Source organism: Dipteris shenzhenensis, chromosome 28 (genome assembly GCF_047967505.1).
Source record: "Dipteris shenzhenensis isolate YYH24624 ecotype China chromosome 28, Dip_SZ_1.0, whole genome shotgun sequence".
Classification (NCBI taxonomy): domain Eukaryota; kingdom Viridiplantae; phylum Streptophyta; class Polypodiopsida; order Gleicheniales; family Dipteridaceae; genus Dipteris; species Dipteris shenzhenensis.
The window spans coordinates 31,186,332-31,258,420 of NC_141623.1; the positions used below are offsets into that span (position 1 = coordinate 31,186,332).

The 72,089-nt window shown below is 43.8% G+C and overlaps 1 protein-coding gene across 1 annotated transcript; it reads right to left on the bottom strand.

Annotated features, from left to right (window-relative positions):
* Positions 1 to 24,559: 24,559 nt before the first annotated feature.
* LOC147883449 (uncharacterized) lies at positions 24,560 to 27,113 on the bottom strand. Its single transcript, XM_087399766.1, has 5 exons — positions 26,120 to 27,113; positions 25,865 to 26,041; positions 25,555 to 25,779; positions 25,314 to 25,442; positions 24,560 to 25,218 (listed from the first exon to the last, which is right to left on the bottom strand). Exons 1-5 carry the CDS (start codon positions 26,471 to 26,473, stop codon positions 24,967 to 24,969), a joined length of 1,137 nt encoding a protein of 378 aa, XP_087255892.1. The 5' UTR covers positions 26,474 to 27,113; the 3' UTR covers positions 24,560 to 24,966.
* Between the last annotated feature and the right edge of the window lie 44,976 nt (positions 27,114 to 72,089).

The window sequence follows — 72,089 nt, forward strand, 5'->3', positions numbered from 1 at the left end:
ACTAAAGAATGGATTTGTGTCAATCTCTGTGGAGAATGCCATCACTGGAGAATGGTAGTGGTTCCAATCTCATACCATGACCTGAAAACATGCACAAGGAATCCTAAACTCACATGTGCATTGGCACTTTTGCCATTATACTACTGCACCCAATAAAGTTTGTTGAATATCAATCTACAAGTTTAGTTTATCTTTTTGACCTCTGGGGGATCTCTAGAGACACTCCATAAGTTGTCAAAATTTTATCAGAATTTTGGTCTATGGAGCTATTTTAGACTCACATGTGGATTGGAATCGGGCACCATTCTTCTATGATCCTTGGAATACCCCTCCTAGAATATTAGGGTAAACATTTGTACCAGCAGAGAATGGCGGTGGTGCCAATCTCTTATTAGGCCCTAGGAAATGGCACTCTGAAGCCTAAACTCACATGTGCAGCCAATAAAATTAGTGGAATGTCAATCTATAGGTTTAGTTTGTCTAGATTACCACTAGTGGAGAAGCCTAAACTCACATGTGCATTCTTCTATGTAGTGATCACTGTCTCCGCTGTGTACAAATGTTCACCACTCTCCTATGATCACTGAAATACCCCTCCTAGAATAGCAGGGTAAAATTTGTACAAGTGGAGAATGGCAGTGGTGCTAATCTCATACCATGACCTGAAAACATGCACAAGGAATCCTAAACTCACATGTGCATTGGCACTTTTTCCATTATCCTACTGCAGCCAATAAAATTAGTGGAATGTCAATCTATAAGTTCAGTTTGTCTAGATTACCACTAGCGGAGAATGGCAGTGATGCCAATCTCATGATGGCAACTACATAAAGACACTGAGATAATCAAACTCACATGTGGAATGGAATAGGACACCACTCTCCTATGATCACTGGAATACCCACCTAGAATAGTAGGGTAAACATTTGTACAAGTGGAGAATGGCAGTGGTGCCAATCTCTTATTAGGCCCTAAGAGATGGCATTGAGAAGCCTAAACTCACATGTGCAGAGATCATATGGAATTGTGTCAATCTCTGTGGAGAATGCCACCAGTGGAGAATGGCAGTGGTGCCAATCTCATACCATGACCTAAAAACATGCACAAGGAATCCTAAACTCACATGTGGATTCTTCTATGTAGTGATCACTGTCTCCACTGTGTAGAGATCATATGGAATCCTAAACTCACATTTGGATTGGAATCAGACACCACTCTCCTATGATCACTGGAATACCCCTCCTAGAATAGTAAAGTAAACATTTGTACAAGTGGAGAATGGCAGTGGTGCCAATCTCTTATTAGGCCCTAAGAAATGGCATTGAGAAGCCTAAACTCACATGTGCACTCTTCTATGTAGTGATCACTGTCTCTGCTGTGCAGAGATCATATGGATTTGTGTCAATCTCTGTGGAGAATGCCACCAGTGGAGAATGGCAGTGGTGCCAATCTCATACCATGACTTGAAAACATGCACAAGGAATCCTAAAGTCACATGTGGATTGGCACTTTTGCCATTATAGAATGCCACCAGTGGAGAATGGTGCCCAGTGGTGCACAAGAATCCCTAGACTCACATGTGCATTCTTCTATGTAGTGATCACTGTCTCCACTGTGTAGAGATCATATGGAATTGTGTCAATCTCTGTGGAGAAGCCTAAACTCACATGTGCAGAGATCATATGGAATTGTGTCAATCTGTGGAGAATGCCACCAGTGGAGAATGGCAGTGGTGCCAATCTCATACCATGACCTTTTTTGTTTCAATCCTTTCAAATCAAGCATGAAAACTAGTTTACGGGTTTAGCAATACAAGAAGAAACACTCACAAAACTAAAGCTAACAAACAAACAACCAACATTGTTGAAACAAACTCACCTCTTGAAGAACTTTCTTTCAAGAAACCAAAGAGGGAAAAGGATAGAGAGGAAGTACAAGAGGTAGGAGAAGGGTGAGGAGTGGAAAATAGAGTGGGAGGTTGCTTGGAATAGATGGGAGGTCATCGAAAATAGGTGGGAGGAGATTTTGGGTTGCTTACTTGAGAGATTAGGGAATGGATTGAGCAAAACGCCGCGCGTTTCGGCGTTTCAGGTTTTAACCCATAGTGTCGCTATATAGCGACGCTTATTCGTCGCTATATAGCGACGTTTTTAATTAAAAACGTCACTATATAGCGACAGAAAAGAGCGTCGAGCTATATAGCGACGCTTACTGTTCATTTTTTTTATATGGCCTCAAGAGAAGCTCAAACATGCTATTTTATAATTGTCAATATCTCCTCTTCATGCTTATGTTGTGATTTTATAAGTGTAGATGGAAGGGATGAGTGGAAGCTCATCCGATGATGCGCCAACGCCCGGGAGCACGAAGTGGCTTACGAAGAGGTTGTACTATCATTGCACTCATTGCAAGCGAGAAGTATGACATCAACGTCGTATTATCATGCACCACTTGCGAATGTATGGGGAGGAGCCGGAACCAGTACCCCCCGTTGGTGTTGCACATGTTGATGGATCATCGGTAAGTCAAAGCTATTTAAGTTCGCAATTTTATTGTATACCAGGAAATAGAAGATCTTATATTTACACGAATGAGCTTATGACAGGATGAGGAGGGTGACGAGGGTACACATATACCTTCTCACTTTCAACAAGACTATAGTCTCCCGGATGACGACGAGGGTATGGTCGACATGATGGATTCCATTTTTAGGGGCACTACATCCCACGTACACGTGATGTCAGAGTCTGAGGTCAAAATGCGAGAGTTGCAATCAACACAATTGTACGAGGGTGCTAGGATGTCTAAACTACGTGCTTGTCTCTCAATCTTGAATCTACAAGTACAGTATGGGTGGTCGGATACAAGTGTCTCAGCTTTAATGAGGTTAGCCCTTGCATTAATTTGACTCATTATTTGGATATTGTTTGTTTTGAGAATCATCATTTGGATAGTGTCTTTGTCATAGGTTGCTCCAGAAGATGTTGCCTGCACCAAATACCATGCCCGCATCAAGAGATGAAGCGAAAAAGATGCTAACAATGGTGGGTATGGATTATGATACCATCCATGCTTGCCGTAATGATTGTATTCTCTTTCGTCGTGAGCATGGAGATTTGGCTAGTTGTCCAAAGTGTGGGGAACAACGATATAGAGATGACTTGCAGGGTGAGTGGATACCGGTAAAGGTCTTAAGACACTTTCCCATCATTGCAAGAATACAACACATGTTTCGATGCAAATCCATAGCGGAGTTGATGACATGGCATGCATCTCATTGGTCCACTGATCACACATTGAGGATTCCCGCAGATTGTGCAGCTTGGAAGCACATAGATAATCAGTGGCCGGACTTTGCGAGGGAGCCACGCAACTTACATCTTGGGCTAGCCATGGACGGCGTGAATCCTTTCGGGTTACGCTTGACATCTTGGTCGACATGGCTCATAGTCGTGGTGAATTACAATATCCCACCATGGCTAACAATAAAAAAGGGACACCTCATGCTTGCACTACTTGTGCCAGGAAAGTACAAGGCAAAAAACATGGACGTGTACATGGCACCTTTGATAGAGGAGTTACAGATATTATGGAGAGGAGTGCAGGTCTTTGATATTTCCAGAGCTCCTAGGCATACCAATGATATTTTGGTCAAGGGTATCTTGATGTGGACCATGCATGACTACCCAGGATATGGAGAGTGCGCAGCTACGTGGTTATAACTTTACATGTACAATGAGGGATTATGCTTTTTTTACTCTCTTTTGCACGCATGTCTTGTACTAACATATTCATGCATGCGTGCAGGACTTGTTACAAGTGGGTACCATGCTTGTCCTGTTTGTGGACCCATGCTTGCACGCTACTCCAAACATACGAGGAAAAATGTTTATGAAGGTCATGCTCGATACCTTCCGCTCGACCATCTCGCACGTGGAGGTCAGCTTGATCCACCACCATCATATTTGAAGGCAAGTGATTGGATTCAAGCTTGGAGGGCGAATGGAGAGGAACCTCCTCCTGGTATGAAGAGGCTATCGATCTTTCACGAGCTTCCTTATTGGGGTCAGTTACAAATCAATCATCTCTTGGATCCCATGCATATCTTCAAGAATGTGGGGGCTACCATTTGGGCACACTTGGTTGGTTCCAAGGACTCGAGAGGAGTGCGAGAAGACTTGCGTGCTATGAATAGGATGTCTCGTTTGTGGCCCCAAGTGCATGCTTCGGGAAAAGTTATCCTCCCGAAAGCAACGTGGATCCTCTCTACGAGGGAGGAGGTAGCGATCAAGGCAGACATTGCCTCTTTTCAAACACCGACAGGGTACATGCGTTGCTTGAAAGGAGCATTTTCAAAGGACAATAAGCTTAGTGGCCTCAAGTCCCATGATTGGCACAAGGTCTTACAGGTATTCTAAGTAGAATTAGTGTACCGATAATAGTGATGCGTTAGCGTAATTATTATTATGTTATATTGTTGACATGACTTCATTGTTGCTTTGATAGTTCATCCTTCCAATTACAATAAAAGGGTGCTTACAAGAAGATGTTAGAAATGCTATATTCAAGATCTGTGGTATTGTGAGGTATGCTTACTATCAAATCGCATTATGTATTTTCTTAATGGACATGTGAAATAGGTGGATATCTCAAATATCTTACATATGCATGGACATGTGAAATAGGTGGATATCTCAAAAAGAGATCTCTATATCGAGCATCGAGAAATCTAGGGTGAAATCCATCGAAGCCGTATGCTTGCTTGAGAAGCACTTTCCCTCAAGCATTATGACAACTCAAGTCCACTTGCTTGTGCACATAGTTGATGAGGTGGCTATAGCAGGTACCATTCATAATCGATGGATGTTTTTTCTCGAGCGGTTTATGAAAACTTTAAAGGGGTTTGTAAGACAAAGAGCAAGACCAGAAGCAAGCATGGCAGAGGGATGGCTTGTGCAAGAGTCATTAGTATATATCACAGAGTTTCTTGCATCCACGGATCCTGATATGCCGCAAGCTTGGCACAACAAGGATGATGATCGCATCATTGGCGAGGTCCCCCAAGGAAAAGGGATTGAAAGAAAGATGAGCGAAGAGCAAATGGAGAAATTCAATAAGTTTTGTATCCTCAATAGCCCTGAGATGCAGAAGTGGATTGAGAGATATGAAGTGGCCAAAGCAGAAAGAATAAATGCAAGGACGAGATTTAGAGTAATGTACAGGCGATCACAACCATATCCACGAGATCTGGCTCTTCTCCCTACTCACATGTCACTTGATTGGCTACAACTGGCTCTACGTAAAGCCGAGCGTGATGGAGAGACAATAAACGAGCGCGAGCGGGAGTTATCATCTGGATGTATGGTGCATGTAAGTTTCTTATCTCTTGATGTAATTAAGTAATTATTTGTGGCAATATATGCTATAAAATAGGTGCATCTTCATTGTTTTAATGATGCTCTTTTACAGTACAAAAAGTACAGTGCATTATGGTCATATGGACGACATTTTCGCGTGGAACGCATCGATTCAAAGAGAGTCACGTATGATTGTGGAGTCATGGCTAACTTCACACAAGATAGCCGAGCAAGTGCTTCGGATACCAATCTTCTCTCCTCACAGTTGGATTATTGTGGAACCATAAGCGACATCTATGAAATTGATTTCAGACGATTTACTATTTTCATTCTTGATGTAAAATGGTTTAGAACTACTTACAACGGTCCCCATGCGACAGTGAGAAAAGATAGTAGCGGTCTCTTTGCAATAGACTCCACCAAACATTGGACCGATGAAAGTGATACTTTTGTTCTTCCCGAGCACTGTGAGCAGGTGCATACTAATGATTTAATTAGTCGAAGCTTTCGTTTTTAAAGTCCATTGATATATATATAATTGATGACATTTGGCACCCATCTTCAATATAGGTGGTTTTTCATCCGGATCGTTATGATCCAAGATGGTGGTACGTGATCCAAGTTGCACCACGAAGTAAGCAAATTTTTGAAGATCGAGATGTGGATATGGAGATGCCACTACCAATGCCGGATCCAATTGATGAATCTAGCGAAGAAGATGTAGATCACCATATGAGGCAAGAGGAAGATGCGCATAATGACATCGCACGGGAGGAGGATGGAGATCACGATATTGACGAAGAAGACAACAATCATCAAGATCAATCACCACACTTAAGCTTTATTGAAGAAGATGATCAAATACTTTTAGGTGAACATACGATACTAGAGTACGATGATGATATAAGAGATCAACTTGGTATAGAGTTGGAGATAGACTTAAGATGAAACAGTTGATGTAAATGCTCTTATTTGATTTTTCTCATCTCAAACTTGGACATGAATATATGAGCTTCAAAGGCTTAATGTACATGCTCTCATTTTTTTATTCTCTATGAGCTCAAACATGTATGAAAATTTTAAAAATTTTGTCATTGGAAAAAACTAACTTTTAAGGCCTTTTAAAAAAAAAAAACCTCTCTGTAAAAACGTCGCTATAATATTTTGTCTCAGTGTTGCTATATAGCGACTTTTAGCAAAAGTTGCTATATAGCGACGATTTACGGAACCCGCTTTTCATACCGACGATTAACGCTAAGCGGGCGCTAAACGTCGGTACGTAAACGTCGCAATAGGATCCATGTGTAGTAGTGTTGCATGTTAATGTTCAAATTAGGCACATAATGAATCATTGGATCAGGTGTCATATATACAGGCAATGCTTCTAGCGATGTGAAATTGAGATGGCCACGATCTATTGATAAACAAGGAAATGAAATTCATAAGTAGAAACAAACTGAAGATTGAGTTGGAAAACCAAATTGTCAAACTTTAGGTTGTGTGCTCTCAATGAAATTTGTTTGAGTGAAAGCAGTCATGTTTTTCTTTTTCAAAACAAAATCGGATTACTAAAAAAAAGAAAGCATTCATGTTCATATGCATAGTATACCCCTAAAGTTATTGAATCTATACCCTTTCAAGTTATTTTAATCCCCAAAACTACATATCCTTACAATGCCAAAAATCTTTGCATAATAGATAGAGTGGAGTCCAACATTATCTAGCATTGCCCAAGTGTTCCCACTAAGAAAAGATTTGGCCAAGCGGCCAAAACATATTTGAGCATTCATATGAAGTGAATAAGGATAGAAACAACAATTTACACTAATTCATTCATCACGAAACATATTCAATTGAATACATATGTTCATGTTTGAATTATGGCAATGAGATAGAAGAAATTTCCAAGTAATATTAAAAGATCCTTGGAACAAAATTAATACATCATATGGAGAATATAGCAAGATAACATATGGAAAACATGAACACCATATAAAAGTACAATTTCAAGGACCTGTTGCTTCCTCTTCTGTTTTCCAAAACTTTGAAGCGTGTTTTTGTAAATGCTCATGCTGCTCTTCATTGAAGGGTTGAAGCTCTTTTTGTCCTGGTATGGTATCAATTTCTTTATCCCCTCCACCTTCAGTTGTATCATCTTCTTTTGGTACCCCCTCTATTGCCAATATTGGTTCTTGCAAGCCAGCCCATCTTGAATGTTTTCTTTTCAAGGACAATTCAATGTCAAATTCATCATCATCATCCTCATCATCATCATCCTCATCACCTGATTCTTCTCCACCACTTGATTTTTCATATTTTTCATCTGCAACATATATTGATGGCTTACATTGTGCATTGGTATAGAGCTCAATATCGTTGAAATGCTTTTCCTTGCTTACCAGTACACAAGCAATTAAGCCATCCATAGATCCAGTGACAAATATATCTGCAGTTTCAAAATTAAGGTAACCAAAGTGCATTTTATATTGTCTGCATGTCTTATTTAATGCATTCTTCAAACATGATACATGATCCATGGTCAAGAACACTACAAGAAGGAATTGCACTAGGGGAGAAGCGATTGTCATTAAGCTTTTCAACAAACACTCAAAGCGATCCTCGTTCCAATTTCTACTTCTACTTGGTCCATACATTACATCTAAAAAAGCAACCCCTATTGCCATTGGCTCTTGGTACACATTATGTATAAATTCCATTCCCTCCATGTTTGAACCGACTGTGTAGAACCTCCAAGGCCGGGTGGAATTCGGTCCATGACTTGAACCTTCACTTTGTCCCATAATCCACCTCAGATACCCCTTTGCAGCATCAGGCAATGGTGGAGTTTCCTTGCCCTATTGAAGCTTCAGTTTTAACCATGAATCAAAGCAACCACGAATCCGATGATACAATTCTGGAGTAATTTTAAAATGTAATATGCACTCATCTCAATTTTTTAACATTAAAGAAGGCCGTTCTACCGATATAAACATATAAAGTTCTTCTTATAGTGCAGTATCTCTCTTGATCTGCATAGCTCATCCTTCAATATCAAGAATCATGGCATCAGTCTTTGTTTTAGTTATGACTACTCTACCTTCCTTAATCTCATTTTGAATTTGACCAATTTGATCATCACTCAGTCCACGCAAGCGTTTAAACATTGAGACTGTGGGTTGCCTACGGCATTTTCCATCTTGTGAATATTTGCCTGCAATGTAATCCTCAAGGATGGAGATCCAACCATCATAAATGGCATCACTTGTAATTATCATATGTATATCCTTCGTGGCAAAGCTATCGCCCAATGTTACCTTGCCAGTGTCAATGAAAGCCTACAAGATATATGAATCCATTAGAATGCAATAATTAAGAAAACATTCTTGTAAAAAATGATTCATAATTAAAATATGTACTTACATCCCAATTCTCACGATCTGGATGTCCTTTTGCATGCCCTTGTTGTGCTTTCTTGGGTTTGTTAAAGAGAATCCATTGTCCCCTCACTTGCTTAAGTATATCAATGTATGGAGATTGTCTCAAGATATTTTGAGACTCCAAGTTTGCCATCTTTGATATCTCCACCAAAAAGCATGCGGGACAATTCACTACAATCCTCGCCTGACGGGTGCAGTAGTAGTTCTTTCTTTGGGCCGTGCTGTTATCATCATTAGATGTGAATATTTTAGCAGCATATATTGAATGTTGTCCAGATAGTATCCAATAGTGGCACTTGGTTAAATCCTTTTTATCTAACCTTTCTAGGGGTTGCTTTGTTTCAAGATTGAAAGTATTAAATCCGCTACAGTAGCAGGAGGCCTAGAGTTATAACCGAAGTCTGCAGCAAGCTTCTCCACATGCTCTTTGTTCAACCCTCTATATACATAGCTTGGAGGAGCTTTTTGACATCTTGCAACTGGAATTGGAAATGTTGCATGCAACCTGAATGGGTAGTATTTTTCATATTCCACCAAGCCTGATGGTTTCTTTTGCCCTTTTTTTCCTATGACCTTTCCACTTGGCTCCAATTCACTACCACTGCTTCTTTCCACAACTGCTAGCATACCCTTTGGAGGTGTTCCTTCCTCTGGTACATCAATTATAGTGAGCTTTCCTTTCTTTGCCCCTTCTCCACTACCACCTAGTGCTTGAACCATAGTCAACTTTCCTTTCTTTGTTCCTTCCCCACTATCTTCCCCACTCTTGCGCTTCTTTAATGTTGCTGAAACTTTGCGATATGATTCAATGATTGTTGTCACTGTGTTAATTTCATTTCCATCAATTGATTCAACACTTATCCAACCTCTTAAGTGCATGTTGTCATCTACATCAGACTTCATACGGGATGCTTCATAATCACTAGGATCCAAGAGAAATTTCTTATTTTGATTTATAATGATTAACAATCCAATATCTCCCTCTTTTCCAACCACATCTTCTGTGATTTGATGTACCGATCCAACACAAGTGTATGCACTTTTGTTAGGTAACAAAACAAATAAGTGAACTTGTGTCGACTGTGCTCCCTCAATACTGTATATGTCAAAGTACCATGGTATGCTTTTTTCTCCAAATCCACTTACAACTTTCTCAACCTTCTTCACATTTGTGTCTTTCTTGTAAAAAATCCAAGCAATATACAAACTATCATCTTTATAATCTTAAATGTTAGACAAAACACATTATCAATAAACATATCTGAAATAGAATCGAGAATTAACAGCAAACATAGTGGTAGATTTGAGAAAGCACCAGGGTCTAGGGAGATTTCTTATGGGCTTCTTTTAGAGCACCGGAAGGGGAGGTTTGGACATGTGGGAAAATCTTATGGGCTTATTTCAAAGCACCAAAGTTTGGGGAGATTAGCCTTGTGGCCAGATCTTGTGGGCTTCTTTCAAAGCACTAGGTTTGGAGAGATTTGGCCGTGCAGCCAAATCTTGCTAGCTTCTTTCAAATCGGTCAAATCTTTTTAACTTCTTTTAAATCACTGGGTCTAAGAAGATTTAGCCGTGTGGCCAAATCTTGCTAGCTTCTTTCAAATCGGTCAAATCTTTCTAGCTTCTTTTAAATCACCTGGGTCTAAGGAGATTTGGTCGTGTGGCCAAATCTTGCTAGCTTCTTTCTAATCACGAGGGTCTATGGAGATTTTTTGAAAGCAGCAAGGTTTGGAGAGTTTTGGCTGTGGTGCCAAATCTTCCTAGCTTGTTTCTAATCACGAGTGTCTAGGGAGATTTGGCCGTGTGGCCAAATCTTTTTAAAGCAGCAAGGTTTAGGGAGATTTAGCTGTGGTGCCAAATCTTCCTAGCTTCTTTCAAATCACCAAGGTCTAGGGAGATTTGGCCATGTGGCCAAATCTTTTTAAAGTAGCAAGGTTTAGGGACATTTAGCTGTGGTGCCAAACCTTCCTAGCTTGTTTCTAATCACGAGTGTCTAGGGAGATTTGGCCGTGTGGCCAAATCTTTTTAAAGCAGCAAGGTTTAGGGAGATTTAGCTGTGGTGCCAAATCTTCCTAGCTTCTTTCAAATCACCAAGGTCTAGGGAGATTTGGCCGTGTGGCCAAATCTTTTTAAAGCAGCAAGGTTTAGGGAGATTTAGCTGTGGTGCCAAATCTTCCTAGCTTCTTTCAAATCACCAAGGTCTAGGGAGATTTGGCCATGTAACCAAATCTTTTTAAAGCAGCAAGGTTTAGGGAGATTTAGCTGTGGTGCCAAATCTTCCTAGCTTCTTTCAAATCACCAAGGTCTAGGGAGATTTGGCCGTGTGGCCAAATCCTTTTAAAGCAGCAAGGTTTAGGGAGATTTAGCTGTGGTGCCAAATCTTCCTAGCTTCTTTCAAATCACCAAGGTCTAGGGAGATTTCGCCATGCGGCCAAATCTTGTATGTTTTGAAAGAAGCTAGGAAGATTTGCCCATGCGGCCAAATCTCCCCATTTAAAATTCAAAATTCAAATCTTAAGATTCAAATTTCAAATCTGAAAATTCAAAATTCAAAATTCAAAATTCAAAATCTTAGATTCAAAATTTAAAATTCAAAATTGAAATTTTGAATCTTAGATACAAAATTCAAATTTTAAATTTCAAGATCTGAAAGTCAAGTCATATACTAAAGACCCTACTTTCAAATCACACTTCGAGATTCGTACTTTTACAACTCTTGCTTTCAAATCGTGGTGTTTCGAAATGGAACAGATGGAGAAAATGCAAGAATCAGGTACACTTTCTATTTCTTTCGTTTTCTTACTTGGATGATTGAGTAGCCATTGTTGTTCATGAGCATGGCTCTTTGGATTTCAAGCACGCACGGGATTGTGCTTCTGTGAAAAGCCAGGGGATTGTGCTTCCGTTCGGATGGTCGTAGTTCCAGAAACTTAGAGAAAAAGTTTCATCCCCTAGTAGGGTGGCCAAGATCTGCTCATGGAAGTAGAGATGCCAGTGATGGAAGGAGAAGAAAAGCCACGATCCGTGCACTTAGAACAATAGCTTCTCCAACAGAAGGAGCCGAGAAGTAGCTTTCGGTGGAGATTATGGTTATTGCGATACAATAGCTTCTCCAATGGAAGGAGCTAAGAAGTAGTAGGCTTTCCCTCCTGGCGGCAAATCATGGCGAAGATAGGTAACAGGCTTTCCCTCCTGGTGGCAAATCGTGGCGAAGGTAGGTATTGGCTGCGCAGAGCAAGAACGACAGAAAGAGAGCACTCGAAGTGCTACAAGGAGGGGTGCAGTAGTCGACGGGAGTTTCTACAGCAGTAGTCGAAGGGAGGGGCACAGTAGTTGAAGGGAGGGGTGAGGGGCGCAGCAGTGGAGAGGAGGGAGGGGCGCAGCAGTTGAAGGGAGGGACACAACAACGGAAGGGAGGGAGGGGCGCACAGGCAGCAGTCGTGCGGAGAAGGCTCTGCGACAATGACGATGGGCTGTAGCGCGACGACAGGGCACGGCAGTGGAAAGGAGGGAGGGGCGCAGCAGCTGAAGGGGGGCGCAGCAGTTGAAGGGAAGGACGCAGTAGTGGGAGGGAGGGAGGGAGGGGAGCATAGCAGCTGTGCGGAGAAGGAAACGACGACGATGTCGAGAAGCATGCACCACCCAAATAGCATGCAGAGCAAAAACGACGAGGATGAGGATGAGGGGGAAAAGGATAAGGATGAGAGGGAAAAGGAAGGGGTGGGGGGGAAGGAGGAATCCCCCAAATAGCATGTAGAGCAAAAAAAAAAAAGACTTCTTTCTAATCCAACTATTGAGTGTGGAACCTATGGAATGTTTAATTGGTAATGGAAGTTTAAAATCTACATAGTTAAGTGCACATTGTTAGGACAAATCTGGGATGGGGAAGCTCCTGGGACCTCTCATTTTGACATAGTTTTGAACTTTTTTGCTTGCAATTAGCTAACCAAGGGTGGAGGAGTGTTTTCCAAGAACTACCCCATCTAAGACATTGTCCTAAGCTCTCAAACCACCCTAGTTACACATTTGAGATCTAGGAAGGGAGAGAACAAGGTGAGCCTAGCACTTGATCCCCATGAAGATGAATTCAATTCCTTCTCATAGTTTTACTTTTTATGCTTGGTTTAAAAGGTTTGTTTAGCTTTGCCTTTTAAAGTTTTGGTTTTTTAATAGTTTTAGATTTTTAGGTTTGCTTTTAAAGTAAAAGTATGATTTTAAAGTGTAATAGCATGAATCATGAAAAGCATGTACGATGTTTTTGAAAGTAGGATCTCTAGATACTAATTTCAAAATTTGAAACTTGAAACTTGAAATTTGAATTTTCAAATTTCAAATTTGAATTTTAAATTTTGAATTTTGAACTTTAAATTTTAAATTTTAAAATCTGAATTTTTAATTTTTAAATTTAATGTTTGAATGTTTGAAGATTTGGCCATGTGGCCAAATCGTCCTACTGATTTGAAAGAAGCTAGCAACATTTGGCAGCATGGCAAAATTTTCCCAAACCCTGGTGCTTTGAAAGATTCGGCCACACGGCCAAATCTCCCAGAACCTGGTGATTTGAAAGAAGCATGCAAGATTTGGTTGCACGGCCAAAATTCCCCATACCCTAGTGCTTTGAAAGAAGCCTACAAGATTTGGCCACATGACCAAATCTCCCCAAGTTTGAAAGAACGCCACAACCAAATCTTCTCAGTGCTTTGAAAGAAGTCACCAAGTCTCGAAGGATTTGGCCATGCATCCAAATCTTGCTAGCTTCTTTGAAAGCACCAAGGCCTGAGTAGATTTGGCCATTTGGCCAAATCTTATTGCTTCTTTCAAAGCACTAGTGTCTTAGGAGATTTGGCCATGTGGCTAACTCTTGTTGGCTCCTTTCAAGGCACCAAGGTATGGGGAGATTTGACCATGTGGCCGAATCTTGTGGGCTTCTTTGAAAGCACCAGGGTATGTGGAGATTTGGCTTCTTTCAAACCACCAAGGTCTAAGTAGATTTGGTTGTGTGGATAAATCTTGATGGTTTCTTGAAAGCACCAGCGTCTCGAGAGATTTGGTTGTGTAGAAAAATCTTGCTATCTCCCTTTCAAAGCACCATGGTCTGTGAAGATTTGGCCATGTAGCCAGATTTTGTTGGCTAAAATTCAAAGCACCAAGGTTTAGGAAGATTTGGTCGTGTAGTGAAATCTTGTAAAGCATTTTCATCGTAAGTCACACCATCAGATATCAATATTGAACTATAACAAATGTTATTTATGCAGGTGCCACATTGAAAGTGGGGGTTAAAGTCAACTTACTTGTCAGTGGAAAGATTGTTGCCATTGGGACAATATTCTCTACATCACATGATGACATGTGCCAAGGTGTGCCCTTGGGAGAAGACAATGTATCAGTGGCGATCGATATTTGTATGGATGAAAGTGCACTTCTTCCATTTCCTACAATGGATGCATTCTTAGTCTATGAGGCTTTGGGTAGTGTTGTTTGTTGGAAAGCACGATCAATGAGTTGTGTGGACAATGTCAATGGAGCTATTGTACCAATGAATGATATAACATCAGATACCATTGATGTTGAACCTCTATGTGAATATGATGAGTTTTCCATTCGAGAATCATGGAAGAACAAGAAAGTTTTAATATGGGATGAGCAGAAAACCAAGAGCATTGCTGAGGGTGTTGTTTTGTATGTCTACCCATTTGAACCTATAAACTTTGAGATGCTTGGTGAAGGTAATCTGGGTGTGGGAATTGAAAAGTATCATAGTGATGTATCACGCATCCATACCATCCACTTAATAAAATGGCCCATTGCACAAATAACCTTTTTAGATGGAACTTCATTAAGAATCGATGATACCATGAATTTTCCAAGTGGTTCTAGGCAAAAGCACATGGAAGATGAGGACCCAAATGAAAAATCCACAAAAAAGAGGCGTTACTGCATGATAAAGAGGAAAGCTAAAAAACATGGCATGCCATTAGCATCATCTAGACTCACAAGGGATGCAGTCACAAAAGTATCTATGATTGATTGTTGTAAACAAAATTGTTGTCAATTTGCCGATCGTCAAATGATATCCAAATTACGCATAGAGTATTGGGGCCAAAATTTGGAGGCTCGCACCAATTATGTATATGACACTCTTGGGGTTGCTTGTCGAAAAGATGACAATGGGCAGTTCAAATATGTCTTTTCATTGAATGGTATTCAAGTTTGTTGTAGAGCATGGTATGAAATGCATGGTATTCCAAAAACAACATTTTATCGATACAGGGAGCAATTTGAAATTGGTATACGAAGGTGCATGCATGGTAATAAAGGAATCGTGCGGAGAGGTTGGGACCACACAGAACTGGGTAGAGCCATAATCCAAGATTTTGTGGATAACAATTTTGAGCGTATGCCACACAAAAGTAGAACACTTCAGGATGGATCAAGGGAAACACAGCTGGTGATACCGGATGTATACAAGCAGGTTGATATTCTCTATGAGGTTAACATGCAATTAAAGCATAGTTTGAGTTGTAAGGAGATGTCAACTTCCACATTCAACTGTATATGGAACTCTGAATTCAAGCATGTAACTTTGTCAAAAACAAGTGAATTCTCTAAGTGTGGTTTATGTAGTGCAATCAAGGCTCAGCTTGCAGCGACAAAATGCCAAAATGGACGTAATAAGTTGATGGAAGATAGAAGAAAGCACATGTTACAACAAAAAAGTTGTAGAAATGTGTACTACATACACTTGGCGCAAATTTTTTGAAATGTATCCTCAGACATACTTGTGCATTATCCATGATAAGATGGACCAAAAGAAGACAGCCATCCCTAGATTACGCAATCATTCAAAGGACATAGACAAATCCTTTCAGCTCCCAGTGGCTTTGACTGGCATGATAACACATGGACATGGTCAAGGACATTATGGTCACTTTTCTTTATCCTTGTGGCCGTCAGATCCTAACTTCACAATCGGTTCATTGGCTTTGTGTTTGAGAAATCTTGAAAGATTTGATAACCATGCACTTGGAGATTTGGTACATGATGGGATGCCAAGGTCTGATAACGCTCTACTAAATGCACTAACCTCAAGAGAAGCATTGGATTCTCACTATGTTTCTAATGAAAAGCAACAACTTCATCTTGGAGCAGTGGGTGGAACATTCAAAGACCTTGGACTTGGAAGTTCCCATCAAGAAAATCCTTATAAGAAGCTACCCGAATACCTATTGTTGCAGTTGGATAATTGTGGTTTTGAAAACAAGAATAGGTACTTGTTTGCTTACCTATCATTACTTGTTGCTCGAGGGATTTCCAAGTCAATTCAATTGGGATTCTTGATGGTTGGGCATACACATGAGGATATTGATGCAATGTTCAGCAGGTTTTCAAAGAGGTTAAGAACTAGCCAAACATTGACATTTGCACATCTCATGGATACTTTTAGACAATGTGAGGAGTCTTCTCCAATGCCATTTTTGGTAACGGAAGTCCCTGATTTCAAGAGCTATGTTGATGGATGCCTATGGGATGGGCAAGATGCTTTAGTGGGACACTCAAAGCCTCTCCAATTTCGGTTCTTTATGCAAAATGAAGTTTCTATCATGCAATATAAAGTGCATCCACGATCATTAGATTGGCAACCAAGTGAAGGTGGCATTGAGTTGTGGAAGAGACATCCGGATGGTCATCCAATGCTACCAAGTGGAGAGCCACCTTGTGTACCCATGTTCGAGTATGTGAAGGATCACTCACATGTGATAGTTGGTATCAAGGAGTATGTACACTTTTGGGAAAAATGGGCGCACCTGCAAGGTCCAGAAGCATCTTTCACAAAGTTTTACAAGCCGGTAGTGAAGTACTGGAAGAACATGATTGATGAGCTTCATAAACCAAACAATAGTGTAGAGGGCATGTACGAGAGATTTTGGCCAAAGACGCAACATATTGATTGTGTGCAAGTAGTTGATAATGAAAACGATGAGTTTCAAGGAATTGAAGAGTTGAATGATCACTATTGTGGACCTCAAAGGAAAAAGCCAAAACAATCATTTGATCCAATGGTTGATGTACAAAAAGGACACTTTCTTTTGGTCCGACCAGCAGAAAAAATTTACCCAATTTGGCTAGGCATTGCTCAAACTGATGTACAAAAGGATAATAAATCTAAAAATTTCAAGAAGGTTTTCATACAATATTGGGCACCTATATGCAAAAGACGCAATGCACAAATTGAGGAGGTGTATGCAGATTGTTGGAACAAGATTTGGATGTGCAATAAAGGTGATCCTCCACGTTGGGAATCTGTTGATGCTATTGTATGGTCATGGGTTCCAAAAGGTAACCTCTCAAAGAAGGTTTCCTCAAAGAGCAGCAACCTCCCCATCAAGGTGAAGATACCAACCATTGCACGCAAGCGAGCTTTATCTAGTTTGTCTCATAGTACAGATTCCAACTTTGATGTTGACTCCACAATGGAGTGAAGGTACTTGAAAAGCATGACTTTTTTTTCCTTGCACAACGATAATTTAATTGAATACTGACAAATATTTGGAAGGTATGACATTGATCTTTTTTCTTTATCTTTTTTTTTTTGTAGACCATTGCTTTGTGGTTGCAAGTTCTGCACACTTGACAAAATACCAAGGACTAGACTAAGTGTTGCATTCTTACTTTTTCTCCAACTAAACTAAAATGGTGTTTTTGAACACCACCTTTTTTCGAGAAGAGACAAAAAATGCTTCGTTGAACTCAAACATATGATGTTTTTTTCTCGGCTAATGCAGAACATTCACACTCCAAACTGTGAGTTTCATATACACGACCAAATCCAGTGAGAAAGTCAATGGAGTGCACTCAATGCATTGTAATTGCAATCCCTCAAAAACTCCCATGCATTGGTTGAAACCTCAACATTTGACATTTTATTTATGTTGATGCAAACCATGCACATTTGTGAGATTTGGATGGACTGCCAAATCTATGGGAAAAATCAATGAAAAGCATTGAATGTTACATAATTACAACCCCTCAAAAATTCCCAAATTATCAGGATTTTCCCAAATTCTCTAATATGGTGTTAATAGTCAAGCTCCAAGCACAAGAACAGGGTCAATCATAGTCACTACCGCCTCGTTGCCCAACAACACTTGAGATGCTTAACCACTGTACATCAACATCCTACATCTCTTCATAGCTATATGCCCAGTTAATGCAGGAGAACAGGAGTACCCCGCAAAAAGAAAAAAAATCCATGGATTCCCTGATAGCCATGGCGCGTACCACGCAAAATATACTAGCACGACAATAGGAGTACGTAGCCTACCAAGCATTTGCTCCACACAATGCTGAGCTACAAAGCGAATACCACCAGCAGCAACTTCAAAGCATGGAGGGTGCACTCGAGAAGGAAAGGGCTGACTGATTGGTCGTAGAGGCCAGTGGCATGAAGGCTATCAAGATAGCTAAGGACCTAAAGGCCAAGCTCCAAGAAACACAAGAAGCTCTCATCACACAGCGCTCCCAGGTTGATGCAATTCAGGCAGACTACAACACCCACCAACGCCAAGCCACACTAGATCGACAGTAGCAAGAGCAAGGCTAGCAACATAAGCTTGCTCTAAAAACTCAACTGACACAACACACCAGTCAGATAGAGCAGCTACATGCACTACTATGCCAATGGAAGCCAACAAAATATCCAACAGCAAGAGTAGCTACAAGCGAAAAAGATTGCATCTCCTCCTCTCAACAGGACCCCAATGGACTCCAACAGAGACTGTTGTATGCATTTGCACGTACCATCTTACTCGCTTTCTTCGTCCACACAGTTGAAGACCCCTTCACCTTGTACCTCCACACCATTTTTGCCATTGCCACACACTCAATTTTGTACATCCACTCTTCATTGCTCTTTCGCCGTAAAAATTTGCAAGCAGATCCTAACATCGATATCGCCTAATTTCACGAGGACATTGTCCTCCAAGATGATGTTGATACTGACATTTGACTACCACCCCATAGTCTATAACTTTATGGCGTGGATTCCATTTATTTAGGATTCCTTCATTTTTTCTAACGATGCCCCTATGGTGGAACTTTTGAAACCCAGTGAATTGCTTAACCTGCCGTGCAACCCACAAACCTTTGCTACAAGCCTAAGGTGGCTACAAGAGTATGGCCATAATGACGGTGAGTTTATTTTTCAGTACCTTCTTGTACATAATAGCGAACACTATCACCCCAACGGCATAATCGCCCTCTATAATATTGTCCATGAGGCCATACAAAATATGGTTCAAAACGGGCATAAGCAAGTTTGAGGATTCACATGTAGCATACCCAACGGGTCTACGAGAAGTATACATCGATTTCACATGGGCAAGATTTAATGAATCTACTCATCCCCTTCATCCTCCATCTAATCCTAACACTACACCTCACCTAGATCCCACTTTCATGATCATTGCCACTGCCAACATTCCTTCACCATCCACTTCCCAGCACACCACTGAACCGCACCACACAATCATGCGGCAACAATCTCTCGGAACACAGGGTCCAAAAGATATGGTCACTAACACTTGGTACAAAATCCTAAAGCCCATACTCTTCTCAGACGTCGAGGGTCCATATGAAGAAGACGACAACAAGAAGGGCAACGAGCACCCACACGAGAAAGAGAAGCAGTTGCCACATGAGCCCCCACTTGATCCCAACACATGGTATCAGGCCATCACATCATTTCGAGTAATCAATGATGTGTCGGACATCAATAGGTGTTTTCAATTGAATCATAAGGACATATTGGAGGTGCATGCACTTAACAAAGTTAATCCAAAGCAACTTCCCGAAATGGTGGCAATAAAATCTATGGGAAACCAAAGGCGGCTACAAACGCCTAGATTCCAAGCAAGTGCCTACGACAGATGCGGCCGTAGGACGCTAACCAATGGCTGATACCATTTCTCAAGCACGAGGCTTTTTGGTGAACCTATTATATTCAGTAAGAGTCGGTCGAAGTGTCGATCCCACCTAATGCCTCTGCGAGATGGCCATGAAAATATTTTGAAACTATGAGAGCCTCTGATCCGAACATTGCCTATAACTTTCCAAGGCTCAATTTTCTGACAGTGGGAACCTCCTATGCATTTGCGGCTTGCGACTTTGTTCCACATCCACGGACATTTATTACGCTGATCCAAGGTGCAATGTTACAACACAATGATTGACCCAAGTTCGAAGTGATGAAGAATCTCAACACATGAGCAAGAAGAGATCTAATATTTCTCAAAGGTTGCATACAACAATGAAGACCAAAGTCAACTACTTGGCCTTGAGCATCTAAATGGCGAGAGCAAGCACAAGGAAGTCACACTTGCGGTTCAACAAGTGCCAACATTTCCTAGAAGATTCTAAAAAAGAACTAAGAAGTTGCCTCATGGAACCACAAAGTTCGAAAAGTCAAAGAGGTATTTAAGTGAGTGAGTGAGAGAAAAAGTCCGCCAACAGCAAAACCACTTAAGATGCAAAGAGTTTCTTACAATATTGACAAGCCCCCAAACTTCCAAGGTGAAATTTGCATATTCACTAATACAACGAAAACTTATATCTAGATGAATGGAAGAACATCCCCAAACTCATGGTCTATAAACACCAAGTACTTGAGCATCTATTACTAAGATTCTCTCAATACTTTGGAAGTGAAGGGTAGGCACAACCATTGACAAAGGCTAGCACTAAAAGAGAAGACTACTCCAAAAGCAGGCCACATTCTCTTCATTCAAGCTATATAATAGCTTATGAAGACTACACAATTTCATTTTGTTCTCTCTCAAATGAGAATTTCTAAGCCAAAAATGCTCAAACAATCTAGTTGATAAAGCAATGCAACACTTAGATGGAATGATTTTATCGCAATGACAGCAAGCCTCAACATGGATGAAAACTTCTCAATGTGAAATTTTCACGTTCGTTAATACAACCAGAACCTATATTCAGATGAACCTAGGCTCTGAAAACACAACACATTTCAATCTCATGGCAATCACAAGGTTGAAAACCATAAACTCCCATCACGGACTAGCTTCTATTACACCCCCACCGATGCCCTCTATAGTGGATGTAGATCATAGTATAAACATATGCTCCGATACATACACACACACACAAATCCACACATACAAGAGCATCCTTTTTATACAAAGATTTTCGTACCGATTTTTTGTCAACACTTTCGAAGTGGACATACTTAACCGTGACAAATGGTAAAGGAGAAGGCTAAAAGTAGTCCACATTTTCTTCATTTAAGCTGCAGCTGCCGATGAAGTGAAGACTATACAATTTCATTTTAGTCTCTCCCAAACGAGCATTCTAACCAAAAAATGCTTAGACAATCTAGTTAATAGAGCAACGCATCACTTAAGATAACAAATTTATCACAATATCAGCGCAGCTGCAACATGTACAAAAACTTCATAATGTGCAAACTGCAAGTCCCCTAATCATCTAGATGAATCCAAGGACATGCCCAAATTCATCCTTTAAAAACACAACACAATGTGCAATGTCATGAGAGTATGACATCCTCACCGACATCAACAATGCCCAATGGTTACACATAATTGAGCCATCCATTTCATAAAGATCTTCATACTGCCTTCCTGTCAACAGTTTGAAAGTGAAGGGTAGGCTGGCACTAAAGGAGAGGGCTAATAAAAAGGCAGTGTACATTCTCTTCATTCAAGCTACAATTGCTTACGGAGACTATACCATTTCATTTTTCTCTCCCAAACAAGCATTTATAAGCAAAAATCTTGCTAATAGAGCAACATATCACTAAAGATAGAGTTTACCACAATATCACAACATGGACAAATTGGAAACATGGTTGTTCATTTGTGATGGTTTGAAAATGCTTGTGTTGTACATCCGCCTAGAAATCTCAAGCAGTACCTAAAATGGTGGATGACAGATGCACAACAGCAAATGCTAGTGTGGAAATACTAGCTTGCAATGGCATTCCTCTGTTCATAATTGATGCCATCAAAAATGCTGATATTTGACTCTAAATCTCAGTTCGCTACATCGTAAAGGCATTTTCTTCGTTGCTGAACTAGGGGGTTTTGACTGGTAGAAGTGTTGCCAATTGGTGCACCGCGTACTAGGATCCCACGATTGCAGTTAAAACAGTGAAATACCTTAATAGTAGCTTAGAGTAAGTTGTTAGGATACCTTATACCGACTGTTGTGTACTCATCATCCACCATTTTTGAATATTCACTAACATTTCAGGTGGATGAATGGCATTATCAACTATCTTACGCACAGAACCATGTTTCCACTAATCAACATTGATGAGAGCTAGTAGCACATATTGGTACTACAAAGAATTTATCAAAGTATGGTATTCTACATAACCATGTATTAATTAAGGCTTACATCCATGTATGATTGGTGATCATTGCATTAACAATCTTATATTGGGAACGCAAGTCAACATATTACTGCAATTCTCCTGGAGTCACAGGGTCTCTTGAATAAAGAACACCAGGACTACAAAGGAATTACCACCACAATATGTAGAAGATGACTAGGAGTAGGGCCAAGACAAGTCTATACTCAACCATGCTAGAGAAGACTATCAGTCCCAGAAAATGTTCTGAGGCTGACAAGACCTGTCTCTACATATATAAGTCCTTATTACCTTTCAATTGAGTGATCATATGATGGGAAAGGGAGCTAGAACTCATTTAAAGGACAACAAAAATTGTTTGCTGCCAACAACTCGCTTCCCATCAGACATGGTCCTTCCACAGTCAGAAATCGGGTGCGTAAAGGAATCAGAATAAATGAGAATACCCTTTAAGGGATTTAAACATTAAACATTAATTGCAAACATTAAACATTAAACATATCAAAATTCATCTTTTTTTGGATGAAGCTCTAACCACCATAAAAAAGAGCAATTTTCTAGATGTATAAATCTTATTCGGCACCCATTTCCGTTTTACCTACTATTGCACATAGTGAAGATGACAGTGAAAGTATCCTCCACCCAAGGTAGCATATTTAATGAAGTTTAGCACTATTCATGCTCAACTCTACAGGTTTCTCTGAAGCAGTAACAGCATTTATCCATCTGTTTGTCAAACTTTCCAAGCTATCCTGAATCACACACTTATGGAAAGCCACTTGCACTTGCATTTTATTCCATCTACGTCAAACGTCACTCTAAATCTGCATCCCTCAATGCAACTTGACGGTGATCTGCAAACTCAAGATGTCACATTGGTAGAGTTTTCGCTGAAAACTTTACAAGATGTTCAGCATATACAAAAGCAGTCAAAACAGAAGTAGCATACAGAAACCAGCTAAACGACATTACACATCTATTGCTCTACTTTGCAAACAGTGACTATCAGTCCCAGAATATGTTCTGAGGCTGACAAGACCTGTCTCTACATATATAAGTCCTTATTACCTTTCAATTGAGTGATCATGTGATGGGAAAGGGAGCTAGAACTCATTTAAAGGACAACAAAAATTGTTTGCTGCCAACAACTCGCTTCCCATCAGACATGGTCCTTCCACAGTCGGAAATTGGGTGTGTAAAGGAATCAGAACAAATGAGTATACCCTTTAAGGGATACAGATTAAACGAACCTTGCATGCATAGCACTTTAAGGTTGACACAGTAGCTTTTGAATTTAACATACTACAAAAATGTCCAGCGTGAGCAAGAGCTCTAACCACCATAAAGTAGAGCAATTTTCTAGATGTATAAATCTTATTCGACACCCATTTCCATTTTACCTACTATTGCACATAGTGAAGATGACAGTGTCTATGCACTTTAAGGTTGACACAGTAGCTTTTGAATTTAACATACTACAAAAATGTCCAGCGTGAGCAAGAGCTCTAACCACCATAAAGTAGAGCAATTTTCTAGATGTATAAATCTTATTCGACACCCATTTCCATTTTACCTACTATTGCACATAGTGAAGATGACAGTGAAAGTATCCTCCACCCAAGGTAGCATATTTAATGAAGTTTAGCACTATTCATGCTCAACTCTACAGGTTTCTCTGAAGCAGTAACAGCATTTATCCATCTGTTTGTCAAACTTTCCAAGCTATCCTGAATCACACACTTATGGAAAGCCACTTGCACTTGCATTTTATTCCATCTACGTCAAACGTCACTCTAAATCTGCATCCCTCAATGCAACTTGACGGTGATCTGCAAACTCAAGATGTCACATTGGTAGAGTTTTCGCTGAAAACTTTACAAGATGTTCAGCATATACAAAAGCAGTCAAAACAGAAGTAGCATACAGAAACCAGCTAAACGACATTACACATCTATTGCTCTACTTTGCAAACAGTGACTATCAGTCCCAGAAAATGTTCTGAGGCTGACAAGACCTGTCTCTACATATATAAGTCCTTATTACCTTTCAATTGAGTGATCATGTGATGGGAAAGGGAGCTAGAACTCATTTAAAGGACAACAAAAATTGTTTGCTGCCAACAACTCGCTTCCCATCAGACATGGTCCTTCCACAGTCGGAAATTGGGTGTGTAAAGGAATCAGAATAAATGAGTATACCCTTTAAGGGATACAGATTAAACGAACCTTGCATGCATAGCACTTTAAGGTTGACACAGTAGCTTTTGAATTTAACATACTACAAAAATGTCCAGCGTGAGCAAGAGCTCTAACCACCATAAAGTAGAGCAATTTTCTAGATGTATAAATCTTATTCAACACCCATTTCCATTTTACCTACTATTGCACATAGTGAAGATGACAGTGAAAGTATCCTCCACCCAAGGTAGCATATTTAATGAAGTTTAGCACTATTCATGCTCAACTCTACAGGTTTCTCTGAAGCAGTAACAGCATTTATCCATCTGTTTGTCAAACTTTCCAAGCTATCCTGAATCACACACTTATGGAAAGCCACTTGCACTTGCATTTTATTCCATCTACGTCAAACGTCACTCTAAATCTGCATCCCTCAATGCAACTTGACGGTGATCTGCAAACTCAAGATGTCACATTGGTAGAGTTTTCGCTGAAAACTTTACAAGATGTTCAGCATATACAAAAGCAGTCAAAACAGAAGTAGCATACAGAAACCAGCTAAACGACATAACACTTCTATTGCTCTACTTTGCAAACAGTGACTGAGACTTAAACCTGTTTCGATCGTGAGGTGCAGAGTAATCTATGTTAGATCCTATTGGAATGATGCCATATGGGTTGATACTAGGATGACTACAATAGTAGTGTCTCTTTATATGGTACATGTTAACAGTGTCTGAAATGCCAGGAATTTGGTAGATATTTTTTGTATAATTAAATAAGTTGGGGTACTCTCTGATGAGCCTTTTGTTGCACTTGAAATGTACCACGTAAACCTGTGACAGGGGATAAAAGTCAATGTCAAATGGTGAAACTAAAAATGATCTTCAAACCCAAGTACAATTGACTGCTGCTTGTTATCATATCTTACCTCATCAAATCTGATCAAAGTTGCAAACAGTCTTATATCAGACTCTGTGACAACATCTCCACAGATAAACCTCTGCCTCCCCAAAATCTCTTCACACCTGTCTAGCGCGTCAAACAGTTCTCGCACAGCCTGGACCAGTCCAAAAATGATTGCTCTTCAGTAGGAAGCTCGCATCGTAGCAATTACTGTGAAGCCGATATTAAAGCAGTTACATGGAGAGGCCAAAATTTCCAAAAATTACCTCATCGTAGGGCTTCTGTTGCTTTGCAAAACCACAGCGATACACCCCATTATTGATGGAGTTGTACGTCCACCCATTCACCTCTTCTATATTACCGCGCAGGTGAGAAGGGAACAGGTTACGATCAGGGTGTTTGGCCACGTGATTGAACTCGTTGTTGAACATTTGCACAATCTCGGAACTCTCGTTATTCACAATTGTCTTCTTCTCCTTGTCCCACAAAACCTGAGGAATGGCAATATCAAATCCACAACAGCATCCGGAAAAGAATGCACCGTATGAAGGGAAAAGGGTACAAGTTAATGCTTACAGGAACTGTGTATTTGCCAGAATAGGTAGGATCAGCCAATTCATATAGCTCCCGAATACTTTTGACACCATACAAAGGATCAGGTTGAGCACCAGGTTCTTCGTCCTCGGTTGGAGGGAAAACCCACCCGAAATGTTCTTCCCCCTCTTTCGTCCTCTCCCATTTAGGATTAGTTACCTGAACTCAACCGCATGTAGGATTCAGTTTTAAACTTTCCAAAGGCTAGCTAGCAATAACTGAGTTAAAAGAAATTACCGTGAGGCTAATAGCATCTTCCAGCCCTTTGAGCTTGAGAAATGCGTAGCAGCGGGAAGCCCAAGGACAGGCATAGGAAATATAAAGATGGTATCGGCCTGGCACTGCAGGGAACTCAGCCGAGCTATCGCGAGAAATGAAGTTCCTGAAGGTGGATGCGGTACGCTTGAACGCTCCGTCGGCACTCATTTCCTCCAAAGCAGACCTGGCAGGCGCCATGTTACTGAAGGCAACAAAGAGTCGAATTGCTACTGCTGCAGGCCTTGCGCTGCTGCCGGAGAAGGATAGAAAGCTTGGACTCGATTTGACGATCAAATGAGACGATGCACGGAGTCCAAGGTAGGCAATACTCATCAATCTGGGAGACAAAGTCGCGCGAGGCTTAAAACCCAAGATCTGTCAACGATTCTCGCTCGTTCTCTTCCTATCTCCGTCTCGAGTTGTTGCACCTAAGACCGCTGCTGCGTTCTCCTCTCTCTCTCTCTCTCTCTCTCTCTCTCTCTCTCACACAATCTGTAAATCCCTCTACGGATGCTCGGAAGCCGATTCTTGCTTCTCTCGTGTTGATGCGCTGCGTTGTTTTCTCCCTCGATCTCTCCGAACGCTTCTCGCTCCTTCTCTTCCTATCTCCGTCTCGTGTTGTTGCACCCAAATGCGTTGTTTCCTCCCTCGATCTCTAGTCTAATTCTCTACGAATTCTTCTCGCTCCTTCTCTTCCTACCTCCCTCTCGTGGGGTTGCACACAAATGCGCCGCGTTCTCTTCTCTCTCGATCTGCAAATCTCTCTACGAATGCTGGGGAGCGTGCGCAAAACCTCCAAATATATAATATGAGCCAAGCAAGCACTCTGTTTCTACGACGATGATGGAACGTGAAGGAATGGCGACACGAGGTTCTTTGGAGATCGCAAGATTCTAAGTATAGAGTCACTGCCCACGTCTGGTCTCACATCATAGGTACGTCAGCTCATAATCGCCATTTCCCATAACAATCGTCTCTACTTTCATTGGCATTTTGCTACTAGGTACAACATCATGTTTTTGTGGATCTCCCACTGAAAACTCTTTGCTCGGTGATCGAGCCCGGATGACAAAGCTCCCACTTCTGGAATGTCATCCGCGCTGTTGTCATCCGATCCATCTGGCCTGCTCGGAATGCCCTTATATTTGAGCGTGTAGAGTAGACTCTTGTCAGGGTTCTTCAATCTTGTGGTAGCATGTCTCATGCTTTACAGTCAACATACTCTGTTTTGTGCAGAGACTAATTCACTTTTATTTTAATTAATAAAATTTCTTTTTTGGCTCGCAAAAAAGAAAAAGATAATCACCATTTCTCGATTCAGGCTCGCAAATGAAGGGTCGAGGCCCCATGGGGAGGTGGATATTCTGAGCCAGCTCCATAAAACAAAGCTGTCATGGGCTTTCGTTCCTCACAGACTAAGCTGCTCTCGAAGCCCTATCAAGGAGAGGAATTAGCAGAGTTGGGGAGATGGGGTGCCAATGGGGTGCCTATGGACACCATTGGACTAACTTGAAAACGCAGGTAGCCGATTCTGAAGATTGCGCGACGAGCTGGTGGAGCACAGCTACATGGGCCTCGTATTTCAATGAAAATCGTCAAAGAAGGTGGAAGCATCGGTCCATGCTCTTAGGCCGGTTAGAGGATATTCTAGACAGATTACCATCATAGGTGGGTCTAGCACCTAGGGATGGTCCCCATACCTTACCCTCAGGCATCGTCATAATCTAGTCTGTCCTCCACCAATGAGGGTCTAGTGGGGGAAAGTATCCCCCACCTCCATCGGAGGATGTGCATTGACATGGTGGTGGCATGATCAACACGTGGAGGCGCCCACAATATCTTCAACCTCAACAACCACTTCCATGCCTCACCGATTGTAGCCAAGTCTCGCTAGACTATGGGGACGATGCCCACAATGGAGGGCAATTTTTGACAACCTACCTCACAATCCCACATGCATCGCCACTCTCCAAAGGTATCGGGACACACCAGAGGTACACCCACCCAGGATTTGCAGTCCGCCCAAGCTTGGTAGACCCTTTGCCCAAGCACTTAAGTGGGGAGTTTCTTCTCACCCAAAAACCAATGTGAATGCAGCTCATGGGACTCAAACTCACGACATGACGCCACACACTCAAAATGTTTACCGCCTGATGGGTATGCAATAGCACCTGCCATGAGCCAATTTATTTTAGCTTGGGCGGGTGCGAAGCGGGTGAGAAAATTACTGGTTGGACGGAGGTATCTCCTTAATTGTTAAGAGAAAGCCAACAATGAACCACCAATATTTTCATTTTCTCCTTAAAAAAATATTTTCTCAATTTTGTATAATTTGCAAAATTTAAGGCAACTTAGTTATATTTCAACTGAAAAATCCACAAATTCTCAAGAAAAGCCTTCAAAAAATTGAAACCCCAAGTTTTGTGATTTGTTAAGAAAAACACTTTTTGTGAAGTCACATGCTTCTGGCTAGCTTGTTTCAACATTCAATCCCCGTGGACGGCTCCCCTTTACATGTGCTTGCTGTTTTTGGTTGCTCTAGCCTCCAACCCCACCCCCTAAAACCTATGAGCCTCTGGAATGAGTCTGGATTAATGCCCCATGGCTGAACGGAAGGTTCATACATGAGGACCTGCAAAGGGATGACAATCTTGAAATTACTATGGAAGTCGATCCATGGGGAACGTACTTTGGCACTTTTTAAAAATATGTGATTTGTAGCCATTTTTGTGCCAATCCTATCATATTCAACAAATTAGACTAATAAGGGCCTTTATATCCGAGTAGCAATAGCTCCCACCTGAGTTGGCTTCCCGTGTGTGCCCCTTATGTGTGTGAATGGGAAAAAGAAATGTCTTTATTAGAGTATGGGCATTTTCCTTATCCTATCCAACTAATTAGGGCATGGCCTTTATTAAGCCCAATGACATGGTGGGAAAATGGATTTTATGAGAAAGCATTCATAATGTTTGGTGACTAAGTGGAATTTATGTCATTTTCAGCCCTCAAATGCCTCACAAAGTTTATTTTCACAAAAACTCAAGATTTTACTATTTCGTGGGAAAAATAGGGGAAAAAAGTAGGGGACCATATGCCACCTTGGCATTAAATTTCCCATTGCCAACAAAACTACCAGAGTGTCCTCCTTAAATGTATTGGAGGGTTGGATTCTCCCTTCTTTAATTTCCAAGTGTAATTTAGTTTTGTAAAAATCTTGGGGTGATGACTTCCTTAAAATCCATAAAACAAGTGCGAGCAAGCACACATTTAAAATACCTCGATATTTAAAATTTTACACTTTTTGCATAATTGTTTACCCCTCTTCCATACATATAGTTGAAATTTTGAATTTAAAGGTTCCCTTTGTCCATGTACATCCCATAATTAATTATTATATAAGTATCTTAAAAAACACCTCCTATCCGTAAAATGGCTAGTGCCAAATAAAAAATTCCCTTCCATTATTGAACCCACTACACTACTTGTTGTACAAAGTGAGCGCCGCAGGGCAAAATAAAGTTGCTTCACAACTCTTTCTTCTAAATAGCTGTGAAAATGTGTTAGGGTTGTTATCAAAGCTTGTGTAGCTTTCCATGACATAAAACCAGACAAAGTGCTTTTCAATAGCCCAACACACAAAGAAAGCCCTTGCTTTGTGCTTTGCATCCAAAACTATGCCAACTTACTTCCTTTTGTGTAAGTGTGCCTTCCATTAGTGATGCATAGTTCAAGTTGTTAGTTTACCTACTGCAAAGCCGGATTCTCATCTCATCTAAGATATGCTTCCTTGCATTGCCATGCCATTATTTGTTTGATTTAATTGGACTTCACTAGTATCTAGTACCTTTGAACACATGAGAAAGCTCTAGGCTAGCCCCTAACTTTCCCACACACACAATCCCACTTTTCCAACTCCCTTGATATCATTTTCTTATTTGAATTGCCTTTCACAGTGCTTGTAGATTTTCATTGTGATTGCTTGCATTTATTTGATTCATCTATTTCAATTGCAAACACCTATTTGATAAGTTTACCTTGTTTTCTTCTCTTCCACCTCCCATTCTCAACTCCATAGACCAACTTGAAGGGTGTCATCCCGTTCGCATCTTGAATGCTATTCGGTGATATGTTGATATAGTTTTATGAACAATCACAGTGAACTTTTGCCAGTTTTTTAATGGTTCTGTTTAGGAAGTGTCCTCCTTGATCCGATACTAACCCTATTGGACATCCAAACCATGTAATGATATTGCGGTACAGGAGCTTTGTAGTACTGTCTGATGAATTGTCCCACAGAGCTTGTGCCTCTACCCATTTAGTGAAATAATCCATGGCTACCAAGATATATTTGTTTCCAGTGTGTTTTACAATTGGTTTGAACGGTCCCACAAAATCTAGACCCCATTTTTGAAATGGCTCCAGTGGTAAAACTGGGTTTAGTTGCAATCTGTCAGCATCTGATGGTTGCCCATCTCTTTGGTAGCACTATCATTTCTTTGCAAATTCATGAGATCCTTAATTACGAATGGCCACCACAATCCATCTTGAAAAATCTGTTTTGCTGTCACATCACCTGCAAAATGACCATCCAATGTACCTTGATAGGCTTCATGTAAACCTGCATGCTGCTCATGGTCTGGGACACATCATTGGAGTATTTGATCTATTCCTCTTCATACAATGCTCCTACGATAATCATGAATGGTCTTCTTTTGAGAGACATTCTACGCCTGTGATCTCTTGTGAAACTCTCAAGAAACACTCCATCTGTCAAGAATTGCAACATTGTGTCATACCAATCTATTCCAGGAATGGCTTCCACTTAGAGCAAAGATGCATCTAGTAGGTCATCTAGAATTCCTTTAGGCTCCTAGGTGTTCCCTGGACTCCAATCTGCTAAGGTAATATGCAATGAGATGCTGTCTTCCTGGAGTGTGCACTATTCTGTAATTGAATTCTTGTAGGAGTAGGATCCCATCTTGATATCCTTTCGGATGTTGACCAAATACAATAATGCCTAGAGCATGAGCTGAAAGATCACTACATTAGCCAAAAGATAGTGCCAAAATTTCTACAAGGCATATATCATACCCAAGCCTTCCCTTTCCATAATTGAATAGTTCCGCCTGGCTGGTGACAAGGTACAGATGGCATTGTAAACAAGCTGGAACCATCCCTTTTTCAAATTTTGCATTAATACTTCCCCTATGGCAATACCCAATACGTCCACAAAAGCATGAAATTCTTAGGTCTAGTCTAGTGGAATAAGAATAGGTGCTACTACAACATTTTCTTCAATAAAGAAAATTGCTTTTTGATGCTCTTCTCCCCAAACAAATTGTTGATTTGGCTTAACCAATCTTGATAATGGTTGACAGACATAGGACAAATACTTGAGAAATCCATTCTGCCATTTTCCTAGCCCATGAATCTCATGACTTCTTTAGCATTTCTAGATTCTTTAGCTTCTTTGATTGCGGCAACCTTGCTTGGATCAATGTTCATCCCTTTGGCTAAAATGATGTGTCCAAATAAAACACCTCGGTGGACTGCAAATGCACATTTCATCAATTCAAGCTCAATCGAGATACCTGACATTTTTGGAAACAGAGTCGGTGTTCAATGTGTTTGTCTTTTTGGCCAAACACATGGAAATCATATGAAAACACTCTCATGAAAGTAGTGAGGTATGGTGCGAAAATTCTCTGCATCCATCCTTGAAATATGGTGGAGCATTCTTTGATCCAAAAGCTGCCACTTCAATTGCATGTTGTTGCACTATAGGGCCTACATCAACTTCAAAGACTGGCACTATGGATGGATTCACATCCAAAATCATCATCATCTATCTCTGACAACATATTGACACACTACGCAATCAATGGCTTGTTTTCCTTTTGCAGTACCACCTTTGGGACCATGTCCATGCAGAGTTTCTTTTTCCCACTTTGGACTGTGATATTAGAGGCCCCCTAATCCTGTTTCATTTTGGCTATTTTAAATAATGGCATTCCCAACAACATTGGATAGGAGAAATCTCCCTTTTCCATTTGGAGGACCACAAAATTCACTTTAAATGACATGCCTTGAATTACAATTTGCTGATTCTGAAAAATACCTAGTGGTTGAACTCATCTTTGATCAGCCATTTTGACCTAAAAAGGTGCTTCATCCATCTCCATCAAACCCATCTTCTCATATTTAATGCGTAGGAGTATATTTACACCCGAGCCCCCATGTAGCAATGTTCCATGTATTTCTTGACCATTACAATGCACCTTGATTGTCAGGATTTTATAGTCCACATCATCATGTTCTACTTGCAACACTAGTGGTTCTTCCAATGATGGCTAGTGATCTGATTGACATAAAAATTATAGTTTCTGTTGTTCCTATTTCCCCTCTTGCATTTTCTTAAAGAAATTCTCAAAAAACATGGGAGCCAAACTCAAAATTTGGTACAATGTGATCTTTATAGATGCTTCCTTCAAGGCATGGAACAATTCGACCGAGAGGCTCTCTTTGTCCTTCTTTTGGCTAGTTGCCTGTACTCGCGACTGTTGATTGGTTCTCCGAATGTTGGCTACTTGTTAGATGTGCACGAAGATATTTTCTCAGACTCAACATTAGACTGTGACCCAAACTTGATTTCAGACTTGTTGTTGTACTGGTGATCGGATTAGGTTTTGGATTTTTGGGATTGGTCCATTCCTACGAATCCACTGGTTGCCAAACTCTTGTCTTTGCATCTTTGGCTTGTGCCTTCTGGGTTTCTTTCAATGTTGCTATTCGGACTTCTTCTTGGTCCTTCCATCTAAGAGCTTTCTCTTGACTTCTTTCTTTGGTTGTCGTGTCTCCTGCACTAGTCCTTTTGATCTGGTCACTGCTAGAACTTCCATGCTGGGTGGTTTTTCCAGTATCATTTCAATCAAGATACACCATGAAGAATCACACAACCCATGCAAGTCGTGCTTCCTACCCTTCTTGTATGATGCTGCTTCGCCTCTCAATGTATTTGGTAGTTCTTGTATCAACACTGGATTGGCTTACGAGGGTGGTTGTGTTGCTTGATGTGGTGGTGGACCTTAATTGCCATATTGGACAATTGTAATTCCCTTTAACTCGATGCTTCACCCATAGGGCACAGTTGAGTCACGGACGGTGACCATCCATTCCTAGGAGATATCCACATTGTCCTGATTCTTGTTGATTCCAATTAGTTTGTTGGTTCTAGCTCCTTTGTTATCCCCAATTCCTTTGTTGTTGTTGCTCTTGAGGTTGCTATTGTTGCTATGCAACAATCACTGCATTTGCTTCAATGGCTACTGCATTGGCATCCGTTGATGGAGTTCTTTGTGACTGTTGTTCTGGATTGTTGCATGCATTAGCATTGTATGAGCATTGTTGGAGTTGGAGGACTCTTGTTGCATGCATTGTCTGTGACTTTTGCTATGGATTGTTGCATGCGTTAGCATTGTACAAGCATGCTGAAGTTGGATTACTCGCATTGCAAATATCGCACTGGAGTTGTGGTCAGTTCTGATTCACCCCCAAAGTTTGCAACTTTTGATCCACTAGTTTGTCCGAATCGGAGGTTGAAAGAGTGTTTTTTCACTTCTTCTTTTCTTTCTTCATTTTCTTTTCTTCCTTTCTGACTTTCTTTATTGCCTTCTTTTTATTAGCCCATATGGAGTGGGAAATCTCGTCACTTAGAATGACTTAAATGTAAGAAAATAATACGTCTGTGCCCAACAGATAGATAACAGAATCTTGTACGCAAGAGAGAAAACAAGATAGTATGGAGAATCAAAAATTTGATTACTATAGAACTGATACAATAGATGGCGCTGCCTCCCAACCGTGCGCTCCTGTGAAAGAAGCTTCGATGGTGTATTGGAAACAGTAGAAGACGGAGGCTGGATGCTAAGGAATCAGGGTTGCTATAGGCAGTGATAAAATGGGCTTCATGGGCTTGCTCTTATATAGCCACTAGTCATAGTCGGTTAGGCTCAATTGGGTGACCGGCCCAATCCGCCCAAAACAGTTGACTGAGAGTCGGCCCAGAGCCATCCGGGATCATTTGAGGCTCCAAACGGGCCCCGCAACCTGAGAGTGGGCTACCCCAGGAAATGCTCTGTCTACCCTCAGTGCGGTCAATCAAGGGATGCCTTCTCGCACTTGCATGTAGCCTAGTTGGTGGTGTGCCAACTCTATCTAAAGTCGTCCAGCCATCAGGCCATACATGGCCCCCATCTGGTGTCCGTGTCCAAACCAGGACCTACCGGATAACCGAGCTACTCAAATGCCTTCTCCTCATATGGGGGGCTTACAAGTAGAGTTAGCTGGCTCCCGTATAGTTACATGAGAGTGGAGCATTGATATCTAACACCCCCCCTCAATGTCCACCTGCAAGTGAACTTACTTTTTCGGCCCAATGCCAAGTCGATGAAGATGCCTCTCCAGCAAGTCTCTTCCAAGAGCCTTCGTGAAGATGTTCGCAGCATTCTCTGTAGTCGGACAGTACACCAAGTCGACCTTTCCATCCATGATGAGCTCACGTACAAAGTGATATTGAATCTCAATGTGTTTTGTGCGAGCGTGGAACACCGGGTTCTTTGCAATCGCCATGCAACTCTAATTGTCACATGATAACTGCGTAGGCTTGTTCTGCACTGCACCCATGTCCCCCAAAATCCTCCTCAACCACACTGCCTCGCAAGAAGCAAAGCATGCAGATTTGTACTCGGCCTCGGTAGAAGAAAGAGCAACTGTGGGTTGCTTCTTGCTGACCCATGACACAACTCCAGATCCAAGTGAGAAACAATACCCTGTCACTGATCTCCTGCTGTCCACGTCTCCTGCCCAATCCGAGTCACAGAATCCGGTCAAGAATGTTGCCCTTGGTATAGGTGATGCCATAATCAAGTGTGCCTTTGATGTATTTTAGCACCTACATCCCTGCCCTCCAATGGTTCTCCCGGGGCTTATTGGAAAACCTGCTTAGTACACCAGTCGCAAAACTGATGTTCGATCGTGTGTTGCACAGGTAAATTAAGCTGCCCACAAGCCTTCTGTACTTCGCTTCGTCCACCAGTGGTGATGAATCCTCGTTTGAGAGCTTCGCGTCAACCTCCATAGGGGTACCAATTGTCTTGCACTCAGCCATGCCAAATGCCTTCAGTATCTCTCCAGCATACTTCAGCTGTGAAATGAAGATCTGTTTCATGGCTCCTGCCAAACTTCAATCCCCAAATAAAAATGCATCAGTCCGAGGTCTATCATTTCAAACTCTCTTCCTAGCAAAAGCTTCGTCTGCGAGATCTTCTCTTCATGGTTCCTTGTTATGAGAAGGTTGTCCACATAAAGGACCACGATCATACACTTGTCTCCTCCTCTGAAGATATACAAATTTGCATCAGATGAGCTCCTCCTGAACCTGTTTTGCAGAAAGTAGGCATCAATTCGCTAGTACCACGCTCGTGGGGCCTGTTTCAGCCCATAAACTGCCTTCTTTAGTTTGCAGACTTTACCTTCTGAACCGAGGATCTCAAAACCTAGTGGTTGTTCCACGTATACCTCCTCCTTGAGATCTCCATTCAGAAAGGCGGATTTCACATCCATCTGAAACACGGGCCAACTTCCTTGGGCAGCTAAAGCCAAAACACTGCGAATTGTGGTTAGTCGAGCTGTGGGAGCAAAAGTATCTTCATAATCAAAACCATGTACCTATGCAAATCCTTTTGCCACGAGCTGAGCCTTGTACTTATCCAACGTGCCGTCGGACTTGTACTTGGTCTTGTACACCCACTTGGTTCCGATTACCTTGCATTTTGGTGGTCGATCCACAAGGTCCCAAGTGTTGTTCTTCATTATGGAGCCATAATCTGATTGCATAGCCTCCATCCACCTATCATCACCCTGTGCCTCTTCAAGACACTTGGGTTCATCAACACGACTCACTTCTGTCATCAAAGCATAGTTGACCAAGTGTTCCTGCGCCCTTCTTTGCTCCTCTAATCTCTTGGACCGGCAGTGTTCGGATGGTTCCTCCTCAATGGTTGGAGGTTCTCTGCCGTCCAAAAATTGCTTTACCCACTTCGGGAATGGCCATTGCCGTTGTGGTTCTATAGGCTCTTCTTCATCTTCTTTGTCTTGAATCCTCCCAAGCACCGTTGGGGAAGTTCGGTCTACTGTTGGTGGTGGTACTGGATGGATATCCTGGTCCTGGTTGTCTGGGAAGGAAGCATCCTCCTCCAATTGATGCGGTTGTTCTGAGAAGACCACATCGCGACTTACAGTTACCTTCTTGGTAATAGGGTTATAGAGATGGTAACCCTTCGCCTCTTCACTGTAGCCTAAGAAAATACACTTCCGGCTCTTCGGTTCCCATTTCGTTCTAGTAGCATCAGGGACATGCAACAAACAGTCACATCCAAAAACTCTGAAATGTGCAGTTGAAGGTTTCTTAGTAGAAAAGGCTTGCATTGGAGTCATCCCGTTCACAGCCTTCGTGTAGCTACGATTCAGGATGTAAACTGCAGTGTTACATGCTTCAGCCCAGAAAGTCTTTGGCAAATCTTTCCCTTTCATCATAGTCCGGCCCATTTCGTAGATGATGTGCATCTTGCATTCTGCTACTCCATTTTGTTGTGATGTATGTGGCGGGGGTTTTTGCCTCTTGATTCCGTGACTTCTGCAGTAACTTTTGAATTCAGTTGATGTGAACTCTCCATCCCTGTCTGATCTCAGCTTCTTTACCTTCCTCCTTGATTCTTTCTCGACCATTACATGCCATTCCTTAAACCTATTGAAAGCCTCATCTTTCGTCTTCAGGAAGTATATCCATATTCTTCTACTATAGTCGTTGATCAGCGTCATGAAGTAGTAGGAACCACCCAAAGCTTCCATCTCCATCTTTCCGCAAAGGTCCATGTGAACGAGCTCTAGAGGAGCCTTTGCCCTGCTGGCCTCTTTAGGAAAGGGCTGCCGATGTTGCTTGCCCATCATGCAAGCTTCACATACATCAGGCAGATCTGAAATTTCTGGTAGGTCTACAATCATTCCACTTTTATGCATCTCCTTCAAAGAACTAAGGTTTAGATGGCCAAACCTCTCATGCCACAACTTAGTGTTCTTCACATCCGCTCGAGCACTAAAAGTTGAGAGTTCATAAATGTTGTTGCACCGTGTACCTTTACCAATGATCTTTCCTTGAAGATCCAGGATATGTGCACCATTCTTATCGAATTGAACTTTGAGGTCCTGATCCGTGATCACAGAAACGGACAATAAGTTTCTCTTGATATCTGGCACATAAAGAACATCGGACAACTGTTTTACAACTCCATCTGACTCTCATCTGACTTGAGAGCAATCATACCTTTTCCTTTTGCTGGACATTTTGCATCATTGCCGACTGCTACCAGGATGTCATTCCCTACCGGTTGTAGAGAGGTATACCAATCCTTCCAACTGGTCATGTGGTGCAATGCACCACTGTCAATGATCCACGGTTCATCCACAGGTACATGAACTGCCTCCATGCAAATCTCCTCAATTGCGAGGAACAGCTCTACTGGTACTGCCTGTGCGCTATTGATGGACTCTTTCTTCACTCCGTTCTTCTCATCTGCAATCTTCTTTCAGCACTCATTCTGCTTGTGCCCTACCTTGTTGCAATAGAAGCACTTGATCTTCTTTTTTCTCTTTTTATCATCAGAAGAAGATGGGTTACCAGAGTTTTTACCCTTACCTTTCTTTGATCCGGTCCAGAAAGCCGTAGTCCTCATCTTTTGACGCATCTGCTCCTCCAAAAGCATCGCGCTGAAATCCTCAAAGTTGAGGGGTGGATTTCTGTTCTGCGTATTCAGCGTCGTAACAGGAGTGTCGTACTTTGGTGGGAGAATTCGTATGCACCTTCGTGCTAGATTCTCACTAGTGATGGTGATGCTAATCGCAGTCATCTGATCGCGCAGATTCTTCACCTTGGTGATGAATTTCTCTGCCGCTTCAGACTCAGACAACTTCTCGTTCGCGAGTTGAGTCTTCAGATTCTGAATCCGCATCTGATTCATGGTCTCGTACTGATTTTTCAAGATCATCCATGCCTCCTCCGCTGTGGTGACATGTTGAATTAATGCCATGATGGAATCACTAACACTGCAGACAATAGAACACAGTTCATCTACATTTCTTCTTGTCCACGCGAGAATCTCATCTGCAGTTGGTACTATCTTTGTCCTGCATTGGCTGGATCTGGTCTCGCAACTGGGCTCACGTCCACCCCAGTAGCAGTGTCCCAAAGCTCGTATGCGCTTAGGATGGTCTTCATCTTAAACTTCCAGAGTGGATAGTTAGAGCCGTCCAACTTTCCGCTTTCATCAAACGGTGGGATCCGCAGTCTTGTGGGCTGGGCCATCTCTCACAATCTGCTCACAAATAGAAACACACTACCGAATCTTCTTACTAGAGTCCAAGCTTTGATACCATGTAAGAAAATAATACAACGTTGTGGTCAACAGATAACAGGATCTCGTACGCAAGAGAGAAAACAAAATAGTATGGAGAATCAAAAATTTAATTATTGTAGAACTGATATAATAGATGGCGCTGCCTCCCAACCGTGCGCTCCTGTGAAAGAAGCTTCGATGGCATGCTAGAAACAGTAGAAGATGGAGGCTGGATGCTAAGGAATCAGGGTTGTTGTAGCCAGTGATAAAATGGGCTTCACGAGCTTGCTCTTATATAGCCACAAGTCGTAGTCGGTTACGCTCAATTGGGTGACCGACCCAGCCCACCCAAAACGGTCGACTAGGAGTCAGCCTAGAGCCATCCGGGATCATCTGAGGCTCCAAACGGGCCCTGCAACCCGAGAGTGGGCTGCCCTAGGAAATGCTCCGTCTACCCTCAGTGTGGTCAGTCAAGGGATGCCTTCCTGCACTTGCATGTAGCCTAGTTGGCAGTGTGCCAAATTTATCTGAAGCCGTCCAGCCATCAGGCCATACATGGCCCCCATCTGGTGTCCAAACCAGGACCTACTGGATAACCGAGCTACTCAAATGCCTTCACCTCGTATGGGGGGCTTACAAGTAGAGTTAGCTGGTTCCCGCGTAGTTACATGAGAGTGGAGCATTGATATCTAACATTAAAGATATGGTTTTTGGAGAAGTTTTGAAAAGAGAAAACCACCCGTGATGTCAAAAGAAAGCTAAGGAAATTGAAACAAATGAAAATAACCATATAAGATTATGCCCAACAGTTTTTGAACCTAAATGGATGATTGGATGCAACAGAAAGACCGACCACTGAAACAATGGAATAATATTTTTGCAAGGGACTAAAACTAAAAATTCATACTTTGGTTGGCACTCTCATACTACCCGAAGGTGAAAATGGGATAAATACCCTTGTTGATGCCGCCAAAGGAGCTAAAAGGTGCATAGGAATAATTCAAAAGAAAAAGAAGAAATCCAAGGTGGAATCCAAAGAATATTCCGAAGAAGATTCAGATGTATTGCGGAGTGAATCCGAATCTGAACTCGAGCAGTAATGAGTCTGAAAGTGATTTAGACTATGCATTATACTTGATTCGGAACTCATTTGGGATTGTCAGAGCCAGCCATCTTCCAAAAACATTAGACTGAGGCAATCTCGTTTGGCAAGCTAGATTTTTTGGCTCTACCATCCCAGATATGGTATTATACAGACAACCACATTGTTGCCTTGATGTGTTGAAAATTTTCATGGCTTACATTAGAAAAAAAGGGAGCTCATTTTGGGGCCTTTTAGGGTTTAGAAAAATAGTCTCTCGACCAATCAGAAGAGGGCCAACGTAATGTTGGAAAAATACCAAAACCATGTAAAAATATAAAATAAGTCATTTTCAAAATCTTTTTCTTTTATTAAGTCTGACATACGTGATCTTCAAAATATGATTTTTTGTGCAAAATTTGCTCAAAATTTGATGATTCTGACATCACCAATGCGTCCGAAGCGGGAGAAAATCCCCAAATCGACCGTGGAGACATGGAAAATCGACGCTCGAAGGCCCGAAAAAGGGCAAAATGCTCGAAAAACGCGATTTGCCAATTGGATCTTATATATGAATTTAAAGTGAAGCGTGAGTACTAGACTGACATTTTTGCAATAAGTATTCGTATTTTATGGCATTTCCCATATTTTAAGTGCAACAAAAATAGGTAAATAATGAATTTCTTAGAGGGCCCCAAAATGAGTTCCCTTCTTTCCTAATGAAAGCCACCAGTTTTGATCTTTGATTACCAGATAGGTTGATGGGTATTCAAACCTATAGGATCACTAGTGTTAACGAAATACAAAACTCCATTCTTTGGCTAAGAAGCTTGATCTCTGAATCTTGTGATTTGATTGTAATGATAACACATCATTTTGCGTGTTGAATATTAGTTGCTTCATCATCATCATCATCATCTTCATCTTCATCCCATCATCATCAACCATCCATTCAATGCTTAACATGGCTACTTTAACATGTGCTAAGGTTTCACTAAAAGAATCCTCCTCTTTGTACCAGCCTTTTGGGAGTCCTACTCTAATTTTCAATGCATTGTCATGTTTCGCTTCACATTCCTTGATCTCTTTCTAAATATTAATTTTTTTTGCATTTGTATCAACCTCCACAAAACTCCCTTCTTAATTTTTTACTTCAAAGTGACTAGATCTTTTACTATAAAGACTAGTTGAGGAGTCGGGGGAGAATCCTTGCAAGCTTTGACTACTTCAACTATGCCTCCCTACTTGTTAGGTCCTTCAAGAATGCATTAATGTATATACTTGCTAGTTGAAGAGTTGAGCTATTGGTTTACTTGATTCACCATGTGGTTAGATGCTTCTCTAGCTCTACCATAAGTTTTTGGAGTTGTTGGTTTTTCTATATGAGGTCCTCAATCTACTGTTGCAGACATAGAATTTGTATATTTAATATACTATGAGGCAATGAGGGGAAGTCCACCCAAGCAAATGACTTCTCCTTCTTGCTACTGTGACACAAAATTTGGGGGCTTAATTCTAGTCACTTCTTAGAGTCAAAAGAACAAGAGGGAAAGGAAAATAGATGAATCAAAGCAAGATAAAGATATAAACATCAAAGGTGAGATCATAGTTCAACATGGGAAATAGGAAAGGTTGAGGGGAAGCATTGATTTCTGCTAAGCGTTCGGCACCGACGAATGTAAGAGCAAGCCTCTATTGGAAGAAAATTTTCATACTAAGAACTACATGGATGGAAGTTAAGGGGCTGAATTGGTAGGGATCATTCTGATGTATGGGGTTGTTGGGTTGCATCACTTTGATAAACCTCAATACAAGAGAAGCCACAATTATTGGAAATAAAAATATAGCTACGATAGCATGGAAATAGCTCTTCCTTTGACCCTCAAAACCCAAAACAAAAAACACATGCTTGTAGGGTTTGAAAAGACAAGAATGTTGACATATAGTTCACGAAAAATGGAACAAGAGATGAGAAGTTAGGACTATTTTAGTAACAGACTCCAAAACTGTCCCAAATCCAAGTCTACCTTGTTCTGCACACTGTAACATTTTCTCAAGAAAATTAGAACATGGAAGTAAAGACATAAATGGATAGAGCTCAAAGAGACGAAGATTTTGATATAGGTTTCGACCAAAACGGAGTGGGGAGCAAAAACTTATGGCCATTTTACGACAGGGTACCAAATTAGTCCAGGAGCGACTTGAGCAATAGGAAAAGGCAACGATTTCTCTTACTGAAGGGGTTGCTTCCATAGTACATATTGGACTGAGGTCGCCCTAAAGGGTAGAGAATCCCCTCAAAATAGATCTGAAAACAAGCCATACATGAGCACCAACGGAGCTCCCGAGCGAAGAGGGAAAAAAATGAAAAAATGGGAAAAGAAGTGAAGATCTTGGTTCTGGAAGCCAAGAAAGCTTCCCAATGGGAGAGAACTACAAAGAAGAGAGGGGCTAAGGCTCAAGGGAAAGGAGAGGCATAGAAGGATCTAGATACAAGGCAATGGCAAGGCTATAAGGAGAAAATGAGATGCTTGAGAGAGAGGGGAGGGGCTTCTTTTATAGTGCAATTCTCACCTTCCTTCACCCTGTTACATTTGCTGGCAGTAGATTCTTTCACCTCTTTGTGACATAAGGGCATGGGTCACCATCAATTGTCCTTTTAGGAGGATTTTGACAAGTATCCCATCACAAGATGCTTCTTTATCCTTTTGAGTAGAAAAATCAATAGTCCTCCCACATGGAGCCCAAGAGGACCCTCCTCTTTTCCACATGTCAACATCCTCCACATTCCACATAAGAATTCTAGAAGGATTCCTTTTGACTCCACACTCCTCCACACTTTTCCACATGCCCTCCACATGCTCTCCATGTGCACTCCCTATTATTTTAGTACATTATTGAGTCTATGTAGGCTTTTGGCCCACTCTAAATATATGACTCATTTCTATTTCCCAATTACAAAGCAAATAATATATCTCCCAAACCATTATCCCTATACCAAGGTATTTATAATTCATACCCATGGTATTTACAATGATGCACTCCACTCATAATCACATTTGCAATCATTTTCACTAATTATTCTAATTAGTGTCAAAACCTACATTAATGATTACATGAAATAAAGTACTTGACATCAAAAGATTGTCAAGTTGCAATGAGAGTAGCCAAGCTCACTACCCTCCTAAGAACCTTATCTTTACCTTGCTTCTATAGAACATCCCCAAGGATTGTAGAAGGATGAGCCTTCGTTGTGAGCCTCTGCTTTTGTTGAGGGGTCAATCCATGAGGAAAATGTCATTCATCCAAGTAATATTGAACATCTTGGAGCTCTGGCCAACCTGTATCTATCAATGCAAGAGTAGCTTCAATGAAAGAAGCCATAGCTACAGTAGCCATCTCATCAGCTTGATGATTAATTTTTTCTTTGAATATTCCTTTAACTCCATCGCTCTTTTATAAAGATATTGTAGATTAGGACTCTGTGCCTTATAAACACCTTTCATTTGCCTAATGACCAGTTGAGAGTCCCCTTTAACCTCTACCTCTTTCACTCCTTCCTTTAGGCAATCTTCTAATCCATAGATCAATGCATTGTACTCAGCTACATTATTTGATATTGCTTCAGGAAATTGCCTACCCTTGGCCCATACCTCTTTTCCTTCTGGATCAAATAGAATTATCCCCCTAGCCCCACATTTCCTAGAAGGGCTAAAGGCTCCATCAAAATGCAGCTTGAAAGCTGTTGGCGGGGTCTCCAACTCTTCATCTAAGTCTTCCTTTGCCTTTGTTACTTCTTCTTCCTTCTTACCTATAAGAAAATTTGCAAGAGAAGCTCTAGTGGTGCTTTCTATAATAAAAGTGAAAGAGAACTCTTGAAGCTCACAAATCCACTTAGCAAACTTTCCAGCAGGATTGGGTTTGCAAACCAAAAATTATAAAGCAGGTTGAGATGTAAGGAAGAAAAAAGGGCGAGGCAGCAAGTATGACCTAAACTTCTTCACTGCAAAGACCAAAGATAAACCTTCTTTCTCCATTTCACCATACCTCTCCTCAGCCTCTGTGAGTTGTCGACTTGCATAATACACTGGTTGTATGCATCCTTGATCACTCTTCTAAAGTAGTATAGCTCCCATTGAATGAGTTGACACACTTGGATTCACATAGAAATCATCCTCCCACTTAGGATTGGCCTTTGGCTCATGCATTCCTTAAGCAAACAAAATGATCTTGCTCTAGTCCCCATTGGAAAGATACATTTTTCTTTGTCAATAAATTTATAGGATACATCTTTTCAGAAAACATATCACAACAAAGTGTTGGTAATACTTTGTTTTACCCAAAATGCCCCTCACCTCTCTGACATTACTAGGTGGTGGAAGGGTTCTCAAGATCCATTTCTATACCTTCCTCCGAGATAACATGTCCTAACAAAGCCACCTTCTTCTTGGCCAAATGGCATTTTGTAGAATTAAGGCAACCTTTTGCATCATCAATACTTTTCAATGCAATCCTCAGCTTTTGCAAGTGATCCACACGGCTTGAATAAATGCAAAAATCATCCAAAAACACTCTTATGAACTTTCCCAAGTAGGGTGCAAATACCTGGCTCATGAAACATTAGAAAGTTGCTGGTGCATTAGTTAAACCAAATGGCATCACCCTATATGCATACACCCCCCATGGTGTAACAAATGAAGTCTTCCTTTGATCTTCCTCACAAATCCGAATTTGGAAGTATCTGGAGTACCCATCACATACTGAATATATTTCATGGCGTGCAACTTGATCCAATATCTCATCCTGAAATGGTAGAGGAAAATAATCCCTCTTTGTGCATGCATTCAGAGGGTGAAAGTCCACACAAACATGCCATTTCTTTCCTTTCTTGGGAGTAACCACCATTGGAGAAACCGACTCTGAATTCTCAACTCGAAAAATAAATCCAGCTTGGAGCAAGTTAGTTACCTCCTTCTTGATCACTTCTGCTTGTACCACTCCCAACCGTCTAAGCCGTTGCACCACTGGCTTGCTTTGAGGCTTGAAGTCAATTTTGTGCTCCACTAAGGTAACTTGGCACACCTGTGAGTAACTATTTGCAAACAGATTAGGAAACCCATCAAGCATTTCTAGGTATTCATCTCTTTCAATACCTGTTATAGTCTCATCAAGAAGAATCTCATTTTGTTGGTGAAGACTAGTGTAATCCACCACTTCCTCATACATGGTTGAAGATGATTCTCCTTTTGAAGCTCCATTTCCTTGATTGTCCCCCCAATCAACACCAAGGCAAAGACCAAACACCACTCCTTCCACCTCTCCTTCTGAGATGGACTCCTCGGAGGTGCCACTTGTCTCATGATCGGATGACTCAGACTCTGAGCTCTCGGAAGTCGAAGTTTCCTCCTTTACCACCTTCTTGTGGTGACTCTTGATGTTATAGCAAACCTTCCTATTCCCTCCTTGGAGAATAAGATCACCTGTCTCCCACTTTTGTACTGCCTTCACTTGACGGAGGCAAGGCCTTCCCAAGATCAATGGGTAAGCCCTAGCATTTGGTTTTGTAGGAATAACCTGAAATGTTGTAGGTACAGAAATTCCACACACATCCACTGCCAAATTCTTCACCACTCCTAGAGTTTTCACTCTAGCATTATCAGCAAACTTAATACGATAAGGAGAGTTAAGAGAAGATAACTTCAAGTCAGCATCTTTCATTGTCTTTTCACTCATGACATTTATCGATGCACCCCCATCAATGTATGCATTAGAAATAGTCTAGCCATCTATGATAACATCAACAATATGTACATCACCTCCCACATCTATGTCTACCTTTTATGCCATAGGTGTCCCATTATCCTTTTTCTTCTTTCTCTTAGACTCCCTAATGCTTGCCAATTTACTCCATTCCTTCCTAAGTTTTGGAGAGAGTGCCAAAAGCTGCCCGAATGTGATTTGTGCAGTCTCTTCTCTAAGGTCTATCAATAGATCATAACTAAGAGTCCCTTGTCCAAGAGGAAAATCAGATTGTCCAATCTTTCTTCAGGATGACTTTTTCTTCTTATGTTTCCGTTCTTTCTCTTCCTCCTCTTCTTATCACTCCTAGTTTTATGACTTTTTGTCATCAATGGCATCAAAGTTTCTTCCTCATCTTCCTTCTCTGAATATGTTCTTTCTAAGAGTACTACAATTTTGTCTTCTTTTTTTTTTCAATTTTGGACATTCGAGATGATAGTGTCCCTTCTCTTGACATTCATAACAGGTAACATTTCTTTTATCCCTAGGCTTATTATCAGTTCGTGGAGTGCTAGGTGGCTTGGCATTCACTAAGTGCAACTTCAAATCGGCAAATTCTACCATCAATTGTGCAATATTATGATCCAGTGAGAAAGCAGATACATGGGATGTTGAGGCTACCTTTACCCTATGTGCTGGAGTCATGACACTTGTAGATGGCTGAAATGTGGACTCAATTTGAAGGGCTGCCTCCTTCTTCATAGCAATGCAAAGAGCCTCTTTGAAATTACTGGGATTTTTGCGTAGAACCTTTCCACGCAAGGTAGGATCCAAACCATAAACAAATTTGCTCATCTTGAGATGTTCCATTACCAATGAGCCTTTAGAATCTCCCATAGAAGATGAAGAAGACTCAACCACATGCAAAGCAGCTTGTTGGTACTTAATGAATAAGTCCTCATACCTCATAGCGAAGGTCAAAACTGACAACCTTGGAACCTCCTTCTAACCCTTAAACTCCTCCTAAACCCTGCAACCCCTAATGAAGGCAAAAGCCTTCATTACGTCAACCATGATGATACATGTTCCTTTTACACATCGATGCACTATGTTTGCTCACCACACTTAAGCCTACATCTCTCACTCTCCTCTCACTAGAATATGACTCGAGGTCCTAAGGTACATGTATACTACAAACGACAACCCCTATATATCTGTAGGTGACAAAAAGCCTCGGAACCCTGCATACTGAGAGAACTCTGCTCTTCCTATAGAAGCCGTAGGAAAGAGCAAACAACCTCCCAAGCTCTATTGCTCCTCTTCTTCGTCTTCCCTCCTCTTTCTTCTTCCCCCCAATGACCTGCTCCCGTTTGAATATAGAGAAAGAGAGAGAGACAGAGAGACAGATAGATAGAGAGAGAGGGAGAGAGAACCTGGAAGCCAAAGGAAATTATACGGTGTTGGTAGTGAACGGAAGGAGAGGAGGTAGACTTTGTCACAAAAATTGATGTTACGCTAATCAAGAAGCTCCTTGTGCGAACTGATGGAGAGGATCTAGATTTCGTGACTAAAATAGATGTTTATGCTAATAAAGGAGTCATTGGATATAAATAGCAAGTGCAACTCATTTTTTGTGAATATTAAATTGTATTTAATAATCACACGTGTGAAGTGTATCACCTCGAAAGTAGTGCCAAAAGTCATTGTATCCCACCCAATGGTCACGAGTTTTTTTTAATCCCATCTTCCTCGATTTGCTTTCTTGGAGAGACTCACGCCACCGCCGCTTGAGTTTCCATGCCTAACCACTATCGAGTTTCCACATCTCGCCACTTTTGAGTTTCCATGCCACAATGGAAGAGAAAGCTCTCTCTCTCTCTCTCTCTCTCTCTCTCTCTCTCTCTCTCTCTCTCTTTCTCACGGTGTGTGTGTCATGCTACTCTCTCTTCCTCTAACTCTCCGTGTGTTTCTATTTGTGTGTTTGTGATGCTACTCTCTCTCGCTCTCTCTCTCATGTTCTTGTGTATAGGTTTCGTTCAAAATAAAATAGGTTTCATTCAATGTAAGACAAGTTTCATTCGATATAAGACAATCATGAAGGCAAGAGAGAGATATGTGGGGGTTAAAAGTCACTGTACCTTAACCCCAGTTATGTACAATACTCAAACACATATATAAATGAATGAAAAAGAAGATTAGGGTGGTTCTGCACCCACCAAAACTTGTGTGGCTCTCTGTCTCTCTCTCTCCTTCTTCCGTTCTTGCTTCCGTTGAGAGCACTCTCAACTGGTATCAGAGCCCGGGTGATCTAGCTGAGCGTGCGTGAATGCTTGGAAGCTCAGCAGCTCTGTGGGAGGAAGGAGAAGCTCTGTGGGAAGCTTTGTGGGCGACTTTACTTGCATCCGAGTGTGCAGAGACCTTGGAGGAACATTTGGAAAAGTCACTTTGGCTTTACGAAGTGGTTTTGAGAGCCTGTTAAGAGTTTTCAAAGAAAAAGTCGTTTTTTGAGCTTTTCCCTGTTCCGTTCGATGACAGAGACTCCGTATTGACTTGTGGAGGCAACTATTGCTTGCTTTTGGTGTCCACATTACTTCAGGAGCTTGGAAATACCTTCATTCTTGAATCTGAGATCATTTCAGTGGATTTCTGACTCACTGTGTCAATTCCTGCGTTTTTTGCTCGGGTGTTGGAACTCAAGTTTGGAGCAACCATTTGCAGATCTGTCAGTTCCGGTGGACTCAGGAGGTCCTAAAACTTCTATGTTGCTCATCATTCGCACTCTGGTGGAGTTTACAGATAGCTCTGTTTCCAGAAACGTTTTTCAGTCCGTGTGTTGGACCCAGTGATTGAGGCCACGGTTTCCAAAACCGTCTGTCCCATTGCGTTCCGGACGCCCAAAAACCCCTACCTATCAGTTCTTGCGCGATTCGGTGAAGGATTTTCAGAGTTATAAATCTCTGTGTATTCGATTTCGTCTCTCTGTTATGCATTTTTCATACTAAGGTTTTGAAACCTTAGATTTATGCCACATGGCAGTGGATAAGTGTTGACTCCCATTTCTCACTCATTGGTTGGGATTTTGGAGTTCTGGCAGAAGAGAGATATTTGCAGATTTTTTTGCTGAGTCCGATTATGCAATGGCGCCCATGCTTTGAAGCATCTCAGGTTCTATTTTCAGTAGCGCTCATTACCGTGGGACTATGATTTCTTGAGCATACCTTATGCAGATCACTCTGGTTGTAGTTTGAGCAGTGTGCGCTCATTCGTGGTATGCATTGGGTTGCAGTGGATGATTTATAGGCCATTTGGATGCATTGCGGTCCTTGTTGGATGCGCTGATAGGCCCAAATTGCCTTGTGGGATGCTATTTTTTATGGACGCTTTGCACATGGATGCTATTTTAAGCTGAGGTACAGCTTTGACACATTGCAGGTGATGCACTGATAGTGCTATGCTCTCTTGGATGAGACATTATTGATGCATATGCCAGTGGACAGTGTTTATGCTTGAGTCATTTGTCACTTATTGGCATTTTCTTTTGGGCCAGATTTGCTCATATGGATGCATAGTATATGCACATGAGTCAGATGCTTTGAGTTTTGAGTTTTGGTGATATTTCACTCTATTGTGGCATACACATTTGGGTGCACCTGGTATTTGGTGTGATTCTCTCTTGCAGGCACTAGCATTTGGGATTTTGCTTTATTTGCATCATGGCATCCTCTTCCATGCCTGAAAAGGAGTTTTTCAGCATTAAAAAGTTTGATGGGACAAACTTTTCTTTGTGGAAAGAACAGATAAGGGATGTGCTTATTCAAAAGAAGCAGATTAAACCCTTGGCAGGGATTGAAGCTAAGCCTGCAAATATGTCTGAGGATGATTGGAATGAGTTGGATGCATTAGCAAAGTCTACTATTAGACTTCATCTTGCAGAGTCAGTTTATTTCACAGTAGTAAATGAGCAGACTACTGAAGATTTGTGGAAGAAACTGTGTGCCACTTATGAGAAGGAAACTGCCTCTAATAAAGTTTACCTCATGAAGAGGTTGTTTGAGCTGCAGATGAAGGAAGGGGTCTCCATTGCTTCTCACTTGAATGAATTCAATATTATTTTCAGCCAGCTTCAAGCTCAGAAAATGAATTTTGATGCGGAGACTAAGGCAATATTTCTCTTATGTTCATTGCCATCCTCATGGGATACCTTCCGTACAGCTGTCAGTAACTCTGCACCTGGTGGAGTACTGAAATTTGATGATGTTGTGGGTAGCTTGTTGGCCGAGGAGATTAGACGGAAGTCTATGGATGGCAACAAGCAGGATGCACCCTTAAATGTGCAAAGGGGCAAATCACAGTTCAGGGGGAAGTCCCAAGAAAGAGGGAAGTCTCGTAGCAAATCCAGGGCACGGAACATTGAGTGTTACCATTGTGGCAAGAAGGGCCATATGAAAAAGGATTGCTACAAGCTGAAAAGAGAGCAAAAGGATAAGAAAAAGAATGCAAATTGGGGTGCAAATAAAAAGGAAGAGAGTCCAAGGGAGGACAAAGGAAAAGTGAAGATCGAGGAGATCAATGCAGTCACACGTGATAGTGACAATGATGTTCTTTTCATGTCTAGTTTATCTGCAGAGTTGCTTACCACTTCAGATGATGCATATTCCCAGGATTGGATTTTGGATTCTGGTGCTTCATTCCATGTTACTCCCCATAGGGAATGGTTCTCCACTTATGATAGTGGAAAGACAGGTTGTGTGCATCTTGGAAATGACTATGCATGTAACATAGTGGGAGCAGGTGACATAAAGTTTTCTTTTGCAAATGGGTCTGCATTTGTTTTGAAACATGTGAGACATGTGCCTAAGCTGACCAAGAGTCTTATTTCAGTGGGTCAGCTAGATGATGCTGGTTTTCACACCACTTTTGGCTTTCAAAGTTGGAAAATTCAAAAGGGCTCTATGCTTTTGGCCAGGGGTGCCAAGTGTGGGACTTTGTATCCCTTACATGTATCAGGGGTATTTGATCATGATGTTGCAATAACCGAGCAGCCAAGCACTTCTTTGTGGCATTGCAGGTTGGGGCACATGAGCCAGAATGGAATGAAACTCTTATGCCGTTTGGGTTATGTATCGCATTTGAGTTTCTCTGATTTTGAATTTTGTGAGCATTGTCTCTATGGGAAGCAGACTAAATCAGCCCATAAAAGAAGGGGAAAGAAAGAGTTTGAAATGCTTGATTTGGTGCATTCAGACGTATGTGGTCCCATGCCTACACGGTCATTAGGCGGGGCCGAATACTATGTGACATTCATTGATGATGCAACTAGGAAAGTGTGGGCTTATGCTATAGCTCGGAAGAGTGATGTATTCCAGGTATTTCAGAAATGGCTGGCCTTGGTTGAGAATCAGTCAGGTAGAACGCTTAAATGCCTACGGACTGATAATGGTGGAGAGTATCTCTCTCATGACTTTCAGCATTTCTGTGATATACGTGGGATTAAGAGGGAGCTCACATCCCCTCGTACTCCAGAGCAAAATCCAGTTGCAGAAAAGATGAACCGTACCATTCAAGAAAGGTTGTAATGCATGCTTTCCAATGCGTCTTTCTGGTGGTTTTTGGGCTGAGGCAATGAAGACTGCAGTGCATGTGATCAATAGGTCACCTAGTAAGAGTTTGGATGGTGGTATTCCTGAAGAGGCATGGAGTGGCAAGAAGCCCTCTTACTCTCATTTGCGTATATTTGGGTGTGAGGCATATGCACATGTGCCAAAAGAGCTTCGAAAGAAGCTAGATCCTAAGTCTAGGAAATGCATCTTTCTAGGTTATGGTGAAAGTGGAGAGATGGGCTATCGTCTCTGGGATCCAGAAGCAAAGAAGATCATACGCAGCCATGATGTGGTCTTCAATGAGAAGAAGATGCATAAGGCACCCATGAGGGATGTGGAAATGAGGAGAATCACTTTCCAGGATGTGAATCCACCTGCATATGTTGATAGACAGCAAGCTGTCCATGCACCAAATGTGCAAGAAATGGTACAACCAAGTACTCCCACAGGTATACAATCAAGGGTAGATGATGGATCATCTATTGGTGGAAATGATCAGCCAAATGTGGCTGATATGCAAATGGGACAGCAAGCTGAAATGCCCTTGAGAAGATCATCTAGAGTGTCTAGACCACCTGATAGGTTTGTTCCAGGGGTAGACTATGTGATGCTTACTGATTGCGGGGAGCCTTCTTGCTACAGAGAGGCTATGATGCGTGAGGATCAACGCAAGTGGGAGTATGCTATGCAATCAGAGATGAGTTCACTTATGAAGAATAAGACTTGGGACTTGGTTTCTTTGCCACATGGAAAGAAAGCATTGCCATGTAAATGGGTCTACAAAATGAAGGTCACAGGTGATGATGTGCCTAGGTACAAGGCCCGATTGGTTGCTAAAGGGTTCAAGCAAGAGAAGGGTGTGGACTTTGATGAGATATTCTCTCCGGTTGTGAAGATGACCACACTTAGATGCATGCTTGGACTAGTGGCATCAGAGGATATGGAGCTTATGCAGATGGATGTCAAGACAGCTTTCTTGCATGGGGATTTGCATGAGGAAATTTACATGGTGCAGCCGGAAGGCTTTGAAGAAAAGGGCAAAGAGCATTTAGTTTGCAAGCTAAAGAAGAGTCTCTATGGTCTTAAGCAAGCACCTAGAGAATGGTATCAGAAGTTTGATGCTTTCATTCGGTCCCAAGGTCTTAGAAGGAGTGAAATTGATCACTGCCTCTACACTAAAAGGGCTAAGGATAATAGCCTAATAATCCTGGCACTATATGTGGATGATATGCTATTGGCTAGCAAGAATACTTATGAGCTAGATGCATTAAAGGCCAAGTTGCATGAGGCCTTTGATATGAAGGATTTGGGACTTGCAGGTCATATTCTTGGTATGCACATCACGCGTGATCGGAGTAGGAAACTCCTTTGGCTTTCACAAAAAGAGTATGTTACAAAAGTATTGCAGCGTTTCAATATGGAGGGGGGGAAGGCAGTGAGTACTCCATTGCCTCCATATGTGAAACTGAGTCATACAGATAGTCCCAAATCAGATGAGGAGAGGGCCATGATGGCCAAGGTTCCTTATGCATCAGCAGTTGGGAGTCTTATGTATGCTATGATAGCTACTAGACCAGACATTGCATTTGCAGTGGGAGTTGTTAGCCGGTATATGGCTAATCTAGGAAAGAGGCATTGGGAGGCAGTTAAGTGCATCATGAGGTACATGAAGGGTACCAAGGAGATGTGCATTTTCTTTGGTAAAGGAGACATGCGTGTACTTGGGTACACAGATTCAGACTATGCAGGGCATGTGGATAGTAGGAGATCCACTTCCGGTTATGTGTTTACCTTTGCAGGTGGTGCAGAGTTGTGGATGTCTCGTGCACAGAAGTGCATTGCTTTGTCTACCACAGAGGCTGAGTATGTTGCAGCCACAGAGGGTTGCAAGGAGGCTATATGGCTTGATCGGCTAGTGGGAGATTTGGGGATTCATACAGGTGTACCGACATTGCATAGTGATTCCATGAGTGCTATTCAGCTAGCACGGAATCCGGTCTTTCATGCAAAGACCAAACACATTGAGGTCAGGTACCATTTCATCAAGGAGGTACTTGAGGACAAGCGCATAGAGCTTGTCAAGGTTCATTTTTTTTTGCCGAAAAAATAGTGCTAATTATATTACTTCGAGAACAAGATACAAGAGGTCAGCTTATAGCTGACGGGCTGCGTTCACAAACCGGACGCAACCCAAAAGGTAGCATCATAAATCATACTCTCACGGAGGGATATGCTGAGTGTGAATGAACAGCCATCGGGGTGGTGAGTAGTGCCACCGAAGGCCCTGCGTAGTCTGCTCGAAGAAGAGGCTCTGTGTGTCCCAAGCCTGGAGGAAGCGTCTCCGCTTCTCCTGACCAGCCCGGGAGTCTCCCTGAATCTGGTCCCACTGGCCTCTGAGGGTATGAATAATCTCACTCCAAATCTCCGCCATGATCTGGGCAGTCGATAAGGAGGTGCCACCGAGGATCTGCGCGCAGCGCGAGGTCCAGATGTGCCATCCTGTAATGCTGCTGATAATCTCCCAGACTGGCTGCCTCTCCCGAACTCCTGTATCAGCCTCTGCTAGGTGCTGTGGGATACCCTCGAGCGGCCCCCACGTCCCCTGTGTGATAAGGAAAGTGGGGTCCTGCTGGCATGCCTCGAACAAGTGATGAAGACCAGGTGCGGTGCTGCACCAACAGAATGTGCCCCAAGTAATCACTCCTAGCTCTGGTGCTGCATGAGTAAGAAGCCCGAAAGTCCACCTCCACACTTCCTGGGCGCGCGTGCAGCTCCACAGGCAGTGTTTTGGTGACTCCTCATCTGCATGGCAGATCTGACAGCAACCGTCCTGGCCTATCTGCCTCAACCAGCTCCCCACTGGAAGACCTTTGTGGGTAAGAAGCCACAGGAAGTATGAGATCTTCCGCGGCCGCCAGCTCTCCCACAAGGCCTTCCAGAATGCCTGCAAAAAGAACCTGGAAATACCCTGTGCGTACCAGCTAGGACGCTGGGTGGGGGGGCGGCTCTGCATCCTCCCGAGAACTCGCCTGCCCAGAGTCGTGCTGTAAGCGAAGAAGGAAGTCGGCCCCTGTCCTGTCACAATCTCTGGCCACCACCACTCTCCTGGGTCCCACTCAAGCTCTGACAAGGCCCGCCCCTCCCAGAGCCAAAGACGCCAAAGCTGCAACTGGTCCTGCTCGATACTAGGGTCGGTATGCCAGACCTTCCCCATAAGGCCTACGACCCTAACCCTCTGCCACGGGAGTAGGGGGTCGATGAGCGCATCCTCTCTCCTGAGTCGTCCATCCCCTGAAACCGCGAAGAAGGCGATAGAGGAGTCATCCAAACGTCCTGCGACCACCAGTGGGATGCCACGGGGGGTGAACTGTCCCAGCCAGTGGGTGTCTCCAGGCATGAGGACCTGAGGCTCAGGTGGAGCCAACCAAGCGGCTGGGATCGCACCGTCGATCTCCGTGCGTCTCGCCTGGACTCCGCGTGCACCTCCAGCTGCGTCTGCAAGATCGGCCATCTCCAGATGTCTGTACGTATCCCTCCAAACTCGAAGGGACCGGGCTGGCCCCCTCATCCAGCCGTCCCACCTGATATGTGATCTCTCCCCCAACTGAAGGCCCTCGGCGTCTCTGACCTGCCCATTCCAGACGAGCGGCTGGCGATCGATCTCCTCCTGACAGCTGGGTTGGGACTGAATGAGACTGAGACGGAGCCGCCTCCAAACCATGAGGAGGCTACGAACGAGTGGGGAGCGGGGCTGAGTGAGCGGGGCGGAAGTGAAGATCCACCTGAAGGACGGTAGCCACTCTCCACCTCGGTGCGGGACACAAGAGCCGACTCCCTGCTGAAGTAACATCTTCCACGTTTGTCCCCCTGGGGTCAAACCGCGGATGATAAGCTTGCCTAACAAGGCCTGACTCTGAAGCTCTGGATCAATGACCCCCAGACCACCCTCAGCCTGCGGAAGAATGACTGTCTGCCAAGAAACCCTGGCTCTGGTATCTCTATGCCCATCCTCCCCAGACCAAAGAAAGTTCCGAACCAACCTCCTGAGCTGTGCCACGCTGGATCTCGAGAAGCACCAACAGGAAGCCACATACCAAGCCATGGCTAGAAGGACCTGGTTAACTACTAAAGCACGACCTGCAAGGGAAAGCTTAGCAGTGCTCCAGAAAGCCAGCTTCCGTCGGATGGAATCTAGCACCGGGAGAAACTGCTGAGCTGGCGTAATGTCTAGGCCAACCTGGAAGCCAAGGTATCTAGCTGTCTGTCCACGTGGAATCCATCTGAAGCCCAGAAATCGCCCCCACTGAGAACACGCCCCCGGGTCTGTGAGAAAACCAACTGATTTGTTCCAGTTGATTTTCGCACCAGCGGCCGAGCAGAAAACCTCCAGGGCCATCCGCACCCTCTCTAGCATCCTCTCATCGTCCTGGACATAAAGGGCTGTATCATCTGCGTACTCTGAGTCCAGGAGCTCCGTGTCCTCCCGGAGTGGAAGGCGAACACCCCTGAGCCCTGTGGACCTCGCCCGAAGGTAGTAAGTCATGGCCTCGGCGAAGAAGAGAAACAGATAAGGAGCCAGGGGACAGCCCTGACGTACTGATCTCTCCAAGCTGAATCGCTCACCCATCCTGCCTCCAATGATGACTCTGCTAGACGCTGTCCTGTACAAAGCTGAGATACCCTGAATCCAGCCTGCCGAGAAACCTAGCCGCTCCAGAGTCCCCTCCAAAAAGGACCAATCCACGCGATCGTAGGCCTTCTCGAAGTCGAGAAGTAAAATGGCAAGGTGTGATCCGCTGTACTGAGCCCACTCCGCCGCCTCTGAAAAGGTGAAGACATTATCCAGGATACTGCGATCCTGGACAAAGCCTGTCTGAGTGTCATGGACGAGGTCTGGAAGTAGAGGTCGAACTCTGGCACTGATCATCTTGGCGAGGATTTTGTAGGCAGTGGTAAGGAGAGTGATCGGACGCCACTCGCGGATCTCCTGTCTATCTCCTCCCTTCGGGATGAGGCAAATCAGTCCCGAGGAAAGGCTCTCTGGCATCTGACCGCTGCTGAAAATCCCCTGCAGAGCTGCAAGGAGGGGCTGATGGATCTGGTCCCAGAAGGAGGTGAAGAAAGCTCGGGATAGCCCATCCTCACCTGGGCATTTCTGCCCATCAATAGCCATCAAGGCCTCCAACATCTCATCCGAGGTGAACGGCGCCAACAACGTCGCCTGCATGCTAGGCTGGACCAGGGATGGAATGTGCCTCCACACCTCCTCACGGTCACGACTAGCACGGGGGGCAAGTGGCTCCTGCTGGAAGAGGGTCCTGTAGAAGTCAGTGGCCAACCCCAAGACCTCCCCCGGGTCCGTAACAATGTGACCATCCGCTGTCCTGAGACTCCGTAGCTGATCACCTGCAGCTCTCTGGCCATGTGTCCTGAAGAACTCCCTGCACATCCGGTCACCCTTCCGGGCCCAGAAGGAGAGAGAGGCGTGAAAGGAGAACTCGGAGCGACGCTGGAGGGTCTCCTCCAAGAGGGCTCTGGCTCGAAGGGCCTGGATCCGAAGCTCCTCCGAGCCCGGGGAAGACTGCTGAAGTCGCTGAATGGAGGCGAGGTCCCTCCGAAGAGCTCTCTCTCTGCCCCACCAATCCTGTCGAACCTGTAGGGCTGCGAGCTGGCAGATCTGGCTAGACTCCTGCAGAGCCTGCGCGATCGAGTCTACCAGATCCACGCCCTCCCCCCAGTCTCTGTCCCAAAGACTGCAAATGCTGCTACGGACGTCCACCCTCGAGAAGATGGAATCGGGAATCCTGCATGATCGGGGGGGGAGAGTCTGGGCTGCCGAATCTAATGAAAGGAGCACAGGCGCATGGTCGGAGAGTGTCGTCCCTGGAACAATGCCCGCCTGGCCACCTCTGCTGATGGCCCAATCACTGACATAAAACCTATCAAGCCGCTCCAGGAGTCTACCTCCTTCCCTGCGGAAGCCCCAAGAGAAGTCCAGGCTCCCGTGCCAACGCCGGAAGGACGGGTCTCTCCAACTGTCCCTCCCTCCTGTCGCGAAGATGAAAGAGTCCCAAGCTGACTGCTCTGCCTGAGCCATACCTGTGAACTCCGGATCTCTACCCTGCTGGTCCTCCAAGGTCTCCAGGTTGTTGAAGTCTCCTCCAACAATCCAGGAATCCATGTCTGGAAGAATCCCTGTAAGTGTCCTCCAGAAGGTGGCTCTGCATCGGAGGTCTGTGGGAGCATAAATGTTGAGGATTCCTATCTTGGATCCCTCCAAATTCAGGCCTACCCAAAGGGCTCGGCCTGGGATCAACGTGCCGTGACCGAAAACTAACTGAGCTAACTGCTCGCACACGGAGGTACAGACCCCCCCGCTCCTCCCCTGTGCGCCGATCGAAGGCTCCCAATAAGTGTAGGAGCGTCCAGGGAGAACCTTCCCGCAGCTACGGGCATGAGCCACAGAAAGCTTGTGCTCCTGGAGCAGCAGTACATCCAATCGACCAATCACTGCAGGCTGAAGTTCCTGACGCAAAATGAGCTTCCTGGGACCACGGGTGCTCGAAGAGTGAAACCCGTTCACATTCCAGGATACGAGGTGTAGGCTCATGGAGAGGGATGGGGGGCTGCGAACAGCTGTGTCTGCTCGCAGTCGAAGTCGAAGAAGAATCAGACATATCGGAGTGGAGGCGCTGCCGCTTGTGAGAAGGTTTGGAGGGGGAGACGGGGTCGTCCTGCCCGTTCTTCAACACCTTCAGCAATGGCGAGAGGCCTCTAGTGCCATGAGCAAATGCTTTCTCGAGCCAGCTCGAGATCTCTGAAGTGGTCATCCCGTAGAAGGTTCGGAGTTTCTGTTGGGACCAAGCTCTGACATCCTGGGGAAGAGGCCATGCCAGGGGGGGTCTGAGGATCACGATCAATCGAAAACGTTTGGCAGCGCAACGCCACCGCAAGCGCACATCGCCCTCGGACCACTGAGTCTCGAGGAGCTGCCCACCGGACGGGCCTATCCAGGAGCAAATCTGGGCGTGTGTCTGCTCTCTGAGAGCCTCCCACACCGAGTCGTCTGTCCAGGTCTCGGTGCCATCGCTGAGGAACGTGAAGGCGAAGCTAGGGCCATCCCTGGGAGCCAAGGCAGCAATCTTCCCATCCGCCCCTTTGCGGAGCATGAAGATACTAATGTCGAGACAAGCCGGGAAGGTCCCAAGGTCGGCCACGTCCAGGTAGTCCCAGGGGCCAGATCTGTAAAAGTCTCGAGGGAGCTCTCTCTCCTGGAGCTGAGACCCAGTTGAGTCTGCCACTGAGGGGCTAGCGGGAAGGGAAACCTGCTCCACTGGTGGTACAGACTCCGGGTGTCCTGCAATCGGGGGGGGAGGGGGAGGAGGCTGCGGGATAGGTGACTCGGGCTCCACGGAGGCGACTGGCGGAGAAGGTGGAGGAGGTGGAGCGGAGGCTGCACTCGGCTGGGAAGGCGACGGTGCAGCTAACTCTGTAGGAGGGGCGAGGGGAGTAGGGGGGGAGGGGGATGGGGATGCATCTGGAACTGGGGCTGAGGGGGAGGGGGAGGGGGAGGGGACTGAGGAAAAGGAGGCGGGGGCTGAAACTGCGGGGCGGGCGAAGGGGGGGGAAACTGGGGAGAAGGCGGGGGGGTGGGAGAGAGGAGGATCTGAGGCTGTGGAGGGCGGGCTGCCGTCGAAGAAGAAGCTCTCCCAGGTCCCTGGGGCATCTGCCTGTCAGGTCTCTGGAGTGCTGCTGCAGGAAGGGTGACCTCTGCCTCCTTGCCTTTATCCGAAATCTTCTTATTCTTTCCTCTTTTCCTTCGAATCTCGGTCCAACCGCCCACTACCTCTGGCCCAGGCTCCGACTGCCTCGGCTCCTCCTGACGTGGCTGTCCGGGGGGGGGAGGTGGGGGCGGAGGGGGCGGGGGCGGGGAGGGTCGAGACGAGCTGGCAAAGCGTGGACAAGCAGCCGCCAAGTGCCCAAAGCCATGGCACCGCAGGCACTGACCTGGCTGTCCGGTGACTATCATGCTCTGGGTGATACTGCCAGCACCTGTCACGATCTCGATCACTGCAGGGAGAGTCGCAGGATCCGCCACAGCCACACGGACTCGGGGAGCTCCTACCGTGGTCACCGCGTCGGCAAAGGTGTCGTGCATAACCCAGCCAAAATGGGAGCCCAAGTCCCTGACAATCGGCCGCAGCTCAGTAGCAAGCCCTGGAAAAACTAGTGTCACTGGGTGGCGAGGTATACGGAACCGAGTATCGAAATCCGCTGCGCTGAAACCACGGTACCACGGGACTATCATGATGATCTTCCCATCCACCGATGTGGGGGAACCGGCAATCAGATTGCTCGCAGCTTTCTCACTGGAGAGTTTGAGCCAGAAGATGCCCCTTCCCATAAGGGCCACCTCCTCAATATGGCCATCCTCTAGCAAGAGAGTGGACTGGAGCCAGTCCCTGATGGTAGACCTGGAGGGGGAGTGTCCAATGACTCTACCGTAAACAGAGGTACGAGCAAAGTCACTGGCTACCTCCTGAACACGGGATGATTGTTGCTCTGTCAGGATAACGCGGTAGGCATCTGGAGAGGGAGGGTCCGACTGGGCCTCCGGATCCGGGCTGGGGGCCGCCATACCGCCAAGACTAACTGCAAGCTTCCGATGAAGAAAAACAGGCTGCCACCCAAGAAGGGGATGAAGCGGCGGTGGAGCCTGGGGATGAGGCGGGCGAGGCGAAATGAAGGGTCGGAGGGGTCGAAGCGGAGGGCGGGGCGAAGGCTGCGGGATGCGGGGAGTACGGAAGGGGGCGGGAGGGCGGGGGGGGGGTGAAGTTGGAATGGCGGGGGTGGAGGGGTGAAGCGGGGGGGCGGGGGGAGCGGAATGAGGCGGAGGCGGGTGAAGCGAGGGGGTGAAGGAGCAGCGAGGGGGCGGGTTGGAGCGGGGTGGATGGCGAGGGAGCAGCGAGGGGCGGAATGGAGCGGAGGCGGGGCGAGGGCGAGGCGGGCTGGAGAGAAGGGGGGGGGGGGGGGACGAGGCGAGGCGAGGCGGGATGGAGCGGAGGGGGCGGTTGGAGCGGCGGCGAGGGGGGGGGTTGGAGCGGGGGCGAGGGGCGGGTTGGAGCGAGGGGGCGGGATGGAGCGGAGGTAAGGGGGCGGGATGGAGCGAGGGGGCGGGATGGAGCGAGGGGCGGCTGGAGCGGAGGTGAGGCGAGGGGTAGCGGGGTGCCGGCGGGGGGGGAGGAGAGGGGACGGGGGTCGAGGGCGGATGGGAGGGGTGGAGGTGGTCGCGGCGAGGGGGGGGGAGCGAGGGGGGAGGTAGGGGCTAACGGCGAGGGGGGGAGGGGAAGCTCGCAGGAGCTCTCTCACGATATCTTCATGCTTGTCAAGGTTCATACAGATGATAACCCTGCAGATATGCTGATGAAGAGTCTACCTAGTCAGCGGTTTGAGTATTGTCGTGTATTGATGGGCATTGGATAGTATGCTCACTGGTTGTTCTCCCTTAAAGGCACATTGTCCTTTAAGTGGGAGGTTGTGGGGGTTAAAGGTCACTGTGCCTTAACCCCAGTTATGTACAATACTCAAACACATATATAAATGAATGAAAAAGAAGATTAGGGTGGTTCTGCACCCACCAAAACTTGTGTGGCTCTCTGTCTCTCTCTCTCCTTCTTCCGTTCTTGCTTCCGTTGAGAGCACTCTCAAGATAGATGTGGAGGTAGAGGGAGAGAGAGAGGGAGTGGGAGAGGGAGAGGGAGTGGGAGAAAGAAAGCGATGTCCAGGGTTGGGAAATTCCCAACCATCCTCATCGCTTCCTTTCGTACATATTGTGCACACACACACACACACACACACATAGTCCTCTCTCATGGGAGGGTGGGAAAGGAGATGGATAGAGAGAAATAGAGATATAGGGGGAGAGGGAGAGGGAGGGGTGGGGGGGAGAGGGAGAGGGAGAAAGGGTACAAAAGAACGCGATATGGAGGGTTCGAAAATTTCCAACCCTCCATATCGCTTTCTTTTGTATTCATAGACACACATACACATAGTCCTCTCTCATGGGAGGGTGGGAAAAGGAGATAGAAAGAGAGAGATAGAGATATATGGAGAGAGAGAGAGAGGGGGGGGGGTGCGGGGAGAGGGAGGGAGAAAGTGTACAAAAGAAAGTGATATGGAGGGTTGGGAAATTCCCAACCCTCCATATTGCATTCTTTTGTACACACTCTATGTAAACACACACACACACACACACACACACATAGATAGATAAATAGATAGATAGAGAGAGAGAGAGAGAGAGAGAGAGGGGAGATGGAGAGAGAGAGATAGAGAGAGAGAGAGAAAGGGAGAGAGAGATCAAGTAGAGGGAGAGGGAGAGAGGGGGGGGAGACAGAGAGAGAGGGGTGGCATTTGGCTGGAGAGGGAGACACACACACACACACACACACACATACACACAGGGAGAGAGGGGGGGGAGACAAAGAGAGAGGGGGGGATCTAGCTTGAGAGGGAGAGAGAGAGAGAGATAGATACAGAGAGAGAGAAAGAGAGAGAGAGAGAGGGGGGGGAGACAAAGAGAGAGGGGGGGATCTGACTAGAGAGGGAGACACACACACGCACACACACAAACCACCTGAAGATACCACCTGTTATGCTTTGAGGATCATGTCTTAGGAAGACTAGAAAGCTCAAGTTGAGGATCATCAGATATTACTACCTATCATGTCTAGGGAAGACTAGAAAGCTTCCTTGGAAAGGGTATATACACACATTAAAAACTTGTTTTGGGGTTTCATGGAATAAAATAATTTGCATCATCCATGTGCAAGTTTGAATAAAATGATTTGCATCTCTGTCTATCTCTTTTCCCCTCTGTCTCCCTGTCTATCTCTCATAATCTTTCTCTCTCTCTCTTTGTGTGTGTGTGTGTGTGTGTGTGTGTGTGTGAGAGAGAGAGAGAGAGAGAGAGAGAGAGAGTTCTCTATAAGTTCTCTCTAGAGAGCTTCCTTGAAAAGGGTTTATACACACATCAAAAAATTGTTTTGGGGTTTCATAGAATAAATTGATTTGCATCATCCATGTGCAAGTTTGAATAAAATGATTTGCATCCCTGTCTTTGTCTGTCTATCCCTCTTCCCCTCTATCTCTCTCTATCGATCTCTCAAATCTTTCCCTCTCTCTCTCTCTCTGTCTCTCTCTCTCTTTCTCTTCCTGTGTGTGTGTGTCTATAAGTTCTCTATCTATCCCTTTGGCTGTCAGTGCATCACTACTCTGGCTATCAGTTCTCTGTCTATCCATCACTTCTCTCCTTATGACGGAGGAGAGGGGGGGATCTAGCTGGATTAAGGGAGATAGAGAGAGAGGGAGACAGATAGAGAGAGAGGGAGAGGGAGAGAGAGGGGGGGACCTAGCTACTGAGGAAGATAGAGAGAGGGGGGGGAGACATACAGAGAGAGTGAGACAGATAGAGAGGGGGGGTCTAGCTACTACAGAGGGAGACAAAGAGAGAGGGGGGAGGATATAGCTGCAAAGGAAGATAGAGAGACGGGGGGGAGATAGAGAGAGAGCGAGACAGACAAAGAAGGGGGGGTCTAGCTATAGAGGGAGATAGAGAGAGAGAAGGGGGTGGAGGTGGAGTTGGAGAGAGAGAGAGAGAAGGGTGGGGGGGAGGTGGAGCTAGAGACAGAGAGAGGGGGGGTATCTAGCTATTGCAGCAACTGCATAGAGAGAGAGAGGGGGAGAAGGAGGGAATGAAGAGCTGGAGTGAGAGAGAGGGAGGGGAGTTGGAGTGAGGTGAGAGTATACAAAAGAAAGTGATATGGAGGGTTGAGAAATTCCCAACCCTCGTAATCGCTTTCTTTTGTACACACACACACACACACATAGAGAGAGAGAGAGAGAGGGAGACACAGAGAGAGAGAGAGAGTCTATGTAAGAGAGAGAAATATATTTTGATCCCTTCTCTATTACATTAGAGAACTGAAAAGTCTTTGTGGAACTCTATTTCCATTTCTTGTTTATTACACCTTTAGAAAACACATAAGTCTCTGTGGAAGTATATTTCCATCACTTGACTATTACCCATTAGAGAGAGCATATGTCCCCAAAATTGCCTACTATGGCATTGGCTTCGTGAAAATAAGCGAATTTTAAATCTGCATGCCATTCGTAACTAGGACTGGCATCACAAACTCTCCTCACAACCTACTTCAAACCTTGTGCCGACTTGTAAGCATTGGCAACAACTCCTCTTTTCACTCCTGGCATTCCTCATCTTCATTGTTTTGTTCAATATAGCTTCTAGCCCACCACCATATTCTGTACAAAAATTTAGCTCGTTAGCATAAGAGTTACATGATTCAATGAAGCAAAAAGAAAGCTAGAGATATTCACCTCTTTTGCTGAGTTCAAATCAAGCAGCAATGTGCGTAACATATCCTCCTCAAATGATTTTTTGCTCATGGGTCCATATAAAAAGGATTAAGAAAGAATTTTAGTTCAGTAAATGAAGTCACGTATTAATTGGCCATTGTCTTGGAATGAAAGTGAGAGAAGGAAAGAGAGGGAGAGATAGTGAGGGATGAACAATGAGCCGCCCCTCCTTCAAGGGTGATAGAAAGTGAGGGAATAGACAATGACATAAAGTAAAAGAAGCACCCTTTTTGAGGTAGTCTTGCTCATGGGTCCATATAAAAGGGATCTAAGAAAGAATTTTAGTACAGTAAATGAAGTCACGTAGTAACTCACCATTGTCTTGGAAGGAAAGTGAGAGAAGGAAAGTGAGGGAGCGATAGTGAGGGATGAACAATGAGCCACCCCTCCTTGAAGAGTGATAAAAAGTGAGGGAACAAAAAATGATGTAAAGTGAAAGAAGCACCCTTTTCAAGGTAGTCTTGTCCTTGATCACTTTTGGTCCATTATTTATTTCACTTTTTGTATAATTTATGTTGTGGATCACTTTCCTTCAACTCTATCACTCATTTTTTTCAAGATATACCTCCCAATTTTTTATTTAGAGAAATTGAGAGATCCAGAGAGAGAGAGAGAGAGAGAGAGAGAGAGAGAGAGAGAGAGAGAGAGAGAGAGAGGATAAGTGTAGGAATCTAGTTCATGAAGCAAAGAGAAAGAGGTAGAGTGAGAGCCAGAGAGAGAGAGAGAGACAAAGAGAGAGAGAGAGGAAGAAGAGGAGTCCAGTTTGTTTGATCCAATCCATCTCGCTCAGGTGTGATCAAGTTTGTCCTACTATATAAGGTTCTCAAGGTGCCTTCTCTGCTTCTCTCACTCCCTTTCCATCCCCTTTGTTTTTCAATGTGTTTTTTAACATTACGATGTATTGTCATAGGTTCCAATGGCTCCAACCGAAGAGGATTTGAGAATATATTTAGAATAACTATATCTCCAATATAGAGATATTGTCGGACCCCCTATTGAAATGGGAACTCTGACTGGAGCATTTCTCATCCCTAGCACACAAGACGGCGTTGACCGCTATGTCTCAAATTTTGACAAGTCTGTTCGAGAAATTTTAGGAGATTCAATTGATGAGATGAAATTATGGATCATACGAGAAGAGCACACACCTTTGGAAATGAAGTAAGAAGAGGATGAGGAAAAAGGAAAGGAAAAAACAAAAGGGAAAAAGAAGAAAGACAAGGCAGACTCAAGCAAGAGTGGCAAAAAGAGCTCTAAAAAGTAGCACTTTTGACTGTATTTGAAACATGTTAAAGAGAACGTATTTTCGATTACTATTTCCCATCAATAATTGAAACTTGGACAGTATACTTTCTTTACGCTTTTCATAAAAAAACAAAGTTGTAAATATTTTAAGGGACTATGCATTATATATTTTGTGTGATATGCATGGATATGGAAATCATAATTTTATTGTTGGTGCTTCATTTAGATTGTGGAGAGAGATATTAAATTGATTTTTATAACTTTGATTCCCATCAATAGGATGTTTGATAGCTTTCCAAAAAAATACAAAGCGGTATGTAATATTCATGGTGAAGGATGCATGCTATTGGAGGTTAGCCTTGCTTTTGCTATTTTTTTAAATCTTTGTCATGAAGGTACGGAAGACATACCAAAAGAGGCCATGGAAGATCCTAGGGAAGAACCTGATATTGAAGACAAAGGCAAAAATATAGAAGAGGCACAAGAGCTAGATGAGGAGGATATTACCATTCTTTTTTGTAATTGTTTAAGATCAAACAAAATATTATTCCATGGATTATATGCAGTGGTCCCCTTACTACCTTCAAATACATCCTCAATATGCAACCACTGACCACCCCAGTGAAGCTCTTAAATTCCAAACTTCTGTAGGATTTGGAAGAAGCACACGTTTGAACCTTTGATCTTTAAAAGTTGATGACACTGCTTTGAAAATAGAAGAATAACCTTTCATACTAGCTCCACTCTCATCGAGAGCCTCCTGAATTAAGTTTACATCAACTTTATTGCTTTCCACGAATTGTTGCACAACATTGCATTTGATGGCTTTGAACTTCTTTTCTCAATCATCCCTTTCACAATAGTCATTGAAACTAGACCTTTCATTTGTTTTACGGGAAGAGGTCGTTTGGATCAACATTTTTCTTTTGGGGCTCCAAAACTTTCCTATAAACTGGATGCATAAATAAGAGTTAACAAAGGAAGATTTACATAGGCACATTTCAAATAGTAAACACTTTAAACAATCTCACCTTGCTACTTGTACTCGATGCTTGCACCCTCCACTTCCTTCTTTTAATTCTACAAGGTTATGAAGTTTTCTTCTTGTATGCCTATCTCCCGAAGGGATCGCTTTCAATCTTTCTTTATGTAACTTCTCCCTCATCTTTGTATGTTCACTACAAGGCATAGGTCCTTTTTCGATGGAAATACCGACCTTTTTTACATTAAAAAGTTTTTTTTTGATGGGCGCAAAGGTCATTATTTACGTTGCGATAAGTGTCGAAAAAGAACGATTGCTATATAAGCGTTGCTATATAGCGACACTAATAAACATCGCTATATAGCGACACTGGTAAATGTCGCTATATAGCAAGACTGGGGGTAAACATCGCTATATAGTGACGATTAATAGAAGCTTTAAAAAACAGTGATGAAATAAGTGGTCTCTTGAAGATGGGCCATTGCTATGGCCAACAAGACCCAGGGTGTAGCGAGGGTTGCTGGAATAGTGTGAGCTCTTGGGTGGAGGCCAATTGTGACAATTTCATCACCTAGAGGTCATCAATCAATATGGGCTCTTGTTGAACCCCTTTGCACTTGTCCTGAGGATCCACTCGCTAGAGGCATAGTTGATGGCTTAGCAATTCATGCATTTGTCGATCCTCGCATTGTGCAAGCAACTAACTTGGGTCTGGTTGCATAAGACAATCGGGCGGAGTGGCACTGGGCTCTGTTCTTGCTCGCTTGGGCTTTACCTGTTCTTCTTCTTTCTCTGTTTGTGTCGGTCCCATTGTGTACTTTTCGACCAACCCGTAGCTGATAGGCGGATATTGCTATAGCAGGTGGTAGAGAATTGGCATGTAGAGCATCAGGTTGCCGATGACCTCTGCGTGTGTTTTGAGATCATCCCTCATTTGATTGTAGAAATAATCTGCCCAATTCATGACCTGGGGGTCTACCAGCTACAACAAAATATTGGACACAATTGATTGGTGGTGGTTGGTGTGCCTTACTTTCATCAACCACTTTAGAGCCCTTGCTGGTCTTTCCACCTCCAGCTTGATAATTTCTATGAAGTGGATGTGCCCTTTGCTTTTCTTGTAGTCGTAGTGGCAGATTTTGCTAAGGGCCTCCATCTTCTTCTTCATTGCATACTTGTCATTGATGACTGGTAGATTTAGGGTGGCTCGTACCATGTCTTGATTGAGGTGATAAAAGTAGGGAGTGCCCGTTGCATCTCGAAGGATGCCCACTTTTGTATTGGAGTTGTAGGCCTAGAGGAACTCTCCCAAGAGCATCATGTCCAAGTGGCACGGAAGGCGATCTACCACCACTCCACTTAGGCCCATCATTGCTAGTGCGTCTTGCACTCCTGCCTCTTTTAGTGCTACATAAGCTGCTCTTTGTGGTAGTGGAGGGTATAATCATGTCCCTCATAGGCATAGCGAGAGCAGATGTCGCATGCATCCAATTCTTGGAGCCAAGACTTCCCAAGCAATGAGTGCGTTTGTGAGTGCACGACTTTGTACTCTCCTTGTGTGGGAGCCGAGGTGCGCTTTCTTGATGTCCTTGAGGGGGGCCTACCTGCTATTTTCGAACCCTCTTGGGTAGCCTATCGCATAGATACTTCCTCTTCTACTTGTAAATCCTCGATTGGAAATTTGGAGGGCATACGGATTGTGGCCAAGGGCATACTTTGTGAGTCGGAGGGACTGGTGGATTGTGGAATAGGAGGTCAGGGGTAGAGTCCAAACTTCATCTTCAACTTGAAGAATTCATTTTTTGGATCCATGGGGAAGAATGAGGGTAACCAAGTGATGAGGGAATTGGTGGAAGAGGAAGAGTTTAAGGACATAAACGGATTGTTGGATGGCCGTGTGGAAGAGGGCAGGATAGTACTTTGTTATTATTCGTAGGGTTTGAGGGATGGCATAAGGCGATGGTCAGCAGGATACTATTATGGCAACAATCGGTAGTGGGATATGATTATGGCAGTGAACGGCAGGATCTATGGATGGTGATGATTGGTAGGATACGATTATGGCTACAACCGGTGGGATCTGTGGATGGCAATGGTCGGTGAGATACAGTTATGGCCATGACCAATGGGATCTGTGGATGGCAGCAGTCGGCAGCATACTGTTATAGCCATGGCCAATGGGATCTGTGGATGGCAACGGTTAGCGGGATAGCACTATAGCAATGACCAATGGGATCCTATCTAGGGGGAGTAAGGAAAGGGAAAAAAGGAAAAAAAAGGGGGGAAGGTGGGAGAGAGAGAAAGGGAAGGATGGGGTGTACGGTTGAGGAGTGGGGCAGACTGTGAGGTCAACATCAGTGCAAGATTGTGAAAAAATGCAAAAGGGATGTACTGACTCTAATCATCTAATGCTAATCGTGGATGCGCATTTGTGTATGTGCAAGGTAGTACGTGGGTTGTGGATGCGTTGGGTGATATGCGTACCATATTGACTCACCTAGACCTGGACTCAATGATCATGTGGAATGTGGTATTGACCAATGTCGCACTATCGCATAGCGTGTTGAGCTGTGTAGAGCATGTGTCCATCTTTTGTGTTACCTTAGATGCCATAGGTACACTGGCATTGTGACGAGTTCTTTCGGTATGGTCCTTTGTCATGCGAGAAGTGGGTTCTAGTGTGACCACCTTCAGCACAGACACTTGCTCTCATGAGTCGGGCAGCACCATTGGAGATGGTATGATTGCAACTACCCTTGAGGGTTTGCCTTTGAGTTTAGAGGGAGGCTCTTGTGTAACACCCCACATTGTAGGGGTCAATTCTTGTGTTTCTCCTTCACTGCCTTGGACGATTTTCATGTTGAGTTGTATGATTCATGGTAATAGGGCGTCTTTGGGACTCTAGGTTAGGTTTGTTGTGGTCGGTTTGTTAGTAGGTTATTGTGGTTTTGTATCTAGGGTCGACACAGGTTCTTGTGTTGCTAACTTCAAAGCCCGTGTGGTTGGTGACTTGAACTTCGGCACCCATATGATCTGCTTGCTGTTGTAACTATCTTGGTCTCCCAAGAGCTTGGTGGTGACCCAGCACTTGGGGGGTCACTGCGGTGGTTGAGGGAGGGGATTGGAGCCTGGTGGGGTCAAAGCATGAGGTGGCATCATGTCCTTCTTAGCAAGGTTGCCTTCAACAAGGATGTCTCTTGAGCGATTAAGGACTCCTGTGCTGCTTGGATTCTTTCTGGTCATCGAGTCCGGTTGGAGTAGTGTTGAGCACAAAGAATAGCCTCTTGTACTTGTTGTTCATGGCTTTCCTAAGTGGGAGACAGTGATGGCAGTGGAATGGGGCAATTGCACTGGGTTGCCACCGTGGTTGGCCCTCCCTTCAGGGTTGGACTCTTTTTGTGAGGTTGGTGTTTGGAGGGTTGGAGGTGAATGGAGCTTCAGGTCTACCCTCCCATAGAACTTCCTTGTCTTGGGCTGACAAGGGCGCCGCTAAAGGAGGACTTGGTTCACACAGCGGGATTACCATAGTTCTATAACCATTCATGAGGGAAGATGTCTGGCCTTGCCAGTCGATTTGACAATTCATGGCGTAACACCAGGTCCTTCCTAATATGACCTGTTCGCCAATCGCTTCTATGGGGAGAACATAAAAGCCTATTTCTACTGCTTGGCAAATGACCGCCATTAGACTTAAGCTCACAAAACCCAAGGTGCTTATGAGTTGGCCATTGATAGACCTCATTGAAGCGATGCTGAGGTCTAGGGGTACCTGTAGTTTTTGCCATACCTCACTATAGGAGATGAAGTTGTGGCTTGCTCCCAGATCCATGAGTGCTCTGATGCGCATGCCTGCTCCCTGCAGTTGAACATGCAACCTAGCCAGTTCTTCTATTGTTAGTTCATCCACTAGTCTTGGCTATTCAATCTTTATCTCAAGTAGTGCCATTTGCTTACCCTATATGAGCTTAGCGTTACATGCTTTGGCTTCTTCGATGGCCTGGCGTTTCATCTTGGTGACCTTGTCCTTGAGTTCTTTTTCTTTATGGATGGCTTGAAGGGTGGGCAATGTCAGGGGTCTATAGTATCTTTTTAATTTGCTCTGTTAACTTAGCCATACATTTCTATTCCATCAAGGGTGGCTATTCGTCGGCATGCCCCTTGTGGAGTAATCTCAACCACATGGTAGGGACCCCTGTACTTGAGCTTGCGCTTGGTATTACGGATGTTGTATAGAAGTGCCAAATCTCCCTCTTCAAGGTATTTTTTCTTGAGGCTGTAGTTGAACCACTTTTTGCATCGAGCCTTCTCCACCCAGAGGTAGTAGGCTACATGCAACCTCGTCTCTTCTAACCTTTCAAGGTCAACTAGCCATTCTGCCAATGCATTCTCCATAAGCCTTTCTTTGATGGGAAGAGAAAGGCTAGGCACTACATACTCCATTGACACCACTGCCTCCACCTCAAAGGCTAGGCTAAAGGGGGTATAGTGTGTGGCCACCTTGTAGGATGTTCTATAGGCCTATAATGCTACAATGAGCTAATGCTCTCAGTCAGTACAACTGGCCTCTACTATGCAAGTTATGATCTTACATCAAGTTTTATTGGAGCTCTCAACCAAGCCATTCTCCTTGGGATAGTATGAATTTTACTTCCTATGTATGATCATGAATTCACCAGTCAGGATTTCTATCGTTTCACTGAGGAAATGAGTTCCTCGGTCGTCACTGACTAGCTCTAAGGGACATCAAAACCACGTGATAACTTGTTCATATAGGAATTAGGTGGTGGATCTTGCATTTTCCTTCATGGTGTCTCTTCCTTCTACCCACTTTGTGAAGTAATTTGTGGCCAAGATGATGTATCTGGCCCTGGTTCCTTTAGCTGCTAGACTTATGGGTCCAATAAAATAGATGCCCCATTTCTCAAAGGGCTAATCGGTTAAGGTTCTAGTTAAGGGCATCATGTCCACCTTATGTGGTATTTTCACACGCTGGCTGGGGTCGCACTGCTTGATGAATTTGGCTACATCTCTGAAAAGAGTCGGCCACCAAAGGCCAGCTTGGAGCACCTTAGGTGATGTAACATCAGTGGAAAAATGCCCTCCTACAATTTTGGAGTGGGCTTCCTCGAGCACCTTGATGTATTTGTGCTCGCACACACATCTTTGCATGATGCCATCCTTGCCCATGTGGTATAGTTGGCCTGCAGTTAGCTGATATGGCGTTCCATCCTTAATGAGTTTGCAGGCTCGATATTTCTTGAGAACTTGGCCCAGGGGAAGGACATTGGCTAGGTAGTGACTGAACTCGATGGTCCATTCAAGTATGATGTCAATGAAGAAGAGGGAAGCATTAGAGACTGTGAAGTCAAATGCCAAGAGGATTACCATCCACCTGGTAATGTGTCCCATCATGCATGGCTTGTTGGCCAAGTATAACCATGCTTGGTGGTCTACGAAGAAGACAAACTTGTTGGCCAACAAGTCATGCCTGAACTTCTTGACTACATAGACCATGGCCAACCTGCCCTCTCGGTTGTTGTGTAGTTGACCTTGGACTCATTCACTTGATGACTTTCAAAGCACACCAGGTAGTCCAAGTTATGCTCCCCTAGTTTGGCTAGCACACACCCGATAGCAAAGTGGGAAGCATAGATATGAATGTGGAATATTAGATCCTAGTCAAGTGCTCTTACCATCAATGCACTTGCTAAGGCTAGTTTGAGGGTTTCGAAGGATTTTTGGCATTCCTCAGTCCACTCAAAGGATATGAGCAACTTGTATAATGGGCACCCTTTGTTTGTATAGAACAAGATGAATCTTCTGTAGTAGCCCATGTGGCTAGTAAATCATTGGACTCCCTTGGAGTTGGGGGGGGTGGCAATTCCAAGATGAGTTTGATTTTTTTGTGGTCGGTAGAGATTCCATTCCAAGACACTATGTGGTCGAGAATTGCACCATGTTTGACCCAGAATTGACACTTAAGAGGGTTCAGGGATATGTGCTATAATTGGCACTTTTCCAAGATGAGTCTAAGGTATTTTAGGTGATCATCTCACATCGATTTCATCCATATGTCATCCAAAAAGACTTCCACAAAGTTTCTCAGGTACTCTTTGAAGACTGTGATCATCATTTGTTGAAAGCTGGCAGGTGCATTGGTCAACCTGAATATCATTACTCTAGCTGCGTAGCAGTGCATACACACCCCACTTGGTTTCGAAGGTTGTTTTATGTTAATCCTATGGGGCGATGGACACGTGGTTGTATCCCAAGAATCCGTCTAGGAAGCTATAGGCTTCCTTTTCAGCTACCCTTTCTAGGACATGTTTTGTGAATGGTAAGGGGCAGTCATCGTGCCTAGTGGCAGTGTTAACTTTTTTCAAGTCCAAGAATTCTCTAATATTTCCATTCTTCTTCA

What these genes read in the sequence shown, in the direction of transcription:
- LOC147883449 (XM_087399766.1), bottom strand. Translation starts at nt 26,473, where the DNA reads ATGAGTATTGCCTACCTTGGACTCCGTGCATCGTCTCATTTGATCGTC. An exon ending in AAGATGCTATTAGCCTCACG is followed by an intron (nt 26,042 to 26,119) that starts GTAATTTCTTTT and finishes GGTTGAGTTCAG; the next exon opens with GTAACTAATCCTAAATGGGA. An exon ending in CTGGCAAATACACAGTTCCT is followed by an intron (nt 25,780 to 25,864) that starts GTAAGCATTAAC and finishes GCCATTCCTCAG; the next exon opens with GTTTTGTGGGACAAGGAGAA.